The sequence below is a fragment of the Equus quagga genome, chromosome 12 (genome assembly GCF_021613505.1).
Source record: "Equus quagga isolate Etosha38 chromosome 12, UCLA_HA_Equagga_1.0, whole genome shotgun sequence".
Lineage (NCBI taxonomy): Eukaryota > Metazoa > Chordata > Mammalia > Perissodactyla > Equidae > Equus > Equus quagga.
The window spans coordinates 83,101,514-83,172,944 of record NC_060278.1 but is presented as its reverse complement, the minus strand read 5'-3'; the positions used below and the strand labels follow the sequence as shown (position 1 = coordinate 83,172,944).

Genomic DNA, 71,431 nt, shown 5'->3' with positions numbered 1-71,431 from the left:
TCGGGGAGTGGGTCCGGGAATCTGCATTTGACTTACCTCTCCAGGTGCTTCTGATGCAAATTACAACGTGAGACCCACTGCCTTGCTCCTCCTTCCTGACTCAGTTTCTTAAATCCACTGCCTACAATGTGCCAGGCAAGGGGCTTTCCGTCCCTCACCTTTAAACCCCAAAACACACAAAGTGACATAGGAAACTGAGAGGTATGCTGTGGGCCCTAGATCACATATGTGGTAAGTCGTCGAACTGGACTCAAACCCAGAGCCTGCCCGCTTTCCCCTTGTAAATGTGTACTCTCCCACATTGCAGCTTGTGCCACTCTCATTAGTCTGGGCCTGGGTCTGATTTTGTACTTCCCTGGCAGGAGCTGGTCATTCCAGCCAGGCTCCTTGGCCAGAGGCACAGGAGGAGCATCTGAACACACTGGGACAACTTGGGGTAGGGGATGGTCAGCAGTTCAGAGACAGCCTTAAAAGGGAGTGTCAGCCTTCAGGCCTAGAGACAGGAGTCAACGGGGTTTGTGGTCACCGTCAGCAGAAACTGGCTGTGGTTACTTAAACAGGATAGGAACTTATTAAAGGCCGCTGGAGTGCCAACAGTCTGGGAGGGAGAGCCAGAGCTCAGAGGTCTCATGGCCCAGATCACCCCTCAGCCTGCCCCGACCAACCCCCCCCCCCCGCCACCCACCATGGGGTACCGACATGGCAGTCCATCCTGCTGACATCCAGGCTTGGTCAGACCCTGCAGTGCCTCTGTCCCTAATGACCCTAGACACTGGATGTAGGCACCACCAGAATAGGTCTGAGTGCCCCTGCCTCCTTGGGTCATAGATTCCCCCATGGGAAAGGGCTAGGAGTCTCTTTGGTGGAGCCCGAGTCATATGCCCAGGCTCTCACTGCAAAGCATGCTGGTAAGTTGGGGCTCTTCTACAGGAAGCATCATTAGGTGAAGGATGCACCAGACAAGGGAAGAGGGTTCAAAAACAGGACAGCCAACGAGAATGCAGAAGTCCACTAAGACCGGGAATGGGTGGTGGAAGACCCACCAGTTCTTGGGGGCCTACTGCGAGCCAGGCACTGCACCAGGTGGCTCACATCCATTAGCGTCAATCCCTGTCTACAGGAATAGATTTACAGAGGAGAAAACTCAGGCCCAGGACCACAAGGCATGTGAGTGGTGAGTCACCCGGTTGAACCCAAGTCCATAAGTCACCTGAGCCAGCACTCATAATCGCCAGAAAATACATTATTGCTTTAGCCTCCTGTGACTGGGACCGGCCCACATGGCCAGGCTGCACACCACCTAGCTCAGAGCAGAACAACCCTCTGCACCCCTGGGAGGGAGGCAGGCAAGTGTTACTACCCCATTTTATAGACGGGGAGCCTGAGCCCTGGGGGTGGGGCTTGGGGAGACTTGTCTGACTCACGGAGCAATCAGTGCAGGTCTGGGGGCTCTCCCCACTGGGCTTGTCTCTCTCTGCCCCAAATCTTGGGGAGTCCTGGCCATCCTTCTGAAGGCTGCTTGGAGAGCCAGGTGGGAAAACCTCTCCCTCTTCCTTCCTTTGCCTGGCAGAGAACTGGCGTCTGAGCCCAGGTGGGACTTGAGCAAGAGGAGAAAGGTGAAGAGAGCTCTAGAATGTGAGTTCAAAGCCCCACATCTGCAGTCGTCTGACACATTGCCCAAGAGTTGTCCTCTTCCAAGGCTAGAGAAAATGTCCCCAGTCCGTTGAAACCCAACCAGAGGTGTCTTCAGGCCCATTCTGTGACTGACTTGATAGAGTAGGGCTTCCCTAACGGTACAAAACCACGGGAGACTTGTGGCACATCTTCCTGGAGAGGCGATTTTTATAGGAGATTTTATGAAGCATTCATTGTATACTAAAATGTCTTTCCAGTCTTAGTCTCACACCCACGGTGTGCTACCTGCGCCACTCCAGATGGCTGCTGGTACTGCACGCATGACAACGACATTCCAGGTAGCAGGAAGGAGGAAGCAGAACAAAAAGTATACCTCCAGCTGAGTCGGCTTCCTATAGGAAGTCCACCAGGAAGTCCAGGTAGACGTCAACTTAATCAGGTGGCAAGGATTTAGTCACGTGGCCACACAGCTACATGGGAGGCTGGAAAATGGAGTCTGCTGGCGGGGCACATTGCCCAGAATTTGGGGGTTCTGTTAGAAAAAGGGGATATTCTCCCCTTTTTCTACTAGGATGTTAGGTAGGCAAAGAGCAGTCTCAGCCACTCGTGCAAGATGTGCTGAGATCCAACAAAGGGCCGTCTCGGCATCACGCCAGTGCATGCTGGGCTCCAGACACCACAGGTAGCCAGTGTGGGCATTTGGTGTCTACATCCAGAGCCAGACCTCCATCAGGCCCGTGCACCCCAGGGGGCGATAGTCCTCTCCTTAAATCACCCCAGGGCCTGCTACCAGGCAAGTAGAGACCAGCCCTGTAGCCCAGAGCCCGCCAACATTATTCAGACTTGCCAGTACTAAATTGGTCGCCCTGCCTTGCCTTGCCTGTCCCACGGAACCCCCAAAAAAGGCCATGGGCCAGGCATTCCCTCCCCCTGCACCCGTCTTCTGCTGCCTGACCACTTGTGGTTTTCCACGCATCCCTGCATGGCGTGCATGCTTCCTGTCTGTGGGACCCGTGAGTAAGAAACTTTGTTTTCCTGAGCCTCTCCTGTGTCCCCTCTCTGGCCACGCTTGACCATCTCAAAACACAAAAGAAGTCTCCAGAGACAACGTCCTCCACTCCGTTTTCAGCTCCATCTTGGTTTTGCTTCCTGGAGATCTGGAGACCCTGATAGGCTGGGTCATGCTGCAGTAACACAACCCCAATCTTAGTGGCTCCTAACATGGAGTTACCGTGCTCACTGCATGTCCATCGAGGGTTAACAGGGCTCCCCACAGCTCACTCCAGGGCGCAGGGCGATGGAGCAGTCACCCTCGAAGAGGCTTCAGCAGCCATGGCAGAGGGAAAGAGGGTCTCCACCTGGCAATTAAATGCTCCAATCTGAGATGACAAATGCCACTTCTACTTGCACCTCACTGGCCAGGGCTAGTCACATGACCCCACCCAATCACGGGGGCAGGAACGTGCCATCCCACCACATGCCTGGAGGGCAGAGTACAGGAAATAACATGGAGAACGACAGTAAGGACGACCTCAGCAGCTGTGATCTCCCCTGTGGGGCTGCATTGAGACCAGCTGGGACCTCCCTGGGGCATGAGGGGGCTGAAGAGAAGACAGACAGACATCTGATATTCCAGAGCCTGGGGCGGTGACGCCAGACAGTGCTACCTTCCAGTCCAGCCGGGAGCCTCAGCTTCCACTTCTGTCAAACCCAGACAGCACTTCCTGACCCACAGAATTTCAGTGAGCATTAACTGAACTGTAGCAGTAACGTGGGGAAACGTGCCTCCGTACTCCCAGCACTCTTCCATGGAAGGAGATACTTTTTGGTTGAAGGCTCTGCCCCACTGAGCCCTTTGGTGCGTTTGGGTGGGCAAATTTGAGAGCAGGAGCTTGGGGGAGGCAGGTTGGAGGGGGCTTATTTTAAGACGGTGTGCTTACAAAAGCACAGTATATTCCTAAGATGTCTTTGGGGGTGACTTTATTTGGGATGGTTTGGGGGGAGCTGATGGAGATTATGGGGGCATCCAAGACCCCCACGGCCATCCCCATCGAAACTGGGAACAGATCAATTGTTCTGTACAACAGAGAAGACTTTGGGGTTCCTGCAGCAGTCCACAGGTGGAGCAAAAGGAGAGGGGAGCAGGAGAAGGAAGGCAGCCTGATGGACAGAGTGGGCGGGTGCGCTGACCTCCAGGGGAAGTCCCCTGGGAGCAGGAGCACACACGATGGTACTCTGAGGACAGCTTAGGCTTTGAGTCTGCTGTCTTGCTGGGCTGTAGGCCCCCGATCCTTCCCACTCCTCAAATCTTGAGTAAACTCCCTCCGCTGACAGGAGGTTCTCCCCTGCAGGATGCGCATTCCACATGCTGCCCCATGTCATGTGTGTGTCAAAGCCAACATGAGGACACAGAGGCCCTCTCTGCGTCCCTGGGACGGGTGCGGGGGTGGGGTGAAAGGTCACACGCCCAGTCCTGGTCCTGGCGTGAGAGACGTGCTGCCAAGGCTTGGATTTTACTGTTCAGAAGCCCCAAAAAGCCAGCCCCAGGCTGGTGGGACAGTGCCTCTTCTGAGCAGAGAAATGGGGGAGAGGGCAGCAGAACGACGAGAAAGACACCCTGAGATCAGGAGTTCTCGTTAATGTATGTGGGCATACCATTTTGCAGCTAAGACAGCCCTGGAGGGGTCAAACAACCTTCCCATAGTAACCCAGCCAGCCAGAGGTACAGCCAGGGTGAGGAGTCACTCCTGCCTTCCTATGCCATTAGGAGCGGGAAACGGGCAGAGAGGAGGAAGGCTTTGCCCAAAGTCACACAGCAGTTCAGTAGCAGAGCCAGGGGGCAAGGACTCCAGAGCCTGGTCTCTTGTGGCTGCCAGCCTGGGAAAGCTGCCCAGCTCTTTCACCCACTATTGCCTTGTGCTGGAGGGGAGGCTGCATGATCTGGTAAGTCCACTCAGGCCCAGACACGGGCTGAACCGGTCCCCCTTGCACCCTGGCTGGAAGCAGCATTGAGAAAACGGACCCGATGGAGACAGTACCTCTGGGGACAGACGTGCTCCTGGGGAGAAGCCAGGCACGGTGCCGGGCCTCGTGTGCGCCTGCTCTGCTTAACCCACAGGCGGCCCTGTGAGCTAGGCATCTCCGCGGTCTTCTATCTTTCCAGAGGGGAAACTGAGGAGAGTAGGACCGAGGCTCAGGACTCACAGTCCAGTGCTCGCTACCCCCTGGCGGGCGCTGGAGGCAGAAGGGCCTGGCGAGCGCCCAGAGCTGGGGTGTAAGGGAGGGCGCCCGGGCCGACGCCTTCCGGGCCGGGCTGGAGCAGCTCCCGCCGATTCCCGGAGCGGAGCCGAGCAGGAAGGCGGGAACAATGGGCAGCCGGCAGCGCCGGAGCGCGGGTTCCGGAGCGGGGGTGGGGCCGGCTCGGGCCTGGCCACCCCCAGCGGCGTGGGAACGAGGTCCCTGCGCGGGAGACTCAAGGTTAACGACCAACATCGTGTGAGCGCCTGCTGTTGCCGGGACCTGCGTTGCACGCTTTAGATGGATTATCTCGTGGGATCCTCCAGTACCCCTATTATTAGCCCCATTCTACAGATGAAGAAATTGAGGCACAGAGTTTAAGTAAAATGCCCAAAGTAAGAGTTGAAAGGGGGATTTGAATCCAGGCGATCTGGGTCCAGACCCTCTGCTCTTAACCACCGTAAGTTGTATACACACGTAGTCATGCCACACATACTGTCTCATAATCTTCCTTATTCACTGGTATCATCGACAGCCTTTGCTGTCATAAATCTAGTCCTCAGTTATCATCCTTGTTTAAAGTCCTAACGTGCTGGGAAGATGTTGTCCGGGTGCTCTGCCCCTCCCCTGATGTCTTTGCCACCGGCTGTGGCCTGGATTTCCACCACTCGTGCCCGGCCTTGAGTGAAGGTGTGGTTCCCCAATCTAAGTTGGTGATAGCAGTGGTGGCACCAAGGGGTGGGCTGGAGAGTGCTTAAGCCCCTTCCCAATTTCCATCAGAAGCCCCTCCGCCACCCAAATAGAGGCACCCTCCAGATAAAATGGCAGGTTTATCATGCACGCGAACATTTAAGACGGCCCGTCCCACGTCCACCAGATGCTCCCCCCGCGCCCCTCCCACAGGCTTTCCCGAGACAGCCCGGCTGCTGGTTTAAGGCTTGAGCCTTCTGGCTTTGAACACAAGCAGAGGAAACAAGGCAGGTTTCTTAGGATCCAGCCAGGGCGGGGATCTAGAGCCCAGGCTGCGGAAGGCACTGCAGGACCCAGCCTGGCTGGGCGGTGGTGGCTCCGGAATCGCAGAAGGCTAGCGGCAGCTGGAGCTGGTGGAGGCGCTGGCCTGGGGCTGGGCCAACTGCGTCTTAGGTCAGATCAAAGCCTCAGATTGGCTCAGCAATGACTGGGAAGGCCTGTGGGAATCTAGGGCACCGCTTGTCTTTCTCCCTTCCATCTGAGACAGACGGAGTCCCTAGTACAGTGGGGGCAGGGACGGGGGAGACGTTGAAGGCGTCCCACTCCTGCAGCTGAGAGAGCCCTTTCTCCAGCAGAGGCTGGTGGGGCTTCTCCCATAGCGATGAACCAGCTAGAGGACCCCCTTCCCCTGCCCACTTTGGCCCTCACAAGGCCAGCTGGAGCACTGGATGGGGGGCCAAGATACCTGAGATGTGTGTTCTGGTTTCATCCCCACCGGTGGGCTGCTGTATGGCCTGGGAACAGTCATTGTCCCTCTCTGAACCTGCAGCTTCCATCCCTACCACACCAGGGACCTCCAAGGGCTCTTCCCACTCTGACGGGTGGTCTGACAATGATGCTTTTCCTTTCTGGGGTCACCTGAGCTGCCAGGTAGATGATCTGGTAGAAGTTACCTCTCTGAACCTTCCTTTCACCACCAATTGTTATCTTCCAAGGATGGCTGTTATTTGGGGGTCACCCAGCATCCATTTCCCCTTCTTATGGTAGCAGACCCCAAGTTTCCTCGGGGGAGTCTCCTTCCTCCAGCTCGGCCACGTGCAGTGGGAGGAGATGACTCCACCACTGACTGCAAGTGAGGAGGGTGACCAGGTGGGCAAATGGCTGCACTCCACTCCCTGAGCCTCTCATGGAGCTGTCCAGGGGATGGTCATTTGACCCAATGCCAGCCAACAGCAGTCAGGTTTAGGACTTGTCCCAAACATCGAGAAGTCTGGAAGCATCAAACCTGGCTGGGCTGGAGGCTGGAGTTTTGGCAGCCATCTGCCTCCACTGGGAATGGAACCCTTGCGGAGAATGCAGGGCTGGGGGCCCAGAGACCAGGGCCCGCTGCTGTACCTTAATCTCTCCAGTCCAGCCAAGCCAACTGCCGGCTCTTAGGCTTTTCAGGTGCAAGAGCCAATACAATGCCTCTTTCATTTAAGTGAGTTCGAAGTAGGTCTTCTGTTGCTCACGACCAGAAGACTCTTGACTGTCTTGTTGGATTGACTTGATTCTATGACACCATCAATTGTAAGACGATTTTTTTAAAGAAAACTATTATATCTATTTAGTAACAGCTTTTTCGTGAAAAAAGAAGCATATCAGCTGTGCCCTTTAAAAAACTGACAAGAGGGGCTGGCCCCGTGGCTGAGTGGTTAAGTTCATGCGCTCCGCTGCAGGCGGCCCAGTGTTTCGTTGGTTCGAATCCTGGGCACGGACATGGCACTGCTCATCAAACCACGCTGAGGCAGCGTCCCACATGCCACAACTAGAAGGACCCACAACGAAGAATATACAACTATGTACCGGGGGGCTTTGGAGAGAAAAAATAAAATCTTTAAAAATATTTTAAAAATTTAAAAACTGACAAGAGGGGCCGGCCCCATAGCCGAGTGGTTAAGTTCGCCTGCTCGGCTTCGGCAGCCTGGGGTTTCGCCAGTTTGGATCCTGGGTGCAGACATGGCACCGCTCATCAGGCCATGCTGAGGCGGCGTCCCACATAGCAGAGCCAGAGACACAACTAGAATCAGAGACACAACTAGAATCTACAACTATGTACTGGGGGGCTTTGGGAGGAAGAATGAAAAAAATAAAGACTGGCGACAGTTGTTAGCTTAGGTGCCAATCTTTAAAAAAACAAAAAAGTGACAAGGGTATGTTTTTATTTATAAAATTGCACATCACAGTTTCCTTTGGTGATTTGATCAAAGTTCTTCACATTTCAAGTCTAAACTTTCTTTGGATGAACTTGGCAATTTTTACGACTAATTGTGTTGCCTGGCAGGTGATAGCCTTCTGTATACTTGATAACCTTTTCTTTCCATGTGACATTCTTTTAGAAGTCATTTTAAGTGATAATTAGGGATCCAATCTGGTAAAATTCCATCAGGCTTCATAGCAGCCACCCCAACAACTGGACAGCAGACAGTGACCACACCTGACTCACCCTCTGCCTGCTGGCTGGCATGTTCCTTAGACGTCAGTTGTGGGGCACATCCTCATTCCAGAAACGTGTGTGTGTGGGGCCAGTGTGTCAGAACTGGTTATGATCATAGTTACCATTTCCTGTGAGACAGGCATTGAGCTAAGCAGGACAGAAGTATGACCTTGGGCAAGAAACATAACTGCTCTGTTTCTCAATTGCCACATTGTCTATAAACAGGAATCATAGCTTCACAGAGTTAAGATTTAGTGAGAAAAGTCAATGTAAAACTCTTAGAACGGTGTTGGCACATAAGGATTGCCCAATAAATATCAGCTATTATTGGGTTATTTTGTTTAATTCTCACAGCTACCCTTTGAGGTTAATGTGATGATGCTACTTTATGGTTTAGGACACTGAGGTCAGGGACAAGAAGTGGCATGTCCAAGGTCACTCATCTGGGGAGGAGGTGGTGGATTCGGGACTCAAAGCCAGGCCTGTCCAGTATCCAGGCTTTTGTTCTTAACCAGAATGCCGTCTGGACTTCCAGCCAGGGGCTGGGCTCCTGGCCCCAGAGGTGGAGGGCAGAGTCGGCCAAGGGGTCTTGGGGGTCGGGTTCTCAGACATAGGGCAGGGAGATGTTCTGCTCATTCACCAGCCAGGCTCACTGCCCAGACCACTGTCTTAGCAATTCGTGGAATCCTGGGCCTTTGAAAACTCCGGAGAGGGAACACCAAGGCCCAGGGAGGGAAGGGACTTGGCCCGGGCCACAGCCAGGGAGTGACAGGGCTCGGGCTGGAACCCCCGTTCACTGACTCTTCACGTGGTCTTCACGTTCCCCTGCCCACCCCGTGGACGTCCCTCCCAGCCCGGCATCCTCCAAGAAGCCCCCCTCAACCCCCAGCCCGCAGTCCTGTGCCGTGCTCTGGTGGGGTCTCAACACTCGCTGGCATTTCGGATGTGGACTTGGGAGTCAGGCCGACCTTGGGGCCGAACCCTCCTGCTGCTTATCACTTATCAACAGTGTAATCCTGGGTTCATTTTTCCCCCTCCCTGAGCCTCAGTTTCCTCAGCTGTAAAATGGGCTACAAAAGCCCATCTCACGGGGTCGATGTGAAGTTTCTGGCAAGTTAGGGCTGAGCACAGCCCGGCACAGAGTTGACCTCCAGGCAGCAGCCGTTTTCTCCCTCCTCCCTCCTCTGTGCAACGTAATTATTGTCATTAATAATCACGAAATAAAATGAGTAAGAACAATGGCCAGAAAAGAAATGCAGATAGTGAAAATTTTCTTTTATTGGACTTTGCATATACATAATTGTGGCAGTGAAAATAACGAACTAAACAAATGCAATATTAGAGTACAGAGAAGGAAAACAGTAAGGAATTGGTACTTTTAAGTCACATTAATGTCTTTTTTTTTTTTAAAGATTGGCACCTGAGCTAACAACTGTTGCCAATCTTCTTCTTTTTTTTTTTTCTGCTTTTTCTCCCCAAATCCCCCCAGTACATAGTTATATATTTTAGTTATGGGTCCTTCTAGTTGTGGCATGTGGGACCGCCGCCTCAGCGTGGCCTGATGAGCAGTGTCATGTCCACGCCCAGGATCCGAACTAGCGAAACCCTGGGCCACCGAAGTGGAGCGAGCGAACTTAAGCACTCAGCCGCGGGGCCAGCCCCAAATATCTTTTTTTGCAAAAAGGAAAAACACATTAAGAAACATTTGCAAAAGAGTGAATCCATGAGGTTCAGAGTGTGATTTGCACACAGAGTGAGAGCGTGAGGCCACTCAGGCTCTGTGTCTGCCTCTCACAGTCACTTCTGTCACTGCTGAGTTCATAGTTGCTGTTTCAATGCAGGGCTACGTGGAATAGTGGATGGAGCACCAACTGTGTCTGCGGTTGAATTGAACCGTTCCAAATTGTTAACAAACTTGAAACAAATGCCTGTAGCTGAGTCTGGGTGTGTTGGGAGCCAAGTGTATAATGAAGTTGTCTAGATTAACTTCCACGTAGAACACAGTGTTTATTACAGGAAAAGTCGTTTTAAAATGTGCTAATGTCGTCTTATTAAAACTTAACAGTAACCACAGTGATTGTTTAGAACTTAGATGGACAAAAGATTTTGACCCGGAGGAGTAATTTAATCACCGACTTCAGTTAGGATTGCCAGTGCAGAGTGATAATAAAAAGCAGGCTGACTTTTAGTGGTTTTGTTATTGCTTTTAAACTCTACAGACAATGCCCCCCTCATTGCCTGTGCTGGGTGGACCTACCTCCTTCTGACCACCCTCAGTACTCCACTGTGCTCATTGCATGGGAAGTGTGGTTTTTTGTTTCTTTGTTTGTTTTGAGGAGGATTAGCCCTGAACTAACCTCTGCCACCAAACCTCCTCTTTTTGCTGAGGAAGACTGGCCCCGAGCTAACATCCGTGCCCATCTTCCTCTACTTTATATGTGGGAGCATATAAAGCCACAGCATGGCATGCCAAGTGGTGCCATGTCCGCACCCGGGATCTGAATCGACGAACCCCAGGCCACTGAAGCAGAACGTGCGCATTTAACCACTGCGCCACGGGGCCCACCCCAAGGTAAGTGTCGTTTTGATGATCATAACAAGATGTCACCATTGGGCATCCCCAGAAAGAGGTGAATGAGCGGGTGAGGAAGGGAGCCCAGAACAGGGAGCCACTGCTTCTGAGTCCTAGGACTAACTCAGTTATCACATGCTGTGTCTTTAGGGAAGGCACACCCTCTCTGTGCTTCAGATGCAATGGGGCCTCCTTTGCCTGCCTTACTCAGCCTGGACAATGGAGATGTCAGGACTAGGGGCAGAAGCAAGTGACAAATGCATGCCTGCTCCAAGCCCTGGGCACCTCTCTAGAAGTCAAACCCACGCTGGTCCTGGCTGGGCCTGGCCTGCCTCACCTGCCGCCCCTCCTGCTCCAGCTGCCTGGCTGTCCGGAGACCTTTAAGGCTCTGCAGGCCATCATGTGAAGGGGCTGACCTCCGACGCTCTGGATGCCCCCAGCTCCCAAGGACTCTGCCATTGGAGTTGCCCCATGGCTGCCACTGTGCCACCTCCTTTCCCAGTCTGTACAGAAATGCCTTCCCAGCGTCCAGCTGTTGCAGAGGCTCCACAGCCCTAGGCTGGGTCCCCAAATGACGACATCTTTCAGTCCTGTCACTCAGCCCTCTCCTTTCCGGCGGGCTGTGCTGCAGCTGAGGCTGGTGAAAAGGCAGCCTCATTCCCTGCCGACAACCTCTGCTCCCTTCCCACTTTTAATCTGACGGCTGTCGGATCCACTGCAGGGCTGTGGGGACACCAGATTGCCTGGAAGAGAACACACACGCTCAGCTGTACACCCTGTTTCACACTGATTTAGCCACGGGTGCAGATGAATTGGAGGCGAGGCGGGCACAGGGCAAGAGCAGATGCCGCAGCTCCTGGCCTGCTTCTCCCTTTCTATGGGACCTCGCGGTTGTTGCCACCTTCTCTGAGCAGGCAGGATCCTTCCGGAGCAGAGAAAAAGGCTGAGTTTCTGCTATGACACAAAGTCTTTTATTCATTTATTTATTTATTTTAAATTGAGATATAATTGACGTTATATTATTTCTGGTGTACAACGTGATTCTATATTTGTATATATTGAGAAACGATCACCACGATAAGTCTAGTTAACATCCATCGCCATACGTAGTTACAAAAATTTTTTTTATTGTGATGAGAACTTTTAGGATCTATTGTCACAGCAACTTTCAAATATGCAGCACAGTGTCATCAGCTAGAGTCACCGTGCTGCACATTCCGTCCCCAGGACTTATTTTATAGTTGGAAGTTTGTATTTTTTAACCTTCATCACCTGTTTTGCTCCCTCTTCCCCCGCCTCTGGAGACCACCAGTCTGTTCTCTGTATCCATGAACTCAGTTTTTGTGTGTGTTTTTTGGGTTTTCTTTGATTCCACATACAAGTGAGATCACACGGTATTTATCTTTCTGTGTCTGACTTATTTCACGTAGCATAATGCCCTCAAGGCCATCTATGTTCTTGCAAATGGCAAGATTTCACTCTTTTTTACGACTGAATAATATTCCATTGTATATATACGCCACGTTTTCTTTATCCATTCATCCATCGATGGACACTTAGGTTGATTCCCTATCTTGGCTATTGTAAATAATGCTGCAATGAACATGGGGGTGCATATATCTTTTCAAGTTAATGTTTTCATTTTCTTCACATAAACACCCAGAAGTGGAATTGCTGGATGATATGAGAGTTCTAGTTTTAGTTTTTTGAGGAACCACCATACTGTTTTCCATAGTGGCTGCACCAATTTACATTCCCACCAACAGTGCACAAGGGTTTCCTTTTCTCTATGTCCCTGCCAACACTTATTAGCTCTTGTCTTCTGCATGACAGCCATTCTAACAGGTGTGAGGTGACATCTCATTGTGGTTTCGATTTGCATTTCCCTGATGACTTGTGATGTTGTTTCAAGCCATGGCTTGCAAGCCCCACTTACCCAAAACAAAAAATAATTCCACTGTTAGTGTTGCCATTTTTACTTGGAAACTGGTGATTTCCAATTATTTTAATGTTTTATCTCAGTGTTTTACAAACTGTGATCTTTTCATGCACCTGTTGGCCTTCCGTATGTCTTCTTTAGAAAAATGTCTATTCAGATCCTCTGCCCATTTTTTAATAGGATTTTTTTCCTGCTATTTAGTTGTATGAGTTCTTTACATATTTTAGTTATTAGCTCCTTATCAGATACATGATTGGCAAATATTTTCTCCCATTCGGTAGGTTGCCTTTTCATTTTGTTGATGATTTCCTTTGCTGTGCAGAAGCTTTTTAGTTTGATGTATCCTACTTATTTATTTTTGCTTTTGTTGCCTTTGCTTTTGAGTCAAATTAAAAAAATCATCTCCAAGACTGATGTCAAGGAGCTTACAACTTATGTTTTCTTCTAGCAGTTTTATGGTTTTAGGTCTTCTGTTGAAATCTTTAATCCATTTTGAGTTAATTTTTGTGCATGATGTAAGAGTTTGTGTATGGTCCAGTTTCATTCTTTTGCATGTGGCTGTCCAGTTTCCCCAACACCATTTATTAAATAAACTGTCCTTTCCCCACCGTATATCCTTGGCTCCTTTGTCTTCTTTTCTGATACATGTATTTAATGCTATAAATTTCCCTCTAAGCACTGCTTTTGCTACATCCCACAAATTTTGATAAGTTGTATTTTCATTTTTGTTTAGCTCGTAATATTTTTGAGGGGCTGGCCCGGTGGTACAGCAGTTAAGTTTTCACATTCCACGTTGGCGGCCTGGGGTTCGCAGGTTCGGATCCCGGGTGTGGACCTATGCACCACTTGTCAGGCCATGCTGTGGCAGGCGTCCCACATATAAAATAGAGGAAGATGGGCATGGATGTTAGCTCAGGGCCAGTCTTCCTCAGCAAAAGGAGGAGGATTGGCAGCAGATGTTAGCTCAGGGCTAATCTTCCTAAAAAAAAAGAATTTTTTTTTTTAATTACTCTTGAGACTCCTTTGTGTTGTTTAATCTCCAAGTATTTTGAGATTTTCCAGCTATGTTTCGGTTATTGATTTCTAATTTAATTCTATTGTGGTTTAAGAGCAAACTTCGTGTGATTTCTATTCTTTCAAATTTGTTCAGGTGTTTTATGGCCCAGAATGTGGTCTATCTTGGTGAATGTTCCATGTGAGCTTGAGCAGAATGTGTATTCTGCTGTTGTTAAGTATTCTATAAATGTCAATTAGATCTAGTTGATCACGGTTCTATTCAGTTCAACTACATGCTTGCTGATTTTCTGCCTGCTGGATCTGTCAATTACTGATTGAGAGGTGTTAATGTCTCCATCTGTAAGAGTAGATTCATCTATTTCTCCTTACAGTCCTACTAGTTTTCGCCTCACGTACTTTGTCACTCTGTTGTTCAGTGCACACAAATAAGGATTTTGTCTTTCCTTGTAGAGGGACCTCTGTCATTTTGTAGTGTCCCTTGTTATCACTGATAATTTTCCCTGAAATCAATATAGCTTCTCCAGCTTTCCTGTAAAGTAAAGGTACATCCCTTTACTTTTTATCTATCTCTGTCTTTATGGTTAAAGTGGGTTTCTTGTAGATAACATATAGTTGGGTCTTGTTTTTTTTTAATCTACTCTGACAATTGATTTGAATTGGTCTTTTAAAGATTTTATTTTTTCCTTTTTCTCCCCAAAGTCCCCCGGTACATAGTTGTATATTCTTCGTTGTGGGTCCTTCCAGTTGTGGCATGTGGGACGCCGCCTCAGTGTGGTTTGATGAGCAGTGCCATGTCCGCGCCCAGGTTTCGAACCAACGAAACACTGGGCCGCCTGCAGCGGAGCACGCGAACTTAACCACTCGCCATGGGGCCAGCCCCTGAATTGGTCTTTTAATTCGTATATTTAGGCCATTCACATTTGAAGTAAATATTGATAGTTGGATTAATATATACCATGTTGGTAACTTTTTTGTATTCATTCCACTTTTTCTTTGTTCTTTAACTTTTTTTATCTCCCCCTCTTTTTCTGACTGCTCTGGTTTTAATTTTAGGATTCCATTTTCTCTCCTCTCAGTGTATCAATTACTTCTTTAAAAAAATTATTAGCGGTTTCTCTAGAATGTGCAATCTATATTTACCACTAATCTAACTCTACTTTCAAACACCACCACACCACTTCCTGGGCGGTGCAGGTGCCTCCCAACAGTGTTCCCAGTTCCTCCCTCCCATCCCTCAGAACACTGCTGCATTCGTGTCACTTAGTCATGTGCTAGAATCAACCAGTTCATTGTTGCTATTATTACTTTGAACAAAGAATTCATTGTTGCTCTAATTACCTTGAACAAAGTTATCTATAAGATTGGGTAGGTAGACAAACAACAAAGATTTTATTTTATCTTCCTTTCTTCCTCCTCTGATGCTCTTCATTATGTAGATCTGAGTTTCCAACCTATTTCATTCTTCTTCTCTCTGAAGAATTTAACATTTCTTGCAAGGCAGGTCTACTGGCCACAAATTCCTTCAGTTTCTGTTTGTGTGAGAGACACTTTCTTTCTCCTTTTTCGAATGGTAACCTTCTGCTGGATACAAAAGTCTAGGCTTCTTTCAACTCTACATATTTCACTCCACTCTCTTCCTGCTTGCATGGTTTCCGATGAGAAGTCTGATGGAATTTTCATCCTTGTTCCTCTCCAGATAAGGTGGGGTTTTTCCTTTGGCTTCTTTCAAGATTTTCTTTGTCTTTGGTTTCCCGCAGTTTGAATATGATATGCTTAGGTGTAGATTTTTTGGTATTTATCCTGTTTGATATTTTCTGAATTTCCTAGACTTGTGGTCTGGTGTCTATCACTAATTTTGGAAAACTGTCAGCCATTATGACTTCAAATATTTCGTCTGCTTCTTTCTCTCTTTCTTCTCCTTCTGGTTTTCTCATTATGTGTATGTTACACCTTTTGTAAGTGTCTCCCAGTTCCTAGATATATTCTGTTCTAGTTTTTTCATTATTTTTTCACTTTGCGTTTTATTTTTTTCCCCCAGCTTTATTGGGATATAATTGACATATAACACTGTGTAAGTTTAAGGTATACAATGTGATGATTTGATATACTTATATATTGCAAAATGATTACCACAACAGGGTTAGTTAACACCTCCATACTTTCACCGTTCCTTTTTTGTGGTGAGAACATTTAAGATTTGCTCTCTTAGCAACTTTCAAATACATAATACAGTATTGTTAACTATAGTCACCATGTTGTACATTAGATCCCCAAAATTTATTCATCTTATGACTGGAAGTTTGCACCTTTGACCAAAACCTCCCCATTTCCTCCACCCCCAGCCCCTGGGGACCAGCCTTCTGCTCTGTCTCTGTGAGCTGGCGTTCGGCGCGCGCTGCTTCAGGATTGCTGCATCTTCTGGCTTTGAGGTTCCCTCAGCTTCTTAAGTCTATAGGTTTATGTCTTTTGCCAAATTTGGGATGTTTTCAGCTATTATTTCTTTAAGTATATTTTCTGCCCTGTACTCTTTCTCCTCCCTGGGCCTCTAATGACATAAGTGTATTTTGGTGTTGTCCCACAGGCCCCTGAAGTTCTGTTCATTTTTTCCGTCCATTGCTTCTCTGTAAAGGTTGTATTTTTTTTTTTTTTTTGAGGAAGATTAGCCCTGAGCTAACATCTACTGCCAGTTCTCCTCTTTTTTGCTGAGGAAGCCTGGCCCTGAGCTAACAGCCGTGCCCATCTTCCCCTACTTTGTATGTGGGATGCCTACCACAGCATGGTGTGCCAAGCAGTGCCATGTCTGCACCTGGGATCCGAACCAGCAAACCCCAGGCCGCCGAGAAGCGGAACATGCACACTTAACCACTGCGCCACTGGGCTGGCCCCAGGTTGTATGATTTTTATTGTTCTATCTTCAGTTTCACTGCTTCTTTCCTCTGTCCTCTCCATTCTGCCACTGTGCCCATCCAGTAAGTTTGTTATTTCTGTTATTGTATTTTTCAGTTCTAAAATTTCCATTTGGTTTTTCTTATATCTTCTGTTTCTTTGCTGAAACTTTATTTTTGTTTCAAGAGTGTTCACAGTTGCTTGTTGAAGCTTTTCTTTTCTTTTATTATGATAGCTGCTTTAAAATCCTTGTTGGATAATCCCAACATCTGTGTCATCTTGATGTTGACATCTGTTGATTGCCCTTTCTCATTTCAGTTGAGATTTTTTTCTGGCTTTTGATATGACAAGTAATATATGATTTATCCTGGCCTTTTTGGGTGTTATGTTATGAGACTCTGGTTCCTTTTTAAATCTTCTATTTTAGCATGCATTCAAAGTGTTTTAAGTTCAGAATGCCCACCATGGCTCACTTTTGTGGTCTGTGAGTTTGAATGTCAATTTAGTTTCAAATTCAGTGCTATTTTGGTCTGCCCTGCTTGAGTGCTGTACAGAGGCCAATCTGAAACTGTGCAGTATTCCACATCAGAGTCCAGTTCTCAGAGTTTTTGCTAGGTTGATTCTGGTGGGTTTCACACAAGGTCACTTGGGGGTGTGCCCTGGACTTTATACACAAATTTAGAGTCTCTTTCTGCCGCTCCCTCTTCTCTGTAACCCTCCCCACACTCCAGCTGAGGGTGGGTGGGGCTGCCTCTTTGTGTTACCTTTGCTTAGAGCAGGGCAAGGATAGTGACAGGGTTCCACCCCTCAGTCTCCACAGCCCTCCACGGCAGAGGGGTGGGTGGGTGGGGGGGTATCCCCTCTGATTGCATTAGTGCCCACTGGGGCTGATGGACAGAGCTCCACATCACGGTCATCACTGGTGAGGAGGGAGGGCTGCCCACACTCTAGTGCGTGGCAAGGGGCATCGACAGGCTCCTTGCCACAGTCTCTGCAGAGCCTGCTGGGAGACGGAGGGCTGTGGCTACTTTGCTGGTATTCGCCTGGGCAAGAGCAAGTATTGTCAAAAGGTCTGTCCTCCATTGCTGTCTTCTTCAAGTCCTTTGCCCCAAGAAAGCAGGCTTTCCTTGGGACTTTGTGCTCGGTGGCGGTTTTGGGTTGTGGCTTCCTCTAGTGCCCAGGAAGTAGTAAAGCCCCTGGGGACCTCCTGCTGGGTTGTCCCTGGAGACCCAAGTTGCCCAGCCAGTCCACCTTCTTTTTGCACCCTCTGAGTATTCTGAGAGTTGTTTTATGTATTTTGTCAAATTTTCAGTTGTAATAAATGAAAAGAATAGGGTAGAATCCACTTACTCCATCTTGACTGGAAATGGAAGCCCCATATTTTTTAAAAAATCAACTTTTTGAGGTAGAATTTACACACAATAAAATGTGTCCATTTAGAATGCACATTTCCATGAGTTTTGACAAATATATACACTCACGTAATCACAGTCACGTTAAAGAACATTTCCACCACCCCAAAACGTTCCAGGTGCCCCTTCCCAGCCAATTCCCCCCATCACAGGCCTCAGACAAGCCCTGATCTGATTTCTGTCCCTACGGATTGGACTTGTCTTTTCTAGAGTTTCAGATAAAGAAAATCACGCAGAACGTGCTCTTCAGTAACAGCAGACCTTCTTTTACTCGTATGTCACCTGTGAGATCCCTCGTATCGCTGGGCCTGTCAGCAGTTCCTTCCTTCCATGGCTGAGCGGTACTCTGTTCCACTTTTGTCTGTGTTTTCATCTGGATTGCCACCATCTTCTACTCTTGCCTGACAGACACCAAGGGCCAATGGACCACAGTTGCTCCTGCCACCACCACTGCTGTGTTTCTGCTCTCGAAGTTCTTACTCTTTGATCCAGGGGAGGAAACGTTTAATGCATCACTTAGCACTTATTTCCAGGCAACGGTAGGATAAGATTTCAGAGTAACAGGATGGTTTCTTTTGGATTTATCTGAATTGGTCTGCTCTGTCATATACTTACTAATCACAAGCTCAGACCAAAATACATGAAAAACAGTCATTCTCTTGCCAGGGAGTTTTGAGGGTTTGTAACCTTGGCCTTCTATTGCCGTCTGTGTCCCATGTTAGGAACAGGAGTATGGACGCGTTCTTCACGACGCACGAGAACAACCAGCAGACTACAGTCCCTGCTGCCTATCGCGGCTTGTGTGAGCTGAGGACCTCACTGATCTTATCCACTGATCTGATCTTAGCAGGTTCTCCAAGGGTTGTCCAACCCACGCGCTCAGATCCCTGGTGGAAGCAGTTTGCTATTCAGGGCATCACTTCGTGATGGCAACTGTTGGACTAGCTGGGGGGTCATCTGATCTTGTAGAGTCTCTCTTGGCTGGTTATATTTACAAAGTGGACACATGATTTCTCTGACTGCTCTCTTCACAAAATTCTACATTCAGACTTACAAATGAAGTGCTAAGTGGCTTTCATACAGGGAAACAAAGCCAGCTTTGTCTTCTACCAATGCAAGGTTGGACAGTTTTTTCAAAAAAGATGACTGAATATTTCCCATTTAGCGAAATCCTAAGGTAAATAGATGGTTGCCAGGTTTCTAGTTATATTGGTTTCTGCAGTCTGTTCAGACACAAGCCTCTTTTAAAATGTGCCTAGTTGGAATTTCTTCATATACTTCAACCAAAACAACATATTGCAACAGATGGAATGCAGAAGTAGTTGTGAGAATTCAGCTGTCTTCTATTAAGCCACGTATTAAAGAGATTTGCAAAAAAGTGAAATAATGCCACTCTTCTAATATGTTTTGTGGAAAAATATATTTGTGGAAAATATAGCTATCAAAGAAATAATATGAGAAGAGCTTCCAAACTGAAGGACATATGTTTCCAGATTAAAATGACCTTCCCAATGCCTAGGAGAGTAAATGAAAACAGGAGGAGGGGGAGATAAAAGAAAAAAAGAAGACCAAACAGGCCATATTATGAAAATTTACCATACTGTAGATAAGCAGAAGATCCTCAAGCTTTCAGAAAGCAGTAAGAGAGATCACATTTAAAGGAACAGAAATTAAGATGCCATCACCTGGGGGCCAGCCCCATGACTGAGTGGTTAAGTTCCCTCGCTCTGCTTTGGTGGCCCAGGGTTTCCCAGGTTCGGATCCTGGGTGTGGTCATAGCACCGCTCATCAAGCCATGCTGAGGTGGCATCCCACACAGCACAGCCAGAAGGACCTACAGCTAGAATATACAACTATGTACTAGGGGGGTTTTGGGGAGAAGAGGAAGAAGAAGAAAAAAGATTGGCAACAGATGTTAGCTCAGATGCCAATAAAAAAAAAACAAAAACAAAAAGATGGCATCAGCCTTCAACACCGGAAACAACAAGACAATGCAGCAATGCCTTCATTCTTAGGGAAAATAATTGCCAATCTAGAATAATAGTCCCAGCCAAGCTGTCACCCAGTTGTGAGGGTAGAAATGTCAGTCATCGTGTGGTGCAGTGTCACAGTGTCCCCAGTGAATCACACCTCCCTGTAGCCACACCTCTTTGCGATGTGCCTTTGCTAACCCTTCCAGTGAGAAGGGGAGTCTATTCCTTCATCCCCTGGAATCTGCGCTGGCCTTGCGATTTGTTTTGACCAACAGAATGTGGCAGAAGTGACACTGTGAGTTCTGCAGCCGAGGCCTTAAAGAGGCCTTGAGGCCTCTCCTCTCATCCTCTCAGAACCGAGGCCACCGCTGTGAAGAAGCCTGGGCGTGGCTACTGGAGGGCGAGAGGCCACCTGAGAAGATGGCTAAAAATGACACATCAAGACACAGCAACATGTGGAAAGTTCTTAGTGCCAGTTAATGTTATTTTCCATGAAATTTTTCTCTTTCTTTAGAAGTGTTTATATATTTAGGGTCTAAGAATTTTGTTATATTTTTGCAAAAAATACTTTGCAAATATTTTCCTCTCCATTCCAGCTCAGCTTTTAACTTTGCTCATGGTATTTTTACAGTAAAGTAGTTTTGTTTTTTCATTTTTTGGTGATCACATCTATTAATAATTTCCTTTATGTCTTTGAGGTGTTGTTTCTTGATTAAGAAGACTCTCTTGGGGCCAGCCTGGTGGCACAGTGGTTAAGTTTGCATGTTCTGCTTCGGTGGCCTGGGGTTCCCCAGTTTGGATCCCGGGTGCAGACATGGCACTGCTTGGCAAGCCATGCTGTGGTAGGCGTCCCACATATAAAGTAGAGGAAGATGGGCATGGATGTTAGCTCAGGGCCAGTCTTCCTCAGCAAAAGAAGGAGGATTGGTGGTAGATGTTGGCTCGGGGCTAATCTTCCTCCAAAAAAAAGACTCTTGCCACTCAAAGATTTACTTTAATCTTATTTTCTTCCTTAAAAAAAAGTGTATGCAATTGGTGCAATATGGTGGTAACTGTCAGAAGAGAGAGCAGAGTTTAAAATCGTCATCTCAACGGAGGGGCTGGAGGCGGGCGAGCCGGGCAGGGAAGTGCTGCTTTCCTCATCTTCCCCTCACAGTCCAGCCTGAAAGTTGCACTGACAAAGTTACGCTGCATCTGATCACTTCTCCCCTCGCTTCCACCAGTCTGGCCAAGGCCGCCAGCATCTCTGGCCGAAATGACCCCAACAGCCGGCTTCCTGGTGTCCTGCGTCCACCCTCGCCCGTTTCAGTTATCCATTGCTGTGAAATAAACCACTTCAAAACCAAGTATTAAATCTCACAGTTCTGTGGTTTTCCTGGGCTCGGTGAGGTGGTTCCCCTGGTCATGTGATGTTGCTGGGGCCGGGGACTCTGTGGGCTCAACTGGGCAGGATGTCCAGGCGGCTCACTCAGCCTGGCCGGCGGCTCACTCAGCCTGGCCAGCGGCTCACTCAGCCTGGCCGGCAGCTGTTGCAGGCAGTGGGCTGCATCCTCAGCTGGGGCTGAGAGCTGCAGGCCTCGGTTCTCCTCCGTGTGGCCGTGTCTTGGGCCCGAGAGCCAGTGTTTCAGAGGAAGGAAGTGTCAGCTGGCAGGCCTCTTAAGGCCTGAGCTCGAAGTCCCAGAACATCTCTACCACTGCCTTCTAATGGTCAAAGCAGTCACGAGGCCAACCCAGCCTCAAGAGGAGTGGAGGAATCACTAGGGGCCATCTTTGGAGACTAGCTCCCATGATCCCCTTCAGTCAGTTCTCCAGTTTCCAGAGACATCTTTTTAACACACATAGACACCACTCTCCTGCTGAAGTCCACCAATGGCATCCTCATGCTCACTCTACCCGTGAGGCAATGCCCTGCCTTCCCTGGCCCCTGCCCAACTCTGTCCCTCACATGGCTGCTCTCCCCACCCTGGCCTCACCGTTTCCCAGCACCCCTCAGAGCCCTCGCACTTGCTGTTCCACTAGCCTGGAACAGTTTCCTCCAAGCCTTCACTCGGCTGCTTCACTCTCCTCACTGCTGTCGCCCTGGATACCTAACATTATTTGTTCATGTTTTGGGTTTCCACTAGAATGTGAGGACCCAGCAGGCAGCGCCTTTCTCTGACCCCTCCGGGATTCACTCCCAGCACCGAGAGCAGCACTGATCATGGGGGTGGCATACCATAAATACACTCTGTGATTAACTGAATTTAATTCCCTACATCTTGGGCATGTACTGCTTTGGGAAATATAGGAATTAATTCTAAAATAGGAAAAACTACGGTGGTAATGAACAGACAGATCCAATAATATTCCAGTCCTACGTACCCACTGGCAAATATTTCTACCTTCCTAATAAAGGCTGACAGCTGTTTTCCCGTGCGCCCTGTGGGGCAGCTGCCGCGGCAAGTCCAGCCTCTGAAGGGTCCGTAATCAATCTGCCCCACGCACGCATGGAACTCGGGGAACTCGGAGCGACTTGGAGGAACTCATCAGACGCCTCCGGGTAGAAGCCAGGGGAACACTGCCCAGGGCAGTTTTATTTTAATCCGTTTTTGGTGTCAGCTGTCCCTCACTGATTCATTGAATTTAACTAGAGGGCTGAAGGAGAGTCCCTAAACTACAACTTCTCGACGGTTCCTGAAAAGCCAGTGAGTCCAAGGTTGTCAACCGAAGTGAAACCCCACTTACCCAGGAAGTAGGTGTGTGTTAAGGGCAGAATTCTTACAGGCACATCCCACATGTGTCCAAAGACAGAAATCTAAGCCGAAGACAACATTAACAAAGACTGTTTTTTCATACACTTGCAGCACGGGAACTCTCCTGCCATCATTTTTGTTTCAGTAAGAGTTCAGCGGTGTCAGGGAGTATGCTCTATTGAGTAAAAAGAAATACTGTGGGGGCCGGCCCAGTAGCGTAGTGGTTGGGTTCATGTGCTCCGCTTTGGTGGCCCAGGGTTCACAGGTTCAGATCCTGGGTGCAGACGTACACACTGCTCATCAAGCCATGCTGTGGTGGCGTCCCACATATAAAATAGAGGAAGACTGGTACAGATTTTAGCTCAGGGCCAATCTTCCTCACCAAATAAAAAAAAGAAATACTGTGTCTCATTGGAAAACATTCTATTAGGGTAGGATTTGTGGAGTGAGGGAGAGACTCACTGGCATCAAGTTCATTTGGCCATCCTCAGCTGCAAGGGGGCAAGCAAGCAATTTGGGGACATTTCAAAAGAGGAAGGGGTGGAGGGTTTTCTGTGGCCAGCCATTTTCTGGAATAAGTAGGGGTCGATGGATGCTTTTTCGTAGTCAAACTGTCGTCATGGTTATTCAGTGTCTAAGCCATAGCAAAGGTCAGACACAGGATTAGAAAGTTTTCCTGAATCCTAGGACTGTGAATATAACCATCACACTTCTCAAAAATAAAAAGAAAAGAAAAAAATTAAAACATGGTCAGTAGCAACATACACCAGTTCTGGCTGGGCCCAGCAGTGCCCCTGCTGCTTTGAGAACAGAACCCTGACTCTGTTTTGGGGCTCGGGGTCTCTGGGCTTCCGGGGAGCCTGAGCCTTCTCCAGCACTGGAGGGTGGGGGTGTGTGTGTCTCTCTCAGCTGGTCCAGATCAGTCAACTCTCCACAGCTTTAACTCTGGCCAACGAACACGAGGGAAAAATGGGTTGGCGGGAGGGCGTCTGAAAAACTTGTGTTATTTTAGGAGATCATGGAAGTGACAGCCCATTTCCTGCCACGGGACATGAGTGGGGCTTGTTTTCGGTGTGTGGGAAAAAGTTTATACAACTTGGCAATGTGAACTTAAAGTCACAAAAGTCTCTTTTACCCTACAGTCCCCCTTCTAGTATCTTATGTGTAGCATCGAGGTATTTAGGAAAGAAAAAAATTACTTGTTCAAAGATGTATTGGCTTTTTGTTTAAAAAAAAACAAAGAATTGGAAATACCCCAAGTATCCAACAATAGGGTGTCAGGAAACATTGTGAAAGCCTGTGAAATAGGTCCCCCCACCCCCAATTCCGGGTGTTCCATCTGGCCCACCTTTCTGGGTTGTCTCCACCTTTCACTCTTTAAAATGATGTAAATGGAGGGAAACTGATAATGCAGACGATTCTTGTCCACAGAAATGCCAATTGCGTCCAGTGGAATGTAACGGATTATTGCTCTGTGGATATTGCCCAATTTTGCCAGTTTTCTACCTATTAAGCAAATTCATTTCTGCGTTCCTACTGGACATATGTTTATTTGCCCTTTGGATTCTACTTTGAACCAATTAAAACATCCTACTGGTTCTCTCATTAATTAACGAGTTAAATAATAATATCCTTAACATGTTCATTTTGTATTTGAGTCATGATTTTACTTTCTAAAATAATTTATCCTTTAACAAGGTTAACCACCTATTGGAGATTGTTTAAAAATCCTGATTTGTTATTCTGTTCTCTGTTACACATTAAAACTAAAAGAAACAAAGGCCCTGTATTAGTTTCCTTTTGTCGCTGTATTGAATTATCAGACTTAGTAGCTTAAAATGACACAAATTTATCATCTTACAGTTCTGGAGGTCAGAAATCCACAATGGGTCTCGCCAGGCTAAAACCGAAGTGTTGGCAAGGCTGGTTCCTTCCGGAGGCCCTCGGGGAGCATTTGTTTCTGGCCTTTTCCAGCTTCTAGAGGCTGTCGGCATTCCTTGCCTTGTAGTCTCTTCCTCCATCTTCAAAGCCAGCAGCTGGCATCTTCAGATGTCTTTCCATCCTCACATCTCTGACTCACTGAAGGACCCTTGTGATCACACCGGCCCCGCCCACATAATCCAGGATCGCCTCCCCACCTCAGAGTCCTTAACTAATCACATCTGCACAATCCCTTTGCCCTGCAAGGGAACATGCTCAACAGGCTCGGGGAATCAGGATGCGGGCATCTTTGGGGGCCATGGTCCTGCCTGTCACAGACCCCCGTGCCCAATCCAGAGGATTTCTCCGAACTTTAAGTTCAACGAGAACTCACAGCTTCCCTGTGTGTCTGAGTGAAGATTCCACGCTGAGTGCGAGAGGACATAGTGTAGGATCCCATTAAATTCTGTAACAGGCTACATACACACTATCATACGGAAGATTAAACCACTGTTGCCTCGGGTTGGGGTGGGGACTGACTGGGAAAGCGCATAAGGCAAGCTTCCGAGAGGACGGCCATATTCTGTGTCTTGATAGGGTTTTAGGGTACAAAAGTATAAACAAGTACTGAATTCTAATGAAATGTATTTAGAGGGCATTGTAGTGATGTCTGCCATTTAGTCTGAAATGTGACATGGAAAAATGTGTGATAAGTAAGTATAGTAACGTGTTTATGGTAGAATCTAGATGGTGAGTATACTGTAAAAATCTTTCGTTTGTTGTTTGACAATTTTTATAAAATAACTTTGGGGAAAATAAGGTATGACTCTGAAATATTACCCAGTGACTTAAATTTACAAAGGGATAGATTTGGAAAAGTCATTAAGCAAGTTCTTCAGCTTCTCTATCTGAAATCAAAGGCTCTCAGCCAGGGCCTCTGGGGAGGTGGCTAAGGGTGTGGGAGCGTTTCTGACGCCTCGTCAGGAGGGAGGTGGGGAGCAGCACCAGACTGTACAGGGCGGGGCCAGGGAACCTACTGCAGCCAGCCAGCCTGTCCGCACGACCAAGGCTCTCCTCACCAAGTGTCAGAGGACGCCGATTTAAACCAGCCTTCCTTCACTCCTCTTCCTCAGTTTGCTGGCGGCCTGTCTCCAACTGGGTGCGACCCATTTCCTGAGAGCTGCTTGCATCTCCCACTTCCTGGTCACCCCGAGAACCCGCAGGGTGCTCTAGCCAGAGCACGGATTTAATGATCATCTGATGATGGGCGAGGGGGTGCTCCCTGAGGACCTGCCCAACCTCCAGGCAGTGGCCTCCTCGGGCGAAGACGCAAATCTACTGCCCCCCACACCCGACTCTAGCCAGAAAGGCCAACAGGGAAGGGTGCTCCTGCAGCTCTTCTCTGACACCACAGCCCACTGTCACACCCCACCCCCACCCCCTCGCGCCGAAGGGCAAGCGGAGGCACCTGAGAGTAACCACCATCACACCGAGCTGAGAAAAGCCAGCATAAAGCACTTTTTATTGCAATAATAAAACTTGAAACTCATATGTAGTGCGGAGGGATGGGGTGAGGGTGGGCAGGCAGCACTAACTCCTCTCACCACATCACTACACAGGACCGCAAGGGGCGAGAGGGGAGGGAAAAGCCAGGAAACTCGGAGATCAGCAGGGGGAGCGGAGCGTCAAAAAACCGGAGATGCTGAAGCTGCGATGACCAGCATCATTTTCTTAAGACAACACTCAAGGATTTGTCATGATGGCTGGGCTTTCACTGGGTGTTAAGTGTCTACAAACAGCACCTTCAATTTAAACTTTCAATTAAAGTTCTTAAAATTTAGGAAGTGGAGCTTGGATAGCTATGAGATTACAAAAGTCCTGAATATCCATTAGAAAAACCACAGGATGAAAAAAAAAAAGCCAGGCCACGAAGAAGGCTTCAGAGGTCCCTGCTGGCCCGGGGACAGATACCTGCAGCGTCCAACATCGCAGTGAAAACGATCTGCTTTCAAAAGGCAGAGGGCTTCGGGGAGGTGGCGTGGGCAGCGGAGGCAACGGCTCTCCCTCCCACTTCAGTCTCGGGTTAGGGCGTTTAATTCAACCAAAGCGCATCTCTCAACTGGGAGAATGATTCGGCCCCCACAGCGCCTCGAATCTGCTATGGCTTTGCAGCGCAGCAGCAAGAACGTTTAATATATAATAGATAAAAATTTCATCCAAAAAATAAAATAAAATAAAGATTCTTGCATCCCCCCTCAACACCAATTCCTATTCTAGAGTTAACCCATTATTTGTGCTGTTAATACTTGACTAATGCTTAACGGGGAGCCTGGATCCAGAAGACTGAAACTGAATCCTCCCTCCAAAATGGAACAAAGTCAGGAGAGTAACTTGAGGTTTACGCATGTCGTTTAGGTCAACACACACACAGGAGAGGGGGAGAGCAAAGCCGGGTGACAGGACACATTCAGTCAGGGTGGATGCTTATACAGAGTGTGGTGGACATCAGGAGAAGCTCCGTACGGACTTGCGTGTGCACGTCTGGAGGCGCCAGATCCCTCTGCGGCACATCTGTTGGGGACAGAGAATCTGTGAGTTCCAGCAACTCAGTGCCCTGGGTGTGTGGTGGGGAGAAGGCCGCCTGCCACACCAAGTCCCTTCCCCACGGCTGCAGGTTTCACTTGGACCAAGCCTCTTCTGCTCCAGGGGGCAGAGCCAGCTGGGCTCAGGCTGGACATACAGGTGAGCAACCTCCTTCCTGCTTAAACTGGTCGTGTGTTTTTGTTCTTTGGTGAGGAAGATTGTCGCTGAGCTAACATCTATGCCAACCTTCCTCTATTTTGTAGGTGGGACACCACCACAGCATGCTTGATGAGCCGTGTGTAGGTCCACGCCCAGGATCTGAACCTGCGAACCCTGGGCCACCAAAGTGGAGTGTGTGAAGCTAACCACTACACCACTGGGCTAGCCCCGGTGTGTGTTTTTTTAAACCTAAGGTTAAGTTTACCTTGCTGAGGACAGCAGGAGGGGCAGTCCACCAAAGCCGCTGACAATACAGTTCCCCTTTATCACTGGGTCTCCAACTTGGCTACATGCAGGAACCGCCTGGGAGCTTTAAAAAAGTCTTAATGCTTGGAGCCCACTCCCAGTGACTGTGGTTAACTGGTCTGGGCATCAGGAGTCTTAAAAGCTTCCCTGGTGACTTTAATGTGCACAGCCCTAAGCTGGCATTCCTCAAGATGAACAGAAGTAGAAAATGTCTGCACTCTGCATTCATTCATGCAAACCTCTAACTTTCCGGGTTTGGCCCTGGGCTTTCCCTCAAGACCCTTGCGAGCAGCTTGGAGATGTTCTCTGGCAGTGTGGGGAGGCTTAGGCCAGGTGACTTGCAGCCCCTCCTCCCTCTCTCCCTTCCTGGCCCTGCCTCCATCCTGCCAGATTCACAGAAAGCCTGCTCTCAAATCAAGACAACTTCAAGGCTCCCCTAAGGACATTTACGTTCAAAGGATTCGGCTCTCAAAGAACCAGAAAGAGGGTGTGGGCCAGGGGTAGACCTTTGGGCAGACAGAGGCTCGGGAAACTGTCAGCGTTTCCCTCCTGATAGAAACGACAAGTGGAGACGCCAGAGTCATCAAACCTGACCAGGCCTGGAGGACCCTGGTGTGTAGGGCTCAAACCACTGAGAGAGAAAATAGCTAATAATAAAAAAAAGCTCTTCTACTCAAAGAAGTCCACAACAGCACAAGGCCACACCCTAACAGACAGGCTGGCAGCCACTTATTGCAGCTTTCAAACAAAAACGTTCTCAGCCAGCCCCTGGCTGTGGCCCTGTGCTTCCGGGGCAGGAGGGGAGCAGATGTAGAGGCCTAGGTACAAAGGGGAAGAAGACGACGCAGTTATGTGTTCCAGGACTGTCAGACCTACATGGAAAGTTATGGGCCAGTCAGATATTGAGTTTGGTTTCCTAGAAATGAGGGGAGAGGAAAGAAAAAAGCCCAGGAAGGGGAAGCAGGAAAGGGCTTCTGGTCGCAGTCTGCGACTGCCTGATGTGGCCTTGAGTATGGCCTTGCTCTCTGGGCCTGTTTCCTCACCTGCTGCATAGGAGGGTGACTCAGGTCCCTAAGACCCCTTCCTAGGACTGTCTGAGAGCATCCTTTGTACTTCACAAGCATCCTCTGGCCTCGCCTGTCAACCCACTGGTAACAAGCTGTCTGAGGGCTGGCTTTGTGGCACAGTGGCACGTTCCACTTCTCGGCAGCCTGGGTTCGCCCGTTCAGATCCCAGGTACGGACATGGCACCATTTGGCAAAAGCCATGCTGTGGCAGGCGTCCCACATATATAGTAGAGGAAGATGGGCACGGATGTTAGCTCGGGGCCAGTCTTCCTCAGCAAAAAGAGGAGGATTGGCAGTAGTTAGCTCAGGGCTAATCTTCCTCAAAAAAACAAAAAAAACAAGCTGGCCTGCTGTCAAGTGTCCTAGGCTTGCTCCCCGAGGCAGGTGGCCCAGGTGGTAAAGCCTCTCTCATACCATCTACCAGGCAGCGATCACAAACTCCGTGAGTGAGGCAGCTGCACAGACTAGGACAGGGCAGGCAAAGTCTCCAACAGGCTTACTTCTAAAGAACTAAATGGCGGCACCAGAAATTTGGCCTATATTTCCAGCTCCCAGTTCAGTTTTAGTTTACAAACCACTTATAAAAATACTTCATTTAAATAACCGTCAGCTGCACCATCCCCCATGACTTCGTTTGAGAGCATATGCCATCCCTTCCTATAGGATGGTCAACTTTTACATTCAAGGTAGACACTAATAACTAAACTGAAAGGCTACCTGACAGGGGAAGACCACAGAGGAGAAAAACACCCCATGGCATTCCGGGTTCTCTGTGCCCGCCTCAAACACCGGGCATTACACGGAGGAGCAAAGGTGGTTACAGACCCTTGAGCTTTAAGGTTCCTTACCCAAGAACAGGGAGCACAGGGAGGAAGCCACTCCTGTCATTCCAGTTTTAGAAGCTCCACATCAAAGACAAGGGTGGCGTTTGGCGGGATGATGCCCGGGTGCCCAGTGGCACCGTAGGCATAGTCTGGGGAGATCGTCAGTTTGGCTCTCTGACCCACACTCATCTGTGAAAAGAACGAGGAGGAAAGAATCAGCTGGACGCACTCCCCAATTGTCTTGGCAAGCAGCAGACCTGTTTACCTGGGTATCCCTTGGCCAGGATGGTATGACTAGGACATCCCAGTGACTGCATGGCTGCCTGTGTGCTGGGCACCCCCATGTCAGGTCATGGAGGTTGGCAGTCAGGCTGAATGATCCCTGCGCCCGGCTCCAAGGGGCTCAATGGCAGATAAAAATCCTCTTGACTCCCGGAATGGTCAGCTTCTCAACCTTTCTGCCCAAGTCTTACTGACCTAACTCTGGGCAGCTAACACTCTGAAAGTGTCACCACTTAGTCCTTCAGTGGCCTGTCACTCAAAGGACAAGTTAAGTGGTATGTATGCTCTTAAAAAAGGAATAATTTCTTCAAGACTGCTTTAAAAGAAAACCCAAAGAAAGTAATATTTGGGGTAACCTCCTTTTCTGTACTTTCTATATTTATACTCATACTCAGAAATATAGAAAGACTTTTAAAAAGATAGTATGATTTTCTGGGATAGCAAGTAGCATGTACAGTATGCTTCCGTTTGTGTGAAAAAGAGGAAAATATTATAATTTGTACTCACCCGTATAGACAGAAAACATCTTTGGAAGGACACAATACCAGTGTTTTTCAAAGGAGAGAACAGAGTACAGCGGCCAGGTCAGAGGGAAAATTTTCACTTTTTAAAATGTATTTGTACTTTTCTTATTTTCTAATCACTACACCAATAAACTTAAACACCTATTTTCTGAACAGTGAGCAGGTTCCCTGCTCTATTTCCATCCTTTTACCCGTCTCTCTAAGTCTCCATGTGTGCATTCCTGGCTCTCTGACTCAGCCCAAGAGATGGTGTAAAGGGGACGCCACAGGCTGTAAGGAACTTTCTAACGCAACGCAGAAGTCTCGCTTCCCACAGCTGCCTTCAGAACCCGCGACATGCTGGACCAAGGTGGCAAGGACAGTTAAAGCTTATGCTTTAGCTAATAAAATTCAAAACGATCGTATCCTTTTATCCAGCTATTCCACTTCCAGAATCTTCTGTTGACGACCCAAATGCCCATTATAAGGCACATCTGCACCATGGGTGAGCCACTAGAAAGAATATAGTGACCTTAAATGTACTAACACAGAAAGACGCCCAAGATACACTGTTAGATGAGAAAAGCAAGCTGAAAATAGCACTTGTGACAGGACTGTATACCTGTAAACACAAACCAAACCAACAAAATTATCAAAAGAAAAGGAAAAGGGACACAAGATGAGCCCTCTCTTCTCGTGCTTCTAACTCACTTGCCGAAGAAATGTTCTGTGGAGTTTAAAGAAGACGCTGTGTGGGTGTCAGAGCGCTCAGACTCCTCACAAGTGGCAGAGCCGTGACTGACCCCAGAGCACAGGGCCCAGGGGAGACTGGGCATCGCCCCAACATCCTGTCATGCTCGCCAGGCCTGGGATGTAACACAGGCTGATAACGCTATCTCAGGGCAGCTACGGTTCTTGGAAACACAACACAATTATTGTTCCAGCGCCGGGACAGCCAGAGAAGATGAGCTGTGCTGTGCACAATGGCGGGTATGGGAGATGGGGGACGGGCCACAGACCCAAGAGCCGGCCAGACGTGGGGGGTGGGGACAGGATGGGACAGAAAGGAACGGTTGGCAAGGTTTCCAAAGGGAAGTAACCCACAAAGATCCTCTCCTTCTAGTCCTGCCAACCCTCTGCTCTGCAAGAACAGAAATCCAGACACCTGGGAGAGGGAGGGGTTAAAATTCTGAAAGTTAAACAGTTTATTTGGAGATAAATCAGTGACATTTTACAGAGGAAGCAGAGCAATGTGTGTTCAGGAAAAGAAAAAGATAAAAATCTTTCTCTCCACTTTGGTTAAATCCCCCATTTTCTTTGGTGAGAGAGGTAATTAACAGACTAATTACCCACCACACAGGGCCTAATTATAAAGCCCCCTGGGTTTCAGGCCACTGAACACCCCTTTACCTGGTTACTGCCAAAGAGAAAAACTCCTGGGCTCAACGGAAGGACTGGCTCCAAGTGAAATCCGGCAACCCTGGGTCCCTACTGTCTACCGGGAATTTCGGAGAATTGGCAGGACAAAAGCTGTTTACACAAATGGAGACGGGAGAGGTGACGAAACAGACTCAAGACAGACGAAATGACTTTCTACACGAGTACGACCTCTCAGAAGTGGTCTGACACAACATGGTCAATAATAAGACAAACACAAATTACAACTACACCGAGATACCATTTTTCACTCCTTATATTGTCCTGAAGTCAAAAGCTTAACAACACACTGTGCTGGTGGGACTCGGACGAGACAAGCAGCTTCATAACCTGCAGGTGGCAGTTCACAGGGTAACCCCTACGGAGGGCACCTTGGCAATATGTCAAAAGACAAAGCCACTGAATCCCTCACTCCACTTCTGAGGATGTGCTTATGGTGACATTTGCACAAATGTAAAATAAAGTCCAAAGAAGATTAGTGACTGCAGTATTGTGACAATACTGGAAATGACCCAAATGGCCATCAGTGGGTGCTGGTCAAATGCATTAGAGTACACTCCTGTAAAAGGGCGTCCTCCTCTTTCATGTCCTGGTATATAAGGGGTCAAAATTGATTAACTGAAAAAGCCATGTGCTGAAGAATGTGTGTGCCTAAAAGGAAAAAAAAAAAGCCATGTTTTTGTATATGCTTAAAGAAACTCTACAGGAAACATTAATAACAGGAGTTACTCGGGGGGCGGGGGGCACTGGAAAGATAGGGTGAGGTGGCAGAAAAACTTCTCACTTATACTTTTTTGATTTTTGAACCATCTGAATGTCCTACCCAGAAACATAATTTAAAAGGTGGACAGTAGGAAACGACACAAAACAAACGAGAGCATACCTGGGCAACCCCTTCTTCCCAGCCTCGGATCACCTCCTGCTTGCCCAGCATAAACTTAAAGGGCTTGTTTCTGTCCCGGGAGGAATCAAATTTCTTTCCATCTTCAAGCATCCCTGTGAAAAAGGGCAGTTGTAACATGAGCAACAAGGAGTAATGACACGAGGCAAGTCAGAAGCCAGCAGCAGAAGGCCCATCCCAGATGCCAGCACTCAAGGGCCTGGCAGGGTGTCCGAGGCCCGAGGAGGAACTGCGGCGTCCAGGGAGGATTTCCTGTGTCCCCACTGGGCCTCTAAGGAGCTAGGGGAGTCCCTCCACTCCAGGCTCGTGAACACTCTTCCCTCACTCCAAGCAGGAAGCTGATGACCAGAGGCAGGCAGTACCCTACCTTGGTCTGGAAAATGGCGAAGTGCACACACTCCTGGCATGAATTTCCAGCACCCTGTGGATTTCCTCCCAGACTAAGAATCACTGTGAGCTCTTTACACACAGACAATGGCCGAAAGTCACACACAGTGCAAGAAGCAATATTCCTTCCTCAACTCAGCCGTCATCTTTTACAGAAACGTGGGTAGTGTCAGAACTGAACTGCACTGTAGGTTACTTGTTGCGGGAGAATTAGTCATGGCGTTGCAAAGACACTGAAAACCTCTCACCAGCAGACAGCTAACGACTCCAGCTGACCTGCGGGCAGTGCTTCCACTCCGAGCCAGGGACTGGGCTAGAGCCTCTCCACACATGCACTTGCTCAGTCCTTCCCACAGCACTGTCCCCATTTCACAGATGACGACATGAGGCAGAGAGAAGAGGAGTAACGTGCTGAAGCAGTAAAGCTAGGCCCTAAATCCCCAAACCATGTTCATTCTACTATTCCAGGTTCCCAGAAGCCAAACCACTATGGCACCCTCCGTGAAGCGGGACTTCCAGAGACGAGATGCCAGAGGGTGAGCGCCACGAGGAAAGAGGAATAGACGCCTGCAACTCCCCACCAAAACAGACCCAGCACTGGCTTCTCTGGAAGTCAGTGTCAGCCAACTGTGAGAGCTGTCACTGACATCCTGAAAACTCACACCAGAATCCCAAAATGGGAGGGACAGCCAGCTGTTGTCACATAATTAACACAAAGCTGATTTTATTGGAGGCTGAGGGTGAGCACCCACCATGGTTCTAAGCATCACTCAGAAGACCCAGCAAAACACAGAATTTTGTTGTGTGTCTATGTTTTAGAGAAGGAGGGAAATCCCAACAAAATCACAACATAAAAAAGTGTCAACGCTTCTAAGTGGGATGGGGAAGCAGGGATCAATTGAGAGCTTTATCACAGCCACCAGACTATCTGTACTTTGACAAAATAGGAAACAGGGAGTGTGGGGGACAGAAACTGCTGTCCTAACAGAGCTGGAGGAGAGACAGACGTCCTGGGGCAGAGGGGTGCTGATACTGCCTGAAGCCTGGGGCTGGGAGCTGCGGACTGAGAGGGAGACAGGAGGATGGAGGCCCACCCCTGCCAAGTCAGTGCAGAGCCAGGACGGGGCAACCCCCCCAAGTAGCAAGTTGGGGTGTACACGCAGCTCATCTTTTCACCAGAACACAATCACTACCTGATAAAAGAAATGCCAATGGTGGGACTTGAGTAGTTTTCTACAAATGAGTAACTGGGATAGAAGAGGTCTCCACTCTCCACAACACTCACTGGAGACGTTCCCTTCAGCCATTTCAAGCTCTACTTCATACACTGACCCCAACCCAACTGAACTCGGCGTTAAGGGCGAGAGCAGGCAACGAGCCTAGAGCTAAGATTCCCAGAATCCCGTCTCTGGCCAGGCAGGGAGCCTTTCCAGCCGCCAGCCTGAGACTGCTTGTTTCAGAAATAAGGAAACCAGCTGGAAGGCTCAGTAACCCAGCCGAGGTCAGGGCCAGGGAGCAGTGGGCCTAGCTCTAGCAAGAGGCTTGAATTAGACCAACGGGGACCAAGCTGCAAAGAAGACTGAAGACCAGAAATAGCCGCTTCCCGGTGGGTGCCCTTCAGAGCAGACCTTGAGGAAAGCCCCAGGGATTCCTGAGCAATCACGGTGGACAAGTCACTAGGTGAGGAAGCCACCCGGGGAAGAGCCAAGGATGGGAGGGTGGTCCCTGGCCCCTGAGCCCTGACTGTCTGCAAAGACTGGCTGAACAAAACCCACAGGGGAAAACCTGCCCAGAGGGGCAGCTGGAACCCAGGCTGAGGCACATTCCAGACCCTTGGGAAATCCAGACCCAGCACTCCCACCTCCTTTTCCAGGTGAAAATCAACTTTCCAGGAAGCAGCCACAGCCTGGCCCAGATGAATTGGAGCCAATCTAAGCCTTCGTCCTATGTCAGGGTTGATGTGGGTAGGGCATATGGGCCAGCACGGGCACTCGGACCCACTGTGAAGTCCTCTGGAATCTTGCAGGAAGGACTTGTCTCACTGGTAAAGAAGAAACGCACTAGGGAAGAAAGCTCCTCTCTTCCATCCCAGCTGAAGACCCTCATGTGAGGATGTGATGTCTGGAGCCATGGTGGCCACCTTGTAACCACGAGAAGGTCAGGAGCACCACAGAGCAGTTGTCCCATTGCTCTGAACCACCCTCCTCGAGACTTGTGTTCTGAGGTGACTAAAAGTCGGCTTTGCCTTAAGGCAGGTTTTCAGTTACTTGCAGCGGAGAGTAACCTGTTATGAGGTGAATCTTTACCTGACATTTACTTAACACACTAGAGCTTACACGGGGTGGGGATCAGTGCCTGTTCCCACGAGCCAGACTGGAGAAAGTCGTGGTTCACCAGGCACTGGGTAAGACACCTCAGAAGAGCTTGCCTTAGTGCAGACTCATGAGCCCTGAACTAAACACTGCTCCAGATCCACCTAATAAGTCAGAAAAGCAAGACGCGGCGCGATCAAACTGCTTCCCAGTGCAAAGCTCAAGGAGATTTACAGGAATAAAAATATCCAGCACCCCAAAAGGTAAAATTCCCAACGTCTAGCAGCAAGAGATCACTAAGCATCACCACGCAGAGAGGCATGAAGACAGGACCCAGAATAAGGAGACTAATCAACCAATTGGAACCAACCCAGAACTGACACAGATGTTAGAATTAGTAGAGAAGACAGTAAGATTCAAATTAAACTTCCAGAGATGAAAACCACAATGCCTGAGGTGAAATGTACATTGGGCTGGAACAACTGGATATCCACAAGCAAAAAGTAAAAACCTGAGTCTATGCTTCACATCCTAATCAAACATCATCTCAAAATGGATAGCAAACCTAAACACTAGATCTATAAACTTTCAGAAGAAAACAGAGGGAAAGCATCTTTGTGACGGTGGGTTAGGCAAGATTTCTTAGATATGAGGCCAAAAAGCACAATCCACAAAACGATAAATTGAACTTCATCAAAATTAAAAACTTCTGCACTTTAAAAGATACTTTAAAGAGAATGAAATGTCAAGCCACAGACTGGGAGAAAATCTTTGCAAAGAATGAATATTATGGTGGGAATTAGGCTGGTGATAAAGGCATATGAGATAATGTTTTTTACGTGATGTATCTGATAATGGACTTGTGTCCAGAATATATAAAGAGCTCTCAAAACTCAACAGTAAGAAAAGAACTGGATTAAAAGAGGGCAAAAGATTTGAATAGATACTTCACTGAAAAAGAAATACAGATGGACAAGCACATGAAAAGATGCTGAACATTACGTCCTTACAAAAATGCAACTTAAAACTACTAGGAGATACGACTACTACCTATCAGAATGAGTACAACTAAAACGTATTCGTGAGGATGTGGAGGAAGTGGAGTTCTCATACACCGTTAGTAGAAACATAAAAAGGAACTGCCCTAGAAAACAGCTCGGCAGTTTAAGTCAAACATACACCACCCACACGACCCAGCTGTTCTACTCCTGGACATTCATCCAACAGTCTATGCCCACACAAAAAGACTTCTATATAAACGTTCAGAGCAGACTTACTTGTAATAGCAAAAAACTGGAACAACTCAAACATCTGCCAACTGGGAAATGGATAAACAAGTATACCCATACAATGGAAAACTATTCAGCAATAAAAAGGAATGAACTATTGGGACATGAAACATATTAATCTCGGGGCTGGCCCCGTGGCCGAGTGGTTAAGTTCGCGCGCTCCGCTGCAGGCGGCCCAGTGTTTCATTAGTTCGAATCCTGGGCGCGGACATGGCACTGCTCATCAGGCCACGCTGAGGCAGCGTCCCACATGCCACAACTAGAAGGACCCACAACGAAGAATAAACAACTATGTACCGGGGGGTTTTGGGGAGAAAAAGGAAAAAAATAAAATCTTTAAAAACAAAAAACAAACAAAAACACATATTAATCTCAAAATAATTATGCCAAGTGAAAGCAGCCAGACAAAGGAGTACACACTGTATGATTTCATTTATATGCAATCTTAGAAAATGCAAACTCATCTATGTTGACAGAAAAAGTGTATCAGTGATTAGTCGGGCTAGGAAGGGGGAGGTTTCCAAGGGTACAAAGAAACACATCAAAACTAATGAAACTGTACACGCTAAATATGACAGTTTATTGGATGTCGATTATGCCTCTATAAAACTGCTTTTGAAAGAAAGGGAAAAAAAGAGAAAAAAGTGAGATTTACTAAAAGCCTACATGTTTCCCTCCTATACCCAACCTGGCAGCGGATGGCAAGGTGCTTCCTCTGCCTGGGGAAGGAGCAGGCAAAGCAGGCAGCAAGGCAAGACTCAGCAGTTGCTCCCATTTAACTCTGGGCATCTCCATGCCAGGACCTGGAGCCCTTGACCAGTGAAGCCACTTGCCAAGTCAGTGCCATAATTTCCTAGAGAAAGCATGCTCTGCTGAGAGAAGGCAACTGAGGTTACGGTTCAGACATGACAGCTGACACTCTTTAAGCTCCAAAGGCCACTCGTAGCAAAAACCATCACCAGTACAACCTCCTTTCTGCACAACTGACCAATTTCATTTCTAACTACACACAAACCTATACCTCATGACCCAGAAACTGCCTGGGATAGCTCCGTACTCTTGATTTCAAGAACTACTTCTCGTTTCCTGTCTGAACACAGCTCGAGGTTGCAGACGGCGACCTGGAGGCTCCATGTCCCTGTGGCACTCAGCTCAACTCCACCAGGCACGCAGGAGTACTTTAGGATTTGCTTCACTTGCACGATTTTTAAGAACCAGCACGACAAACACGAGACTTCCACATTCAGACCTCTTCCCTATACGGGAGGAAGAATCTGAGGGGTCATCCCAGAACGGCAGTTTTTACTTTTGGCACCTTTAAATTACTAATCAGTGAGAAAAATGTGAAAATTTTGGGGTCTCCAGTTAAAAGCACAAAACCATGAAAGGTGCGAAAGCTATGGTTGCCTGAGAGACTGTGAAAGCAGCTTCTGGCTGCAAGGCAGCCGATGTCACCTCCGCCTGGGTCTCCTCCCAAACTGTTCAGCTGTTCTTTTGGGGGAAGAACTCAAATCCTTGGAGAGGGAGCAGGAGGGCTTAAAATTTTTAAAAAGGGAGTGGGGAAGTCTGGAGTTCCCTCTGCCACGCAGCCTGCTCTTTGCTGCTGCTCATCTGCCTGAGAGCGCTCCTGCTGAGAGGGACCCAGCAGCTGCTGACACAGTGCCTCTGGGCCGTGTCACAGAAGCAGTGGTTAAGACCCACGTCAGGATTTGGAGATTCAAGAGGACCAGTGGTGATTATTTCACTGATAATCCAACAGAAACAGAGCCACTTCCAGTGTGCTCTGCTTCACAGGAAGACAATGTCCACAGACGCTCTGCTAAGGAAGGGAAGACGAGTGGAGAAGGCACCTGCAGAGCTCAGGCTTCAGCACCTGCTGCAGTTAAAGCTCATGACTCAGTGTGGTTTTCAACTGCGGACGAATCTTTGCAGGTGGTTTTCACGGGCAGCACTTAACAGGGTCCAAAATATGGAAAGTTTTAAGATCAAAAAACGAAACGCCCAAACCTAAATCAAATGATAACAACACAACAAAACAGAACACCCTAAACCCTCAACTTCCAAAACAAAATAAAGTTCTTGCCCTTCACAGCTGGGAGAAGGAGAAAGGATTTCTACTTTCAACTCAATAGGGAGCTTCCAAAGTATAAAAAGAACGGTTTTATGGAGGAGGGGGAACCAATTCAAAGTCGCCAGTTTTTCTGCAGATTTGCATTGGAAGCCACTTGAACATTCCCAAATAAACACACTAACCTAGGTACAAACGGTATAGTGACCTAGGCTTACCTACTTCCCTTCTTGCTTCTCATCATATACAGAAGCTCTCTCAACCACCTTTTACGTCACTGCCTCACCACAGACTCTTACAACAAGCACAGCCTGCACAGCCCCAGCATGGTGAGAGCATCTTCTTGCCCCAGTCTCCAGCTCATCCTCCCTTTCTTTCCCATGTGAGTTTTATGCTCACCAAAGATCAGTTAGCTGTGTTTATTCTCAAATCCATTTATGTGAGCTATACTTACTGAGTACAGATAATAAATAGCATGTAAAATAAATGAAATATGAGTGTGAATAAGTGGTCCTAGCTGACTGCTTGGACAGACTCAATAAAGGCAAGTCAGTAAAAAATACTGCTAGTGAATAACTGTGCATGGGTGAGACCAACGCATGTTTGGAGGAAGAAAAATCTTAAAAATCTAGAAAGGTTTGACATTTAGATGACCTCACAAGAGTCCTTGCTCTACTTTAAAAGAAGCCAAAATTAGTTTTTGCAAAAAATTTGATGGGAAACTCCACGAGAAGAGCCACCCTCAAAGAAACACATGGCCCTTTAGTAAATGAATTCTGTTTGGATTTGAAATAAAATGTTTAGAACTACAATGGGTACCACAGAAATACAAAAGATTATAAGACAATACTATGAAAAGCCATACATCAACAAATTGGATAATCTAGAAAAAATCGATAAACTCTTAGGATTATAAAACCTTCCAAAGCTGAGTCAAGACAAAATAGAGAATCTGAATAGACCGATCACTAGTAAGGAGACTGAAACAGTCATCACAAACTTCCCAGGAAACCAAAGTCCAGGACCAGATGACCACAAAACATTCAAACACTTAACAACTATCCTTCTCAAACTCTTTCCAAAAAACTGAAGAAAAGGGGACACTTCCTAACTCTTTCTACGAGGCCAACATTACCCTGATACCAAAGAGAGAGAAGGACGACACAAAAAAGGAAAATTACAGGCCAATATCACTGACGAACATAGATGCAAAAATCCTCAACTAGATATTAGCAAATCTAATACAACAATATATTGAAAAGATTGTACACCATGATCCAGTGGGATTTATTCCAGGGATGCAAGGATGGTTCAACATCTGCAAATCAATCAATGTTAATACACAACATTAACAAAAGGAAGAATAAAAATCATATGATCGGGGCCAGCCCAGTGGTGTAGTGGTTAAGTTCACGTGCACCACTTCAGCGGCCCAGGTTTCATGGGTTTGGATCCTGGGTGGAGACCACCCATCAAGCTATGCTATGGCGGTGTCCCACTTACAAAATGGAGGAGGACTGGCATAGATGTTAGCTCAGAGACAATCTTCCTCAACAAAAATAAAACAAACAAACAAGTAAAAATCACATGATCATCTCAATAGATGCATAGAAAGCATTGGACAAGACACAGCATCCATTTATGATAAAAATTCTGAACAAAACAGGAATAGAAGGAAAGTACTCAATGCAATAAAGGCCATATATGACAAACCCTCAGCTAACATCATATTCAGTGGTGAAAAACTGAAAGCTATTCCTCTGAGAACAGGAACCAGACAAGGATGCCCACTTCTGCCACTCTTATTTAACATAGCATTGGAAGTCCTAGCCAGAACAATCAGCCAAGAAAAAAAAATAAAAGGGATCCAAATTGGAAAGGAAGAAGTGAAACTGTCACTATTTGCAGATGACATGATTTTATATATAAAAAGCCCTAAAGAACCCACCAAAAAACTATTGTAAATAATAAACAAGTACAGTCAAGTTTCACGGTACAAAATCAACATACAAAAATCAGTGGCATTTCTGTACACTAACAATGAAATAGCAGAAAAAGAAATCAAGAAAACAACCCCATTCACAATTGCAACAAAAAGAGTAAAATGCCTAAGAATAAAATTTAACCAAGAAGGTGAAAGATCTCTACATTGAAAACTATAAAACATTGCAGAAAGAAATGAAAGACACAAAGAAATGGAAATACGCTCCATGCTCATGGACTGAAAGAACTGACCTAGTTAAAATGTCCATATTACCTAAAGCAATCTACAGATTCAATGCAAGCCCTATCAAAGTCCCAACAACATTTTTCACGGAAATAGAACACAGAATCCTAAAATTTATATTCAACAACAAAAGATTCTGAATAGCCAAAGGAATCCTGAGGAAAAAGAACAAACCTGGAGGTATCATGCCCCAATTTAAAATATACTACAAAGCTATAGCGATCAAAACAGCATGATACTGGCAGAAAAAGAGAGACACAGATCAATGGAAGACAAATGTGAGCCCAGAAATAAAGCTACACGTCTAAGGACAGCTAATTTTTGACAAAGGAGCCAAGAACATACACTGGAGAAAGGGAAATCTCTTCAATAAATGGTGTTGGGAAAACTGGACAATGACATGCAAAGGAATGAGAATAGACCTTTATCTTACACTATATACAAAATCAACTCAAAATGGATTAAAGATTTGAATGTAAGTCCTGAAACCATAACCAGATAGACAGATGGCCAACAGGCACATAAAAGACGTTAACATCACTAATTATTATGGAAAAGCAAATACAATGAGGTATCACCTCATAGCCATCAGAATGGCTATTATTAAATAGACAGGAAATAAGTGTTGGAGAGGATGTGGAGAAAAGGGAACCCTCAGACACTGCTGGTAGGAGTGCAAACCGGCGCAGCCACTGTGGAAAACAGTATGGAGATTCCTCAAAAAATTAAAAATAGAACTACCATGATCCAGCTATTCCACGTATGGGTATTTATCCAAAGAACATGAGAACACCAATTGGAAAAAAGATCTATGCACCCCTATGTTCACTGCAGCATTACTCACAACAGCCAAGACTTGGAAACAACCTAAGTGCCCATCAACAGATGAATGGATAAAGAAGATGTGGTATATACAATAATGGAATATTACGCAGCCATAAGAAAGATGAAATCTTGCCATCTGCAACAACATGGAGGGTATTATGCTAAGCAAAATAAGTCAGAGGGAAAAAGCCAAGTACCATATGATTTCACTCATGTGGAAGACAGAGAAACAACACACACACACATACAGAGAATAGACTGGTGGTTACCAGGGGGGAAGGAAGCTGGGGGGAAGGCAAAAGGGCAAAGGGGTGCAAGTGTACAGTGACAGATGGCAGCTAGACTTTTGGTGGTGAACACCATGTAGTCTATATAGAAGCCGAAATAAAACGATGCACAACCAAAATTTATACAATGTTATAAGCCCACGTTACCTCAATAAAAAAAATTAATTAAAAAAGAAGGTAGGGGCCAGCCCCGTGGTCGAGTGGTTAAGTTCACACGCTCCGCTGTGGCAGCCCAGGGTTTCACCAGTTCGGATCCTGGGCGCGGACATGGCACCGCTCATCAGGCCATGCTGAGGTGGTGTCCTACATGCCACAACTAGAAGGACCTACAACTAAAAATATGTAACTATGTAGTGGGGGGAACTTGGGGAGAAAAAGCAGAAAGGAAAAAAAAGGTTAGAGAAGCCCTGTCACTTTTATGACTGACACATCAACTACCCATTTGTCCCAATCATGATGGGTGAAAAGGGATTCTCCACTGAGCCGGGTGAACGGCATTAAGCTCAAAGCTTACGTCTCTGCCCCGTTTCTGGGCCTCTGTGGTTGCATTCCCAGGACAACCTTCCCGACTCGGCGATCTGAGAACCCCAGGTGCATGGCGGGATCAAAGGTCGAGCACCTGTGCAAAGAGGGCACCACCTTCTTCTCCTCAGCACACAGGTGAGAGCAGGACTACCTTCCATCTCTCGTCTAGAAATGCTTCCAACCTTTGCTAAGCCCCTGTAGTCTACGACCAACAGTGTTTACAAAGGCGGGCTCACGGTGGGAAAAACAGGCAGGACCCCAGGACTCAGACCAGAATGCACGTCCTTGTGGGCACGCCTTTCTATTTTCTATTTCATCACATAAATACGAGGACTGCTACATTATGTCTCAAACGGGCGGGGGGAGATGCACACAAGGCAACACAATGGCTATCTAGAAATGGTAGAAATGTGCATGATCGTTACCTTTCTCTTCTCTGTTTTCCAGAAAACAGAAGTGGGAAGCTACAGGTCGAGGGCACAGCGGTTAGAGGCATGAGTTCTGGAGCTGGGCCCCAGATTATTACAGTGATTCCCTCCCTGCTCTCTCCGCATCGGCCCTTGCTCTCCTACAATCCAAACTTGCCACGGCAGCCAGAGGGACGTTCTCTTAAAATACAAGTCAGACCCTATTACTCCTCTGCTCAAAACTCTCCCGTGGCTCCCCACCTCACTCAGAAGAGAAGCCAAAGCCCTTAAGTCCTGAAAAGTCAAGGCCCTGTAAGAGCTGCCACCCCACGCCGCCATCTCTCTGACTTCATCTCTGATTACTCTCACACTTCTCCACTCAGAGAACATTGCTTCCTTATGTTCTGTGTACACACCAAGGATACTTCCACCCCAGGGCCTTTGCCCTCACTGTTCCCTCTGCCTAAAATGCCCTTAGCCAGGCAGTCACATGGATTATTCCCTCACCTCCTTCAGGTCTTTATTCAAATATCGCTTTCACATTGAGGCCTTCACTGGTCTAAAATCTCAACCCTCTCCTGTCCCCTCCTTAGCACTTACTGACTAACGTACAACATATTTTTACTTATTAATCATTATTTGTTACCTGTCTTTCCCAGTGTAAGATCTCCAAGGGCAGGGACTGTGTCTTCTTCGCTCCTGTATTCTGTATTCTTGCTACCCAGAACAGTGCCTTGCACATAATACATGGTAAGTACTTGTAGAAAAATTAATGGCACCTTTCCCCTTCCAGACCTTTGCACACACTTGGCAAGCCCCTTCCTTGTGCCTGAGCCAGCCACACACATCAAAGACCGTGTGGCACTTGTAGCCCCAGGTGCAGGGTGCTCAAGGCACTTCCCCTGTAATGGACCACTCCCTGCAAGGCAAGCACCTCGCAGGCAAGGCGGGGCTTTCCCCAGCTCCTAACACACCTGTTCAATGAGTGAGGGAAAGGTTTGGTGTGTTGATCTGTGTGTGCAGTAGGTGTGACCGGAAGGCGTGGTCACAATTTTACTAATCCACAGGGATTGAACAAAGTCCGAGATGTTGTGAATATGTTCTGTCTTACTCTAACCTAAAGGAAATAGAAATATTATACCCATCATAACAAGAATGTGGGCTTTCCCCACTCCAGCGAGTCTAATGCAGGTCCTAACTGCCTGCGCACTCCGTCACTGAGGACCTACTCCATGCCAGGTACCAAGGGGGCGAGACCACCACCAGTGAACACCACCAGTGGGGGCCTGGCCTCCTGGAACTTGCAGTCTGCCAGGTAAAGAGCAGATGTAAGACACACAGCCCAGACTCAAGAGGAAATGGGCGGGTGCCTTGTTGGAGAGTTGGAGGCGTGTGTGCATAGGCAAAAACCACTGTAGCCAAGGACCTGTGGAGACCCACTAACGGGTGTCATTTAAACTGTGACAGAGCCTGCTTTGTGGTGGCACCTAAGCATAGGGCAGAGCCCTTCATACAGGGAAAGGTTGGTGTGTCTGAGGAACCCAACGCAGGCCAGGGTGGTCTGAGCTCCGGGCAGGGGAAGAGTAAAATAAAGGCGGTGAGAGAGACAGCAGCATCCAGGAGCTGATTATTTCTCCCTCTCCCTCCTGTTCCTCCTCCTACTTTTTGCACTGCTGGAGCTAACCTGGCCAAAATTAAAGGGGGCTGGGGGAAGGAATGCAAGGACTCAGGTGAGTTCCCCAGTAGGTAACAAAACAGGCAAGAGAAAAAACAAATAAAAATAAGCAAACTCCACTGTGAGCGCCAAAGGGAGAGGGGGATAGTACACATCTAAGTTATCCATAATACCCTTGGCCTTTTCCACGGGAAACAGCAGCTGACAATACTATTTTTAGAGAAAATCCCAAGGCAGATAAATGACCCCCAGTTTACAGATATAATGAACCGATTAGCACTTGACAAAAATCAGTTTTCAATCACCAAAAATGTTCAAGTTAAAAAGCCTATGGGGGGGCCAGCCCTGGTGGCCTAGTGGTTAAGTTTGGTGCTTTGGCGGCCTGGGTTCGGTTCCCAGGCGTGGACCTACAGTGCTCTGTTAGCAGACATGATGTGCTGGCAGCCTACATACTAAAAAACAGAGGAAGAGTGACACAGGTGTTAGCTCAGGGAAAATCTTCCTCAAGGAAAAAAAAAAGCCTATAGGTAAATGAGTGATTTTTATTGTACATAAATTATATTTAACAAAGCTGTTAATGAAAAGAAAAGTCACTGAGATCCACTGAAAGGAACCAGAGCTCTTTGAAGACATGACTGAGACCAGGACCAGAGCAGTGAAATCAAGGAAGTGATTAAGGAACAGTGGAACGAGCTTGAAGGGGCTCTTACGGGCTGAATTTGGGACAATATGAGTAGCAAAAAGAATAATGAATGTCAAAGATTTTAAGGCTCTGAGTTCACAGTATACTAAAAAACGGGGAAAAAGTCACTTGCCACCACTGGGGATGACTATAAAACCAATTCCTCACTTTAAAAATTGGTGATTAAAGGGAAAGAATTAAGTTTTACCCTATTTTATAGAGGAATGGCAGCTAATAAATGTAGAAGGTATGAAAGAATTTTTAAATCGCCACTTTGCAAATGCCAGTGAGATCCTTTCTTCAGGCGATAACTATCACTAGCTGTAAATCCCGACAGGCGAAGGGCTGACGAGGAGCAGGCCTCTGAGCACGTCCAAGGGCTCCACAGACAGCCTGCCGGCTGCACGGGAAACGCACCTTCACGAGACCAAACTGAGCATCACAAACAGCGATGTTTCCCTCGGCGTGCCGAGTATGAAGCACACAGCATCACGTATGAAGTCTGCTCGCTAAAAGGTTTCACCAGAAACTATTCAGACATTTAAAACTCAACTTCCAGTTTACAGGAAATCCAGGCAGTGGAAGGAGTTAAGATAACACCGGGAGAAAACAATGAGACAGACGTGGGGTATTCTATAAGATAACCAGCCTGCTCTCTTTGAAAAACCAGGGTTGGTAAGAAAAAAATCAGCGTGAGACTGACAATATCCGACTGCAGTGAGTGAACCTCAACTGAATTCTGGTTTTAAAAAAACAGACTTAAAAAACACTTTGGGGGCCGGCCCTGCAGCTGAGTGGTTATGGTCACGCACTTCGCCTCGGTGGCCCAGGTTTCTTGGGTTCGGATCCTGGGTGCGGACACGTTGAGGGCGCATCCCACATGCCACAACTAGAGGGACCCACAACTAAAAAATACAACTATATACTGGGGGAATTTGGGGAGAAAAAAGTAGGAAAAAAAAAGATTGGCAACAGTTGTTAGCTCAGGTGCCAATCTTTAAAAAAAAGAAAAAAACACTTTGAGGACAACTGAGGTAGTTTCAACATGAATTTGGTTTTAGATGCTACGGAATCATTTTAAATTTTTTTGGATGTGACCAGTAGGAGGATAAGGAGAACATTCTCATTCTTTGAGCATGCTCAAGCATTCAGAGGTAAAGGGTCACGAGGTCTGCAATTTAAATGGCTCAGCAAAAAAATAGGTGATAGCTCAATACACGTATTCTGTAAGTAGACAAAAATGGCATACACGACAAAATGTCAGCCATCATGGAATCTACGTGGTGGGCACACAGGTATTTATCATTCTACCAATCCTAAATTGCACGTAAGTTTGGGGCCGGAGTGCTGAGACCAGGACTCTGTCTTTCTCCCACTTTAGACATCACAGGGGGTGCTGGCAGGACCAAGGACCAGGGGGCATACGTCACTCAGTGCCTGGGACACACGGAGCCTTAATGACACAATAATGGCATCACTGTCACTGCCTCTCCCAAAACGCACTCACCCCCAGCTCTAACACTCCAGCAGGTCCTCACAGGAGGCGCTGTTACTGGCATTTTACAGATGGCATGTGGAAGCTGAGAAAAGTGGTACAATTTGCCCAAGCTCTCACAACATGTTAAACGGCAGAGGCAAGATCTGAACCCAGTCAAGGACCTACATCGTCTTTGGGGATCACTGTCCACCTGGCACCACCTCTTCCCACCTGCCCAGGCTGGCACTCTACACATCCAGGATATAACCTGGGCCCCATTGCTGCCCTTGCCCCCAACAGTTCAATGTCCACACAGCAGCCGGAAGGTGGGGGGGGGGGTCCTGTTAAAATCCAAGCCAGCTCATGACCTTTTAATGGCTTCTACCTCACTCAGAGAGAAAGTCTCATAACAACCTACAGGGCTCCACCACCACCTCATCTCGCACCACCTCCCCCCTCACACAACCCATTCCAGCCGCACAGGCGCTCCCGCTCCTCTGACACACCAAGCACGCCCCAGCCTCGGGGTCTGCACCACTCTTCCCTCTGCCTAGACAGCCACACTGCTCCAACTTCCTTTGGGTGATATTAAAATGTCATTTTGTCAGAGGCCTCTTCCAACCACCCTCACTTAGCGCAGCAAACTCCCTCCCCACGCCCTCCCGCTCTAACCCCCCACAGCGCTCCTCAGCACCCGGCGGCGTGTCACACCTTCGCGCTATTAGTCTCATTCACTACATCAGTCTTTGTTTAGTTCACTGACCATGTCCCTAGTGCGTGGCTTGCTGCTGCTCAGTGAACATCTGCTGCAGGTAGGCAAGGGTCCTGCTGCAGCCCTGCCCACAGTTACAGCCTCTCCACCTGAAGATGGCACGGGGGCCCCTCCAAGGAGTCTGCTGGTGGTGAGCCTTCCTCCAGACATCAGATCATTGGCCAAGAAACACCCAGCAGGGAAATGAGTGCAATAAAGCAGAGAAGGGAGGCTCCAGAGAAGCAGGGGGCGGAGATGGGGTTGCAGGAAGGTGGCCACACCTGCCCTGGGAGCCTCAGCATCCCTCCAAGTGGGCCTTCGAAGGAGACGTGGCTGGGGGACCCTTGGTTTTTCTCAGAAGCCAGACTACTGGCAACTGAAACCCGACCTCAAGGACAAGATGTCAACTGGCTTTTAAGAGGATAAAAAAAGAATTCCTTCAATCCACTTGAGGCTGCCCTGACAATGGCAGGCACATGGCCTGCTGCTGTGAGTAAAAGCAACATAAGCCTAGCTGTGTGTCAGGACAAGCTCAACAATAAAGATGACCAAACTACCGGAGGCAAGGAGGGAGCTATGAGAAGCCACTTGATCCTCAAGGCACATACTTGGCAGGTTACCTTTCCACCTCCTCCCTCCCACTTCAACGCCTGTCATGCTACTAGGAGGTGCCTGGCTGGTGACAGCAAAGTTTTCATTTTCCCTTCTGGCATCACAAAAATGTGACACAGCCTTTCTGAGGCCATGCTCATGCTGTGCTCTGCTAGAGGCCACCGAAGGCACCAGAGGGAGCCTTGAGAGTGGCATCAAGGCTACTAGTGGCAGCTACTGGCAGCATTTAAAACGCCCACATGGTAAAAGTCTGTGCTATGCAAATCTCCAGTGGCTGAGAGGGGATTTTGGCTACCTTACTCCCACTGCCCCTAAATCAGCAGTAGTGGGCAGCTGGCCAGAGGGGACTGCATCAGGAGTGTTCTGACCCAAACCTGAGTCAATCAGAGTCTCTCTTCTAGGAACTGTAATCATTGGAGTCACAAAGCCAAGCAATCTGAGCTAGATAGTCAAAAGGAGACAGAGAAACTGGGCACGGGGGTGGGAGGAGGGGTCAGCACTGGGGACTCCCACCATCCACCACTTGGGAGAGGCAGAAAAGGAGAAATCTGTAACAAGAGACTACTGAGGCAGCCAGGTAGAGAGAAACAGAGATGAAAAGTAGGGGCATCATGAGAACTTCTCCCTTCTTGAGGCCCAGTGGGGCTCCTGCCTTGGAAGACCCTTAAATCTTTATCATTATTCTCCCCCCGCCACATCATGTTGCCTCAAGATGGATTCTGTTCCCAGGGGTGTAAAAGCCTTAACCGCTACAGATGAAATCTCAAAGCACCTACCTATTCCTCTCACGCCCCCACAGGTTTCAAACAGGTTCTTCCTGGGAGGCTGGTGGCAAAGGCCCGCAGGAACAAAGCCGCCCGCCCAAGAACAGCCTATTCTGTGAGCATGAGGCAAAGCTGGCTCCTCACTAAGGCGTCTTTGTAGGGCTTATCAAAAATGAAATAAAAAAGCAAGCTTTTGTCCCAAGGCACGCCAGGGTCCTGCTGCTGTTCTGGGCACGTGTGGGTGGGTGCCACCCTCAAAGAAAACACAGACTTGGAGAAGAGGCACCAGGAGCCCTGATGATGTTCTGGGTCCCACGACCATCTGTTCTCTTAGAAAGAGGCTCCAGACATGCTGTGTGGGGACATTTCACCAAGAGGCACAGTGAAATGTGGTACTGCCTACATGCTGGTGTCCAGTCCTGCCATGAGCCCTAGGAAGTGGCTAAGCCAAGGACGAGGGGTACAGCCTTGGGAGTGGGACAGATGTAGTCAATTATCCTGGTGTGGACAAATTGCGGGGGAGAGGGGGCAGAAGTCACCTCATCACCTCTGAGGCCCAGTCTGTGTCTCAGTTGCTGTGGGAACTAACAAACTGCTCGCTCACCCCAGCGCTGTAACAGGCAATGGTTACTCTTCTCACCTCATTGATCAAAAAACAACCAGAGTGACCAGCTTTCCTCCACGAGACCTCCTAGACTCAGGTGCTGACCATGGCCTAGAAAGACAGCCATTTAAAACGCCAAAACCGCTTTCCAGTTTTGTTCACAGGCATGAGACTGTTCCCCACAAAGAAGGGTTTCAACACCTCCTCCTTTGGTGGCCTTTTAAAAGGTTCAGCCCTTAACCCCCTCCATCCCCTGCCCTCATTCCTTCCCATGGAGAAGGGCCAGAGAAACAACACAGCCGGAGAAATAAAAGGGAGAGGGGATGTTAGCTGCTGTTTTTTTCCTTCCCAATGAAAGTCATTTCCCTCAATAGAGAGCTCCCCCCACGATCAGGGAGAGAAGGGTAGAGCCAGTCCCTGAGCAGCAGGGTCAGAACTGCCTACAGCCTACTACCCAGGAGAGGAGGAGGAGGAGGAAAAGGGAGGGAAGGAGAAGAAACAGAGGAAGGAGGAGGAGGAACAGAGGAAAGGGTGGGAAGGAGGAGAAAGGGGAAGGGGGGGAGGGGAAGGGAAGGTTATTCACATCAACAACTGCGCTGCAGCAACCCCCCCCCCCCCACCCAGCCACGGAATCTCCGCCTGCTCAGCCTCCCCCCTCCTCCCCAATACAACCCAGGAGGACCTTGTAAGGGCATGGAGTAAAAGATGGTCCCAAGGCACATGACTCTGAGGTCTGCATTCTGGCTGAGGGTCTGCAATTTCCTTTGGCTTACATTACTGTTTCTTACCCTAACTGGGCTTCAGCCTCCTTATCTTCAAAATGGGGAGGAGAAAAGCCTCTACTCCTAGAACCCGAGGAGGGGTGGGGGCTAAATTACATGTTCTGTCAGCCTGGGCCATCACTGCCACTGAGGCTTGGATTTCTAAGTGGCTCAAAAGTAAGAAGAGGAAAGCGACCGCGCAGATCTCGTTCCTCCGAGGCCAGGCTGAGCCAAAGCAAAGACTTAGTTAGCGGGACGTTTCCCCACCCGCAGCGGAGGGCAAATCCTCAGTCCCCCGATGGGAAGAGGCAGCTCCGCAGACTGGGAGTTACCTCGCCCGTCTCATCGCCATCCAGACAGGGCCGGAAGCGGGGTAGGGTGTCAACCGGGACACAGAAGCGGTGCAAATCCTTTCTGATGGTCCCTGGCCAGGGCTCTGCCCATTCCTGAGCGTGTGACCTTGGGCAAGGGACTTCGCCTCCCCAAGCCTCAGTTTCCCCGTCTGCGCAGTGGGCATAAGGGCAGCATTCGAGGCACGAAACTGCTTTAGAAGCGCGAGATAACGCCCGGCCCGCAGTCGGCGCTCACAAGTGCCGGCTCAGACCGTCCCGGGCTCGGCAGGCCCGAGGCTGCCCCTCGGGGGCGCTGCCACCGCCCAGGCCTCGGCCTCGGGCCACGCGGGCCCCGTCGTCGCCACGCCCCGGGCCTCTGCCCCCAGGCCTCGGGGCGGCCACAGGCGGGCCGGGCCCCCCCTCCGTGGGCCCGCGACTCACCCGTGTAGTGCACCACGCAGGTCTGGCCGCGCTTCGGGAAGGTGCGCCCTGGGGAGACAGACAGACAACCAGACGGGCGCGGTGAGCGGATGCGCGCGGCGGCGGGGGGCTCCCGGGGGCCGCCGGGGGCGCCTACTCACCGTCTCCGGGGGAGATGGTCTCCACCTGCACTCCCATGGCTGCGGCGGCAGGCGCGGGGCGGGCGGCGCGGCGGGCGGCGTGGACCCCTAACCGACCTGGCTGCGACTCCGCGGCTCTGCCTCGTCCCTCCGCGCGACGCCTGCGCACGCGCGCGCCCCCGCACGCCCCGCCCTGCGTGCGCGCTCCACGCGGCGCGCGCGCCCCCGAAGCCCGGGCCGCGGGGCAGGGGCACCGGAAGCCGGGAAGCCCCGAGGCCTCCGGATGCAGCCTTTTGAGCGGCCGTCGGCTCCCCCAACCCTTCCTGTCGCTGTGCTTCCAGCCTGGCGGGCAGCTCCTTAGCCGAGTTTCCGCAGCTGGGAAAGGGGAGTAAGCACGGGGGGTCCGCCAGTTTCTGACTCCGTGACTTTGAGCCGGTTCACATGGCTAAGTGCACGGTTAGCCTGCAAAGGATGGGTGTGGGAGGTCAGCGCAAAAGTGCTTTCATGTTAGATAAATTCATGTCGGTAAATAGTTGGAGATTCTGAGTTCCGCTTTTCTGCGCTGGAGGAGGAGCCAGAATTTACACTCACCTGCATGATCCTGTCCTCTCCGGTCGGGATTCATTCATTCATTCATAGCTTACATACGTACATTCTTATTGAGCACCTACTGTGTGCCATGCACTGTGCTAGGTGCTGGGGAAACAGCAGTGAAGGAGACACTCAGTCCCTTACATCACAGAACTTAGAGCCTGGTGAGGGAGAGACCACCAAATAACCACACAGATAAATGTAAAGTTTCACATCTACAAGTACTGCGAGAGAGTGACACATGGCGTTATGCTATGAGAGACATACAACAGAGCTGCCTGACTTAGCCTGGAGTGTGGTGAAATGCTTCCCTGCGGTAGCCAGGCTTAGCCAAGGTCTGAAGGAGTTGACCAGCTGTGTGTGTGTTGGGATGGGAGAGGCAGACGGAACAGTCAGAGGCGTTGTGACCTGAAAGAGCGGTGACACAGTCTACGGCCTGAGGGAGGCAGGTGGAGTAATCCTTCTCTGTGTCTCCCTCCGTGTGCTCCTGAGGTGTCTCAAACATGACCTCCAAGTTCTTTGACACTCTTTCCATCATCAATGTCCCCTTCCTCAGAATCTCAGGGAGTTTGTGACTGCTTCGGCAATTTTCATTGTTATTTAGGATACAGGCTGTAACAGAAACCAAATTAACAGTGGCTGAAATGAGGCAGAAGTTGCTGTCTTTCATAACACTCCAGGGGCGGGTGCGGCAGCTCGGCTTCATAGGCTGTCCCGGGATGCATGCTCCTTCTCCTGTGCCTCCCCATCCTTAGGGTACTGCCCTCTTATGCGTGGTCCAACCTGGCTCTCCAACATGTTGGCTTTCCAACCAGTGGAAAGGGGGAACATGAGGACATATCCCCCTTCCTTTAAGTGTACCACCTAGAAGTTGCATACATCTCTTCCCCTCACACCTCATTGGCTACAACCGATTGTATGGCCAAAGCATGGGAGGCTGGGAAATATAGTCTTCATTCTGGGTGGCCATGTGCCCAACTAAAAATAGGGATTCTGTGCCTATAGAAGAAGGGAAGAATGGATATTAAGAGACAGAATTTAAAAAGGAGAGCCCAGCAGTTGCCAGGACTCTACTCCCCACCACCACCACCACCTAGAGAAAGTCAGACTGCAGAGAGTTCCTGGGTCCAGTTTTCCCTGAAGCCCAGCAGCGTGTGGCTTCCCTCACTTTCATTCTGTGATCTCTTGGTTCTCTTCATGGCTCTGGATTGGGCACCTGTTAAAAATATAGAGCTGCCTTTGAGACGGTGTCCGTCCCAATCCACAGATATAAGACTTTGTTTACCTTTTCCTCTGGGGATTCTCCAAGAACCTCATGTTTGCACAGCCTTTTCTTCACTGCTTTGAGGAAAGGAAAGAAAATGTATGGCTACCATTTCAGCCTCCAGCGGTGCTATGCAGGCCTGAGGTAGGTCTGATGCATGCTGTGCATCGACACAAGGGACACATTAAATGTTTGTAAGATTTTTTAAATAAGTAGGAGAGTTCCTTTCCAAGTGGGTTTTGATTCTATGTTCATTTCCAGCCTAGTTATTAATTATGATTTTTTCTTAGAGACTTGATTTATTATTTTAAGCCTAGTTATTAATAAAAACGTTAAGTAGTCAAATCTTTTAAAATCACGCTTTAGCAACTTGAAGAACTTAAAATAGAAATAGTGAGTGACTCTAAGAGGTGGGACTGGGGAAAAGGAAAGGAGATTCTGACTTTTTATATAATATTCTGAGCTGACAGAATTTGTTTTTACTCTCTGAGTGTATTACTTTTGTGATTTATAAAGGAGACAGAGTAGTTTGAATCTCAAGGTGTAAGCATGTCTGATGACAGGGGAAGTGATCCCTTCCTAGCAGCTCTGAAATCTGAAAAATGGGGCTAAGCTTTCTTTGGGTTTATCTGTTTGTGGTTCATTCAGGTTCTTCAACATGTAGGTTCATGTCTTTAACCAAATATGGGAAGTTTTCAGCCATTATTTCTTCATATATTTTTTTCTGCACCACTCTATTTCTCCTGTTCTTCTCAGATTCTTATGACACAAACATTAGCGCTTTTGAAATTGTCCCACAGGTCCCTGAAGTTCTGGTCATTTTTCCCCCAATCTTTTTTCTCTCTGTTGTTCAGATTGGATAATATCTAATTTTCTCTCTTCAAGATCACTGATTTGTTTCTCTGCCATCTCCATTCTGCTATGTACTCATCCAAGGAGTTTTACAATTTTGGGTTATTTTATTTTTCAGTTCTAAGATTTCCATTTTGTTCTGTATGTGTTCTATTTATTTGCTTACACTTTCTAACTTTCCATGTTTCTATGTTTCTAGGTGATTTGCCCTTACTTGTTGAAGCATTTTTATAGTAGCTGCTTTAAAGACTGTAAGATAATTCCAACAGCCGTGTCATCTCAGCATTGGCATCTATTGATTTTCTTTTCCTATGTGAGTTGAGATTTTCATGTTTCTTCATATGTCAAGTAATTTTGGAATATATCCAGACATTTTGAGTCTCATGTTATAATCCCCAGGGTCTTTTCAAAATCCTGTAGAGAATGTTGTTATTTTGTTTTAGCAGGTAATTCACCAGACTGGGCTCAGGCTGTGAGTTCCAACCAACCTTCTATGGATTGTGATTCCAGTGACATGTCTATTTTCAAAGCCTTTCCAATGCCTTGTGGATCTGTCCTGTGTGTTCACCAATCAGTGCTCTGTCTGAACCTGGGTGGTAGTCTATCCTGTAGTAAATTCTCAAAGTCTCTGTGAGCTGTTTAGTGTTCACACATGCCGAAAGGGGGAGGAGCCCAGAAGTTCATTAACAACTTTATTAGGTTGCTTTCCCTCTCTGTGATCGCCTCAATAAAGTTTTGTTCACTGGGACTCCTCTTTTTGGTCCTCCACCTAGAAATCTGGGACCTTATTTACCCTACTATGTCAGTGATTACCCAAGACTGCAACTGGATTTGGGACCAAGCAGTGAGTGAACAGAGAGAAAGAAAAATCAACAGGAGTTTGCCCACCTTCTTGGGACCATAGCTCCTCCGATTGGAGAGGAGGTTCCCACCTCTCAGAGTTTTCGGCTCCTGCAGGTGCAGTTCATCACTGCTGTTGCTTTTGCTGCCACTCTCATACTGGGATTTCTTGGGGGCTGGGGTACAAGTGAATGGAAAAAGAAAAAAACAAAATGCTGGGAGATTTCTCCTACTCTGAGCATTAGGAAACCTTTTCCTGCTGCTCACATCGCAGTTAGAGGGCTTCACCTGGAGCTTTGTCTGCCCTGGGGTGCACTTCCAGGTTGCAAGTGGCAGTGAGACCAGGTTGGGAAATACTGGAGGGAAAAAATGGTAAACTCACTGTTGGCTTGGTGGTACTTCAAATTCTGGTCTTGTTCCTCAGTCTATCTGCTACTGTTTATTTTTCAGAGTTCTTAAATAGCTAGCCATGCATTTTGTCCAGGTGTTATAGCTGTTTGCACTGGGAAAAACAAAGTGCAGTATGCTTACTCCATCTTACCTGAGCCAGACCCAGTCCTCTTTGATTTTAAAAAGATCTCTTTCCGGAGACAGAGAGGGAGAAAGATAAAGCAAGTGTGAAATGTTAACAGTTGGGGAATGTGGATGAAGGCTATAGTGGGAAGTCTTCATACCAATTTTGCAACTTTTTTGTAAGTTTGAAATTATTTCCCCCCAAATATTTTTAAACTCTAGGGAGAACAAATGTGGCTGGTATGGAAAGTCCTTATAAAAAAATAAAAACAACAACAAAATTCTTTTCATTTAAAACAATCTCTCTGTAAGAGTCAATATTGAGACAATTCCTCAGAGCTGTTGCTTGTCTCCTTATCTACCTCCCCTGGTGGCTTCTGGGAAGGTAAAGGCTTAAGATCCTCTTGGAGTTGGGGGTTGAGGATGCTGCCATGGGTGCTCACGTGTGGTACCCATGGAGAGGTTGCCAGTCTGATATTCTTCTAGGAATGTGTGGCTAAACGTATTTCTGGTTATCTATTGCCCTAAATGTAGTGCCAACATTTATTTTGCTCATAAGTTTTCAATTTGAACAAAACTTGGTGGGGAAAGCTAGCCTGTGTTCCACGCAGTGTCATTAGGGGTCGCCTTTTTGCTGTATCCTTCTGTGGCAGAGAAGAAGCTCATATGGCAGAGAGAAGCCATATCCTCATATGGCAGAGAGAAGAAGCTCCATAGCTTCTTCTTAGAAGGGATTAGTGCCTCTTCTTATAAGGGCACTAATCCCGTCTTGGGGGCTTCCCCCTCATGACCTCATCTAAACTTAGTTCCCTCCCAAAGGACTCACCTCCTAATACCATCACATTGAGGGTTAGGGCTTCAACATAGGAATTTGCGGGAGGACACAAACGTTCTGACTGTAACAGCCAGAATACCTATCTGTGGCCTTTCCATGTGGCTGTTCGGCTTCCTTACAGTATGGTAGCTGGGTTCCAATAGGCAGTGTCCCAAGAGAACCAGGTGGGAACTGTATTGCATTTTATGACCTAATCTTGGAGGTCACATCACATTACTTACCCCATATTTAACCCTTTTCTCCAGATTAAAGGAAAGGGAACTTGGACCCCATTTCTCAGTGAGAGGAGCATCAAAGTCACATCATTAAGAAGAGCATGTGGGATGGGAGGTCTTGTTACGGCCATTTCTGGGACATATAATCTGCCACAAGATCTCAATGATTATTAAAATACTGAAATACCTCCAAATCAGTTACTACACATCAGCGCCCCCAGACCCCTATTGCCTTTCTCCCTACTCTTCCCAGGGACACCCCCTTCTCAGAACTCTCTATGATCCAGCAACTGAAGAGCTGATAACCTGGCACAGCAGGGACCCCCAGGAACCTGCTCCAGCCCAGGGCCACTCGTATGATTGGCACTGCCCTGCTAGTTAAATCTTTTTTGAGTATGACCCCTGGCATTGGGGTGTCCCGCTCTGGCAGGCTCCCCAGCCTGACCTAGAGGTATAGGGAACTTCAGGAAACCTTGTATGCCTCACCTAAGATGTGCGGCTTCACCTCCTGGTGTGACCTTTTCCGGTGCTTTTGACCTTCTCCTCCTAGCTAACCCTGCCTTCTCCAGGACTTGTGCGCTCAGTGAGGAAGCCAGGACACATAGACCTCTACCCTTCTGCCCCCGACCCTTGGTGACCCTGACTCTTCTCCCCTGGTGGAATCTTTTTTCCCACCTAACAAGGCAACAGGCAGCCGACAGAACAGCAGGGGATGCAGCGGTAGGTGTTTTGCATACAGTACTGTACATAATCCTCACCCCAACATCACTGTCATTAAACCCCTCTTACAGAAGGGAACGCTGAGGCTTAGTGACAGTGGGTAAGTTGCCTATCGCTACATGTGGTAGCCTGAAAAATGGCCTCCCAAAGAAATCAGGTCCTAATTCTTGGAACCCATAAAAGTTACCTGACACGGAAACAGGACCTTTGCAGACAGGGTTAAGTTAAGGATTCTGAGACGGGGAGATTATCCTAAACTATCAGGGGGGACCCTCAATGCAGCCGCATGTATATAAGAGGGAAGCAGAGGGAGATCTGACACACACAGAAAAGAAGGTGATGTGACGATGGAACTGAGCGATTTCAAGATGCTGGCCCTGAAAACTGGAACGATGTGGCCACAAGCCATGGGATAACAGTCACCAGAAGCTGGAAGATTCAGGAAACAGATTCTCCCCTGGAGCCTCCAGAGGGAGCGTGGCCCCGGCAGCACCTTACTGTTGTCTCAGAGATACTGCTTTTGGACTTCCAGGCTCCAGAACTGTGAGAGAACAAGTTTCTTTCGGTTTAGGCCACCCAGTCTGTGGTCGTTCACTACAACAGCCTCAGATGACGAATGCACCCCATAAAGCCAGAAACGTGCCCAGGTCTGTCTGGCCGCAGCGGCTCCGCTGCTTCCTCTGCACCATGAGCCACGGTCTGCACGCATGGAGTGCAGTGGGCATGGAGAACCCACACGGGCCCATTATTTGGCTTGAGGAGCATGGTGGACTTTAAAAAAATTATGATGATGAAGATTAACGTTGCTACATGTGGTCGTCTGAAAAATGCTTCCTGGTTCAGGCTCCTGAGTAAAGTGAGTGGCTGGATCCTGAGGACGGGTTGTGGGCAGGGACAACCCATGATGAGGGATGCACCACAGGTGCTCCTCAGAGAGGACAGTCATGCTGATGTGAAAGTAATATCGTCAGACAGGCTAACAGACCCCACGTATCAGAAGCTGCTAGGTTAGCGTGCCAGTCTGCCATAGCTTTAGCAGGGGGGCACACATCAAGCCCAAATTGATTGAGACCGTTTATTATTTACATAGATGGCAAAAGCAAGATGAGCAATGGGGTCAGCTCCCCATGTCGCTCGTCCACAGGGTGACACTGAAACAAAAGGGGCCGGATGATATGCAACAGGAGTGATGGGGAGCCGATTCCCTGTGGCAGCTGAGCAGTTTTACAGCCTGCAGTTGGACCCTGCTGGGAGGAGGGTACTGGGAAGCCCCCACCTCATCAGAACCAGGGAGGCAGATGAGAAACAGCCTGAGTCAGCCTCCCTGAAGATAGAAATGACCTTGTGGCAGCTCCTCACACGACCACCTGGCTTCCCATGTTCCAGGAGGGTCCCAGAGTGTTCCCCTAGGCCTAGGGTAGCTGTGGTTAAGCCTCGCTTACGTGGCCTAGGTGGATATGTGCAAGGTTGACAGGGACAGCGTGGAGCCGTTCCCCTGCAAGTACGAGCCCTTCACAGAGAAGAGGAAACACGAGGGACCCTATGAAAGTTTCCAGGGAGATGTGGGTGGTATAGTGGGAAGAGCCGTGGGCAGGGAGGCACGAGTCCTCCACGTGCCTGACACTGTTCCTGGCTCGGGGATGGCACAGTGATTGGAGAAGGCGTGGTCCCTGCCTCCATGGAGCTTCTGGAGAGAGACCGAAAAGAAACGCGCATATACATGTTGTGTTAATTCTAGGAAGAAGAAGGCAGGGTAAAGGAAAAGCATGGGATGACGGGTGGTCACTGAAGGCCTCTTGGGGAGATGACATTTGAGCAGCGACCTGAATGAAGTTGAGGGGGGCGGCCATGCACTGATCCCGTGGAAAACCATTGGTGGCAGAGGGAACAGCAGATGCAGATGCCCTGGGCTGTGAGCTTGCTGGGTTCGTTCAAGGGGCAGCCAGAGGACCAGTGTGGCCGGAGAGCAGGGACCCGGGGTAGGGAAGGTGGCTGAGGTATTGCAGTGAGGCCTTTGGTTTTAATTTGAACGTGATGGGAGCCATTGGAGGGTTCTGAGCCAGAGAAAGCCAAGATTGCTGTCTTTTTAGAGCTTTCCTTCTCTCACATTTTAACAGAACTTACAGGCTATCCAGCCTGTTGAAAACATAGATTTTCTGAAGGGTGAGAATTATCGTTTCCGTTTTATAGGGGAGGAAACTGAAGCCCAAAGAGGGGCGGTGGCTGGCCCAGTGGGACCGGCTTAGCCAGGACCAGACCCGAGTCTCCAGGCTCTTCTGCGGCAGTGCCTGTTCTCACAGGTGCCTGGATCTGCCCCGCATCCCCTACCCCAAGGGCTGGTGGCCGTGATCACCAGCGACACGCAGGAGTCCCCACACTCGGGGACTTGAGTCCACACGGTGGCCTGGAGTCTGAAGCATTCTAACACAGACAACAGAGGTCTGGAAGAGGCAGAAGCAGGGGCACAAGGCAGAGCATGGCGCCGGGGGTGGGATATGGATGCCTGGCTCCCGGATGTCCCCTCTGGACTGATTCTTCAATCTCTGGCCTAGCTCCCCTCCCACTCCCAGTTCCCCCAGAGCGTGAACTCCCGGTCTGCTCTCCGGGCCAGGATGTGACCTTTCTGGAGCTCCGGGGAATGGTGCTGAGCGTGGGGGCAGCAGGTGTGGGTGTCAGGGGAAGAACACAAGATTTGGGCAGGACTCTGCATTGCCAATGTGCTCCTGTGTGACGCTGGGCAGGTGACCTCACTCTGAGTGTCAGTTTCCTCCTGTGTAAAATGAGAACAATAGGTACTCTCATGCATCGTTTCTGGGAATACATATTAGAACAGCCTTTCAAGAAACCCGTTTGGTGGCATAGTGGTTAGGTTCACACGCTCCACTTCAGCAGCCTGGGGTTCACGGGTTCGGATCCCAGGTGCAAACCTACACATCGCTCATCAAGCCACACTGTGGCAGCATCCCACATACAAAATAGAGGAAGATGGGCATAGATGTTAGCACAGAGAAATCTTCCTCAAGCAAAAAGAGGAAGATTGGCAACAGACATTAGCTCAGGGCCAATCTTCCTCACCAAAAAAACAAAAAAGAGAGAGTAGTTTGGCAATACAAATAAATAGCCTTAAAAATGTGCCTACTGGACTTCAGGTCAGATAGGTTGACACAGACACATTTCTTCCCGCTCCTCCCTGTTGAGCACAATGATAAGGCAAGAGGTACCCAAAGGAGCATGCGGAAAGGTAGTAGAGGAAGGTGAACTGGTTTGGAGCCCAGACCTGGGGGAAGAACACAGACGTGGGGTGTTATACGTCCCCCCACAGCAGAAGAAGGCAAACCACACCTGTCGTTTCCTGACCCCCAACCTAGCATCAGGAGGCAGCCCAGGTAGGCAGCCCCGCATTGAAGGGGAGGCCCTCTGCCAACATCAGGTAGCCCAACATCACTGGCAAGAGGGATTGATGGGGAGTCCTGCCAACAATAAACCTGTAGGGAAGCACTCTCCTTCTCCACAGGGAGACACGGGGCGAGCAGGTGGACAGGTGAGAGGGGCCCCACCACAACAGGCAACCACAGCAGGTCTGACAGCTCCCTCCACACCGAGAGGCGCACACTGGCCAGGCCTGGGGAGGCTCCTCCCACTCGCTGGGCAGCATGAGCAGAGGCCAGCGGGAGACACAGTAACACCAGCTAAAGCAAGCCGACCAAAGTAATACCGAAAAGCCTCTGAAAACTAAACTGTCATTGGAACCACAGTCCACAGAACCAGTCCAGAACCCGCATGTTAAACCAGAACAGGGTGACTGCCTGATGAAATAAAGGATTTAAACAGGACCCAGAGTTTCCGAACATAATAGACAAGATGCCAAGGATACAACTGAAAATCACTCATCATAATAAGAACCAAGAAAATCACAACTTGAATAAGAAAAACAATCAACTGACTCCAACACTGAGATAAATCAGATGTTAGAATTATCTGACAAAGATTTGAAAGCAGCCATCATAAAAATGCTTCATGATCTTGATACAAATTGTCTTGAAACAAAAGGGAAAAAGTAGAAAATCTCAGCAATGAAAGAGGGATTATAAAAAAGAGCCTGCAGCAATAACTCATGTTTAATTTAATACAGATACAGATGATTACATATAGAAATATTTATAAATATGTGTATATTATGGGTTAGTATACACACACATTTCTTTGCTCTGTTAGCGGAGATGGCCTAAATGAAAGACCCTGAAGAGCAATGAGCACACCCAGCGCCCAGATCTTGGTGTCTAACATCACTAAACCAGGGCTCCTTGGAGAAATGGCTGATTCTAGGCCTGGGGTAGGAAATATACAAGATGAGCCGGGAGCATCTTGTAGTGATAGAAAGTAAAAAAGTGCTTAAAAAAAAAAAAAAACCCGAGGATCTGGCAAAGGAAGCTGGGAGAGGGTCGTGAATGAGAGTGGGGCATCCTAGAAGCCCCCAGGAGCCAGTGGACCCTACCTGGAGGCTGCCAGGAGGACAAGGGACCATAGTAGTGGCCATTGGACTTGGCGGTATGGAGGTGTTGGTGACCCTGACAGAGCAGAAAGGTGGGAGAAAAGCTAGCCTCTCACCCGGGCTGCTCCATCCACACCAGGGCAAGGCAGCTCTGGGCAGGCTGGCCTCTGCTCTGCCACACTCCTGGGGCTCCACCAAGTTCAAGGATGGACTGAGCCTCCTTTAGTGCTGTGGTGACATTTTCCCTCTGGATGTCCCCACAGCCTCATGCTCACAGTCCCCAGGGCATGAGGTCATCTGACCCTTGTAGACCCATCAGCCCCCTCATTCCCTTATCTGGCTATTCCTTCACGCCCAGAACCAGCACCAGGCAGCAGAGGGCACCCAGCCATCATGTACGCCCTCCGCCTTGGAACAAGGAGGAGGAGGAAGCACACTTAGGCCCCTGTGCTCAGTCCGACCTCCGCACCTCTGTTTGTGCAGTGACTCCAGTCTGGGGTCCATCTCTCCCCATCTCCCACTGCTCCAAATCCCACCCCTTCTTTGAGTCCTGGCTCTAGGCTTGCTTTCTCTCTAATGCCTTCTCTGCCCCCATTGATCTCTCTGCCTGCTCTGCAAAACTTTGAGGCCACAGGGTCTTCTCCTACATGTCATTCTGACTTCCTAGCTCATCTACCACCTCCCCGAGGGCGGAGATAGTGACTACTTCTTCCCCCTCCTCCAGAGCCTAACAACAATAACCACCATAACAATAATTGCTAACGGTTATTAAACAGTTACTATTCTACTAGCTCAATTCATCCTTGTGACAGCCCTCCAAGGTGGGCTCTATGATTAGCCCCACTTTACAGATGAGAGGACTGAGGCTCAGAAAGGTTCAGGAGCTGCCCAGGTCACACAGCTCATAAATGGAAGCAAGAGATAGGTCAGCTGTTAGGAGTCAATGGAATAACGTGCACAAGGCCCTTAGAACAGTGCGTAGGGTATAGAAAGTGCTCAACTATCAGAAAGCATTTATTGAGCGCCTACTATGTGCCAGACACTGTGCTGGGTGTTGTGGATTCAGCTGTGAGCAAAACAAAGTCGCTGCTCTCCTAGTGCTCATAAGCTGTTCCTGCCTAAGCCTTCCCATTGCTGTTCCCCGGACTGGAAATGTTCTTCCCCTGGGTACCTGCATGGCTTGCTCCCTTGCCTCCTTTAACTCTGCTCAAATGTCACCTTATCAGTGAGTCTTCCCCTGAACTCACCACCTAAAACTGCAACTCGCTCTCCCCTCCCTGCTTTCCCACAGCACACACGGCCCGACGCCCCTCATGGGCTGTATGTGCTACTCACTCGTGTGTAATGTCTGGCTCCCCTGAGGATGGACGCCAGTTCTGTAGGGCGGAGACTGGGTCTGCCCTTCCCTGCTGCAGCCCCCTTGCACAGAACAGGGAGTTCTGGCACACAGTAGGGGCTCAATTAATATGTGCTGAATGGATGAATGAATATGGCAGGTGGTGAAAATTGTCATGAGGCAACACAAAGCTGGTGGACGAGGTGGGGGTCCCCGGAGGCCTCTTCCAGGAGGTGGCATTTGATCAGAGACTTGAACATAGTGTATGTTTGTGTGTAAGGGAAACAGGCCATGTAAAGCTCTGGGAGACGTGTGCTCCAGGCAGAGAGAACAGCGTGCCCAAAGGCTGTGCAGTGGGAGCATGCCAGCATGTCTGAGGAACAGCAGGGAGGCCCGGACTGGGGAGAAGGGCGGGAGGTGAGGGAGAGGGGCAACTCGGTTTACCTCCCTGTGCCTCAGTTTCTTCACCTATAAAAAAGAGAACACAGTGGTACACATCTCGTCAGGTTGTTGTGAAAATTAAATTTATATTCTGTTGTGGAAAATTTTCATCTGAAGCACTCAGAATAGCATTGGGCAGGAAGCAAGCACTCAGTGAATATTAGCTCTCATGGCGGAAAGGTCAGGAAGGACTTATCTTGGATGGTGGTAGTGGATTACGGAGGACAGTAACTTTGTGTTGTTTTACAAGTTTCAAATGATCAGGTATAATCAGAAAAAAATAACTATTAATATATTTCCTTTTTAAAAGAAATTTCCTTTTTTTTAAAAAAATTTTTCCCTGTGCAGTGTGGGTATCCTCAGATAGCTTGAGTTCGGAAGAAATAAGGGTGAAGGTGGCAGAGATGGAGGTGGAGGAGCGGGGAGGGCAGAGGAGATGGTGAAGAAGCCAGTGCTACTGGCGATGGTGGTGGGGGGAAAGCTGTTGGTGGAGATGATGATGGTGCAGGTGGAGGCGCAGGTGGTGGCAGTAAAGATGATGGTAGAGGTGGTGGAGATGGTGACGGTGGTCATGGAAGAGGAGGAGGTGGAGGTACAGGCCACTGTGGGGATGGTGGTAAAGGTGATAGTGGAGGAGTGGATGCTGGGGAGTAGGAAGTGGAAGATGGTGTAGATGGTCCAGGAGGAGGTGGTGCAGGCAGTTTTGCATGTGGTTAGGTACATTTCATCCTGTGACCACCTGGTTATAGATACTTGTTATGGGATCCTCAGACCCTCTCTAAGAAAGGGGCATATTTGAGGTTCTGTAGTAAGACTACATTCACCTTCTTAGTGAAACATCAGTTTCCTTGTGTCCACTCCCTTGATTGCGGTACAGACAGGCACCAGTGGCCCTTACTGGAACCACCCGGCAGGGGTCAGCTGAGTTCCTGTAACTCGGCCCTTCCCCTGACTCCTCCTAAAGCCAAGGGCTCAGGCCCCGGGGAACATCTACTCCACTCTTCTCATGCACTGACCTTCCTGAGCACCCAGCCCCAGAACCCTGTCCCCCAACAAAGGCAGGTTCTTTTTCCCTCCCCCACAACCAGCCAGACCTGCCAGGCTCCATCAAGCCAATAGGGCTCCAGGGACAATGCTCAGAGGGAAAAGGCTGTGTTTTTTCTGACCTGATAGATTCTTAGTGAGTAGGATTTCTCCTGGATTGGGCTCCAGGTTGGACTTTGTAAAAGCAGAGGTTCCAGATCTTTTTTACGAACTCAGACCCATCTAACCGTTTCTCTGTATGACGTCTTTCCTGAACATCCCACAGGCACTGCACTCTCGCCCTGTCCAAAGCTGGGCTCCTATGCTCCCCCAGGCTGTGCCTCCTACCAACTTCTCCATCTCTCTTGACAGCACCACCATAAGCAGCAGCCAGAAGCTGGGTGCCCTTCCGGCTTTGCACCCCGGCTCACTAACAGAGAAAATCCTACCCCCTCATCACTCCTCAAGTGGCCCACCTCTCTCCACCCCACTGCCAGCTCCCCAGGCCAGCGTCCATCGGCTGGCTCATCTCTCACCTCAACAGTTGCAAACACCTCCTGGCTCCTCCCTTTCTCATTTTCAAGCCTTTTATTCATTTGGAACACACATATAGATAACTGCAAAATCAAAAGTGTGCATTTCGATGAATTTTCACAAACTGAGCACACTTCAGGAACCATCACTCAAACCAAGAAATAGCATATGAATAACCCCTGTGAAGTCGCCTTGGGCCCTTCCATTAGCTGCTTTTCTCTTTCTGAGGGTACCCTTGATCCTGACTTCTGACACCACAGATTCGTTTTTTATAAATGGAATCATGTGGTATGTGTTCTTTTGTGTCTGGATTATTTTGATTAACTTTATGTTTGTGAAATTCATCGGTATGTTTGCATGTAGCAGTCGTCGGTTCATTTGCATGGCTGTATAATATTCCATGACATAAATACACCACATCTATATATGCTATTGTGAATGGGAGCTTAGGTTGTTTCCAGGTTGGAGATGTTGAAATGCCTTTTTTGGACATGTGCACTCATTTCTCTTGGGTATACACCTAGGAGAATTCTTTTTCCAAGGTGGTCCTAACAATTTACACTCCCATACACAGTGTATGTTACCAATCCATTCTCTTCCTCCAGCCAGCATGATTCTTAATAGGCATTAAAACTGCATGGTTCAAAATTCCAAAGTAAAAAAAAAAAATAGGCAGTGTAAAATAAGTCTCCCTCCCTCTCCGTCCCTCAGCCACCCAGGGGACCCCCTCTCCCCACAACCACGATTACCATTTGGTGTGTCTTTCCAGAGTAGAGGGTGTATATAAATACAAGCAAATACATATTTATAAACATTTTATTTTATAGGGCTGGAAGTGAAGGAAACCAAAATACGTCATTCCAAAATATGCCTCTTTGACAAAAAAATCATTTTGAGCTGAAGTCAATTAAGAAGCAGCAAACCTACAAAAAGCTCCCCTTTTTTGCCTACAGGCAGGATATGAATTCTTTTACTGCAGACGGACTTATCAGCCCAGACGACACAAGGGGTATTTGCAAGCAAACCTTGTTCCATTCCTTCCCTCCCATGTGTTTACCTTCCCACCCTCGGAAGCCTAACCTGCTTTCCTGTGTCCTGTCATTTCTTTACCAATTCATTGCTCTTTGTCGAATATGCCATATAAGCTGGAATTCTAAGCTGCCATTTTGAGTTACTTTTCGTTAGGTCTCTTCCTCGTGACGTGTGCTGCGTGTATTAATAAACTGTTTTTCTCTTGTTCATCTAACATTTTGTTAAAGTCCCAGCTGAAAACCTAAGTTGGGTAAAGGTAAAGTTTTGCATCTCCTCCAGAATCAAACTGCACATTCTGAGGGAGGGAGGGAAAATGGTCCAGCACAGGTTCTGGAACCAGGTCTCAAGTTCACATCTTGCCTCCTCCGCCTACTGGCTGCACGTGACCTTGGGCAAGCAACCCACACCCCATGTTTCTCTTTCCTTTCTCCCTCACCGGGCTGGTGTGAGGATCATGAAGTGGGTATTTATAAAGTGCTTAGAAGAGTGCCTGGCACACAGTAAGCCCGACTCCTGGAAATGACTTATCAGGTATCTTGGAGAACATCCATCTTCATTCATCGAGAACTCGTTCTTTATAAATGACTGCATTGTATCCAGTATGTGAATTACCATAATGTACTTAACCATCTGGGTTGATGGACATTTAAATTCGTTTAGAATCTTCTTATATTACAAAGACTGATTCAAAGCTATTCATTCATGCCTGCCCGCCTGCCTCACTCAGCTCCCAGAATGCACCACACTCTCTCTGGCTTCCTGACCTTTGCCCTTTCCACTCCCTCCTCCTGGAACATTCTTCACCTGCTCTCTGACCTCTTGGCTGATTCTTGCACAACATCCAGTTCTTGGCTCTGAAGTCCTGCTTCGAGGAAGGCTCCCTGGGTCCCTGACAGGCCGTGTCCACCTGTGAGAAGCTCGCAGAGCCCGTCTTGCCCCTTGCCACCTTCGAGTTACTGACCTTCTTCCTTGCAGACTGAACACAGGTGCGACCCTGGAGAAGCCTAGTGGCTCACCATGGACCCTTGGGCCTGGCACTGAGCAGGTGCTCACCAACACTTGTTTTAATATTCTAAATCCACAAGAGACACAGATTTTAGAAAATGCATTTCCTTGTGCTCAAGGTCACAGCTGGCCCTGGCAAAGCCGAGGGCTGTTAGCAAGCTCATTGGTCTGAGTTCACAGCCTATCTGCTTCCTGCCCTGATCAACAACTAACGCCGAACACTCAAGTGCGAGCCTTTATGGATTATTGGACTTAATTCTCCCAGTAACCCTCTGAGGCAGATACAATGACTGTCTTCCTTTAGAAATGAGGACATTAAGGCTCAGAGAGGGGAGCAGCTGGACCAAGGACACACAGCCAGTAAGGGGTGGGGTGAGCATCAAATCCAGGTCCAGCTCAGGGCCCTGGGCACTTGTTTCTTGGTTCCTTCTGCCGGTGTTCTTGGAGCTCCAAGGACTTGGTTTAGATAATTGTAGGCCTTTGTGATAACTCTCACCCCCGGGGACTTCCCCCACTCCACTTCAGATCTGTCATGTGGCTGGGGAGCTCAGTGTTCAGATGGCCAGTCTCCTTGCAATTCTGGCCACCACTGGGGATCTGGGGACCTGTCTGGCCTGGCTGCAGGGGAAGCAGTCCCATCTCCCTGCAGTCGAGGGATCATTGATAAACCTGATAAGAGCCTTCTGTGTCTCAGGTGACTGGAGCCTCGACCTCCAGGTTCCTGGCTGAAAATCATCCAACATTTGGGGAAGAAAATAGGGAGAGAGGGTGCAAGGGTCACCCAAGCTAACCTGCCACTTACCAGTCTGAAGCCTCCTGATGAACCCCATCACCTGCAGGGAGCTCAGGTGTCCCAAATCCACCTGGGGGCTGCAGTGTGGTCGTCAACCTACAGTACTGCTGATCTGGGGATGCAGGAACTCAGAGGCTTGGGAAACTGTTACTGACAACACAGGTCACTGGGCTAAGAGCATGATGTGTGCTGATTCCTCTAATCCTGCTCAGAACCCATTTTACGAGGTGGGAAAACCGCAGAGCAGAGACAGAGGTGAGTCGAGGGGCAAGGGCTTGAACACAGGCCGTCTCTGGGGTCCGTTCTTGGTTTCATCAGTCTACTCCAGTCCCACAAGTCTGAGGGGGCTTTTTGTCTTTCAGTAGGGGACAAGATGCTGTCCCGAGCACTGGCTCCCTCTCAGAGCCCAGAGATTCTGTGACTTGTCCAAGGTCATACCTGGTAAAAAAACAGAACCTAAGTTCAAAGTGGGATCCGCCTGCCCCACACCTTCACACATCCTTTGGGTTTGTCTATTGAGGAAGGAAAAACCTTCTGCCTCTCTGTCAAAGAACCAACCCCTGATCATCCTTCACAACCCAGCTCAACGGTGCCTTCTTCTGAGAAGTCCTCCCTGATTTCCTTTACCCCACTCCCCACCTGTCCTGGTCATCCCTCTTGCCTGTCCTTGGGCCTGCCTTTTTCACAGCAATTGAGACTGGTGGTCAAGGGCCGTGGCCTTGGAGCCAGGCAGTCAGGGATTCGAGTCTCAGTTCTGCCTCTTACTTGGTGTGTGACTTCAGGTAAGTCCCTTTACCATGGTAAGCCTCAGTGTCCTCCTCCTTACATAAAATGGGCTAACCATGGTACCTTTGGGTTGAGGTCCAACTACATTAGGTAAGGTACGTACATGGCCTGGCACAAAGTTAGTGCTCAAATAACGGCTGCTGTTATCATCAGTAGTAGCTAAAGACCTGGTCCTGGCACTGAGGGTCTCAGGTGCTCAACAGGGAGGGTAATTGGCCCTTAATAAGCTTCCTAGTCCAGCCCAGGCCGGGCGGGGACAGTGCTGGGAGGCATTCCCTTCACACCCTGCTCCCTCTCCCCATATACACTCCTGTTTTCAGCTCTACCTTCTTAGCAACTTTGCTGGAAGAGCCTGGAATCCCTTGCTGGAACCTACAGGTGCCCTTTAGAACGATGCCCCCCTGTGGCTGAATGAGAACCTGCTTTGGGAGGAGGAGAGGGACCAGTTATCTAAGTACCTACCACATGGGGCGCTTTGAGCATCACAGTCTTCGTCCTTTAGATAGGGAGGCTTTATCCCCATTTCATCCAGGCACTTATTTGTTGGGGACCTATTATGTGTCGGGCACTATGACCGGAGCTCAGGATGTAAGAGTGAAGAACACAAAAACCCCTGCCTTCTTGGAGTTTATAATCTAGTGGAGGGATGAGGGAAACAAACACACAGGGACAGCGAGTGTACAGTGCATCAGATGGAGACAGGATGATAAGGAAAATAAAGCAGGACAAAGGGACAGGGAGTGATGGGCAGGGGCCAGGTCCTGCAGGCCTCTTTAGGCCTCAGTGAGAAGTTTCCAGGGGTAATGAGCAGCTCCTGAGGGCTCTAAAGGAAGGAGTGATGGATGTGGTGATTGCATGTGAACAGACTGTTGGGGCAAGGGCAGAAGCAGGGGACCGACAAGGAGGTCACTGCAGCTGTCGATGTGAGAGCTGATGGAGGCTGGGCCTGGGAGATGGCAGGGGAGGGATGACAAGTGGCTGGATTTGGGATGCATTTGTGGTGGAGCCTAGAGGACTTGCTGATGGACTACTGCACGTGAGGTGAGGCGTGAGGTCACTGAAGAGAGAGGCAGTCACACGGCACAGAAGCCTGCTCAGTGCAGGACCCAGGACAAACACTACAAGGCAACGATGTGGTTTCTGCTCTGCTTCTCTGTCCCGGCCTGAGTAGAGTGGACATGGAAGAGGGGTAAGGGAGGCCACAGCTCCAGCCTGTGACACAGGAGGAAAGCCCATTTTAAAGAACGAAGACGTCCTTTTATTTGGCCCTGGGAGGGAGAAGTCCCGACAGCAGTTCCCTCTGGAAATGCCAGTGGTTAGGATAGAGGGAGCAGCAGGCACCGGCTGCTTCCCTGCCATGAGCTCAAAGTCAGCTTTGAGGTGTTCCTGGAGGGAACGGGCACTCTGGACTGTTGGTGGGCAGGGAAAGGGTGCTGCCGCTCTAGAGGGCACTCTGGCAATGCCATCCAAAGCGATAAAGTCGTGCCCAGCTCTCACCCCACATGCCGGCTTCCTCCCATGGCCATCTCCTGAGCAAGCAACCAGATGTGCCCCAAACTACCTCCAAGGTTGTTTGGCACAGCGTGGTTCACAAGACCAAACAGAATCAGTACACATGTCCCACAGCAGAGACTAGTTAAAACTGAATTCGTCAGAGGGCATCATAACAACAGCCAACTTGTGATGAATTTTGGATATCTTTCCATCAGGACACGTCCCATGTGTTGCAATATATCCTTGGCCCGGCCCATTTAATGCGAGAAGGTTCTCTTACTCGCCAACCAATTTTTGGGATGACCCAGTGCCCTTAAAGATGAGTAACATCCTCAGTTGAGAACAACTGCCCTGACTTCAGAAGACCCAGGACAAATGGCTGTTGAGTAACCTTTTTTTTTTTTTGGTTAAAAAAACAAACCTGTGAAAGCCTATCTGGGTGGACAGACCTTTCTAGCTGGGCCCCCCAGAACAGAAAACTAGAGCTGAAACATCTTTATCCAGCCTGGATCCAGACCAGTGTGATCCCTGGTTCTGTGGCTGGCAATCCCTCTGATCTTGGGCCAGACACCCGGCTAGTCCCTGGGGGCTGCAAGTTAGATCAGCTGCCTCACTCCCTCCCAGGGCTGGGCGGGAATCCAGAGGCCTTGCAGACTCTTCCAGATGATGCAGGCTGTCAGTGGCATTTGTATCTCTCTTCTGGTGTGTACTAAGGGACCTAAGCAGGAACCCTGGAGGAGGGTGAGGGGCTTAGGGATGGAGTATATACGCGGGATGCTGGTTAACAGCACCAGCTTTGGAAGCAGACGGTACCTCCCACTTACCAGTTATATGAGCTGGGCTTCAGGTTTTGCCTGTAAAATGGGACCCTTGTGAGGCACTGAAGTACTTACAATGGCTGCTGTGATTTCTTCAAAGCAATCCATTAGAAAGTACAAAACTCCATTGTCCTCATTCTGGTTTTTAATGGTCAAGGTGACAATTTACAAAGTTCCCCCACCCTGCACTTAGTTTCCATAGTTTACCTCCACCTGCTGGAGGGCAAGCTGTGGCAGATGCTGCAGCCCGGCAGGCCCTCACCAGTGTGGGGTTGCAAACACCAAGCCAAGTTCCTTTCTCAGGATGGGTCTGGGTTGAAACCCCAGCTCTTGGTAGCAGCAGTGTTGGTTCCTGGCTTGTCGCAAGGTGTGAAGCAGGAAAGAGTGAGTGATTGGTGACGACTGCTTGAGAAAAGGATTGAGGCACGTTATGATTCAAAACCAGGAGATTCTGAGTCAGTGTTGATTCTAAGCCTGTGGTTCATTTAATAGGGAGGTGTAAAGGCTTCCATCCAAGGCCCCGGTGATCCTCCTCTCCCACTTGCACAGGAAGCACACTCAGGGGGGAGGGTCTTTACCTGGCTGGGACTACTGTCCAAGTTACTGCCAGTCATAACTCAGCAGGGCAGAGGACAACTCTGAAACGAACCTGCACATGAAAGCTACACACTGACATTACATTCGCTCTCCAAATCTGCTCAGCAGAAGCCTCCTGCAAATGCTAACAGAGGAAAAGGTGCTGGCAGCACGG

General features: G+C 48.6%; 1 protein-coding gene across 2 annotated transcripts; it reads right to left on the bottom strand.

Moving 5' to 3' along the window:
- Window positions 1-25,984: 25,984 nt before the first annotated feature.
- FKBP1A (FKBP prolyl isomerase 1A) lies at window positions 25,985-51,274 on the bottom strand. Of its 2 annotated transcripts, XM_046679554.1 has the most exons (5): window positions 51,118-51,274; window positions 50,978-51,025; window positions 32,534-32,646; window positions 29,453-29,617; window positions 25,985-27,060 (listed from the first exon to the last, which is right to left on the bottom strand). In XM_046679554.1, exons 1-4 carry the CDS (start codon window positions 51,152-51,154, stop codon window positions 29,489-29,491), a joined length of 327 nt encoding a protein of 108 aa, XP_046535510.1. In that variant the 5' UTR covers window positions 51,155-51,274; the 3' UTR covers window positions 25,985-27,060; window positions 29,453-29,488. The 2 variants fall into 2 exon arrangements, with proteins under 2 accessions (XP_046535510.1, XP_046535511.1); XM_046679555.1 differs by lacking the exon at window positions 50,978-51,025 and having other exon boundaries at window positions 51,118-51,259.
- Window positions 51,275-71,431: the final 20,157 nt, after the last annotated feature.

Excerpts from the sequence above, each read along its gene's own strand:
- FKBP1A (XM_046679554.1), bottom strand. The coding sequence starts at position 51,154 with ATGGGAGTGCAGGTGGAGACCATCTCCCCCGGAGACG. Across the intron at positions 51,026-51,117 it reads GACCATCTCCCCCGGAGACG|GGCGCACCTTCCCGAAGCGC; the intron begins GTGAGTAGGCGC and ends CTGTCTCCCCAG. Across the intron at positions 32,647-50,977 it reads CTGCGTGGTGCACTACACGG|GGATGCTTGAAGATGGAAAG; the intron begins GTGAGTCGCGGG and ends CCTTTTTCACAG.